The sequence below is a fragment of the Chlamydotis macqueenii genome, chromosome 1, assembly GCF_036417535.1.
Source record: "Chlamydotis macqueenii isolate bChlMac1 chromosome 1, bChlMac1.mat, whole genome shotgun sequence".
In the NCBI taxonomy this organism is placed as follows: Eukaryota; Metazoa; Chordata; class Aves; order Otidiformes; family Otididae; genus Chlamydotis; species Chlamydotis macqueenii.
The window spans coordinates 120,386,585-120,458,673 of record NC_141556.1 but is presented as its reverse complement, the minus strand read 5'-3'; the positions used below and the strand labels follow the sequence as shown (position 1 = coordinate 120,458,673).

The 72,089-nt window shown below is 42.3% G+C and overlaps 1 protein-coding gene across 1 annotated transcript; it reads right to left on the bottom strand.

Annotated features, from left to right (window-relative positions):
- Window positions 1–19,694: 19,694 nt before the first annotated feature.
- On the bottom strand, window positions 19,695–65,297 carry LOC104476431 (uromodulin-like 1). Its single transcript, XM_086739976.1, has 21 exons — window positions 65,165–65,297; window positions 57,960–58,121; window positions 57,454–57,560; window positions 55,345–55,537; window positions 54,265–54,405; window positions 53,363–53,482; window positions 51,338–51,592; window positions 49,830–49,942; window positions 47,585–47,804; window positions 43,921–44,058; window positions 42,628–43,359; window positions 39,423–39,535; window positions 33,515–33,728; window positions 32,181–32,318; window positions 30,045–30,502; window positions 29,242–29,384; window positions 28,482–28,718; window positions 27,475–27,634; window positions 24,319–24,403; window positions 21,442–21,649; window positions 19,695–19,823 (listed from the first exon to the last, which is right to left on the bottom strand). Exons 1-20 carry the CDS (start codon window positions 65,280–65,282, stop codon window positions 21,462–21,464), a joined length of 4,035 nt encoding a protein of 1,344 aa, XP_086596102.1. The 5' UTR covers window positions 65,283–65,297; the 3' UTR covers window positions 19,695–19,823; window positions 21,442–21,461.
- Window positions 65,298–72,089: the final 6,792 nt, after the last annotated feature.

Below are 72,089 nucleotides of genomic sequence, written 5' to 3'. Positions count from 1 at the left end.
AATGCAAATGACTCTTCCGGGGCCTGCCAGAATTAATGAGAGAAGGATGGGACCCATATTCTTGTTTTGTTTAGTTTCAGGACTGAATATAATGGATGGCTTTGTTTCTTTGTTATTGCCTTCCTCTCTTCCAGACGCCAGTGGAAATCAATGACTAAGATTTGTCCCTATTGTTATTTCTTTTTATCTCTATTCTTTAGAATGCTGTTTTCTTTCCTTACTTTCTTTAACTTCGTCTGATTTGTTCTCCAGAGAGCTATTAATTTAATAAATTTCAAGCCTACCTTCTGACTTTTGAGACCTTCTCCTCCACCAGCCTTATCTGTCCATGCCTTTCAAAACACACATACAGTAAGCCAGCATCTTTATCTCGCAAGGATATTCCCAGAAACAGTTGGTGCAGTAAAGCGACCTTATTCTAAGTAAATTCAGTGAATGATCTTTCTCTAAAGCATCAACTCTTTCAAAAATTTTCTTCCAGTTCTTATATGAGCACAGCAAAGGAAATAAGCCTGAGAAAGTGCAAACCAAACATCAGACACAATACCTGAAACTTTTCTTCAGATTATGTTTTTAAATATAGCTATGGCTACAGACCTCCTCTTGAATCCCTCAAGTATTTAAACATTTTGCTGCTTTTTGAAATATTTGTAGTTTAGCAGAAATACTGAATGCTCTGTGCCCACTGCTATCGCTACGACTTTGAAAAGTCATACCAGTTTACTGATAATGCCATAGCCACTTCAGGGATCTAGGTAACCCTGAAGTGGCTATGGCAACACATCGCTGATAGTGAGGATCACAGCTTAGCAAGGCACTGGAGTGTTTAAGTAAGGAGGAAAGGCCATAAGCACATATTTACAAATCCAGCAGGTACTGCTGGATTGCAGCTTGACAACACAGAGCTGAGTCAGGAAAATATTTCAAGCATAGAGTGCACAGGATAACAAGAGTATCTATGATCACTAGCAAATAAAAGAATATTAAAATCATTAAGAAAAAATATTAACAATTAGCAGAGCAAACTCCAAGTCCTCTAAGCCAGTGCAAAGTCGTTAGCAAAGTCGTTTGACTTCAATGCCTAAGGTCTGTGAAGCACAACCTTAAAGTCGGCCTCTCCATAGCACTTGCCATTTGAGATTTTCAGAACGTTTTAGAAACATGATACGGCTACGTTTCATAATGCATCTGCCCCAAGGGCTTCTCTAAGCTTCATTTCCCTGATTTTATTAACAGAGAAACTGAGTGGTTAGATATCTGGCTCAAAGTACTTACACAAAAGAGTTCCTGAAGACTGTGAATACCACTACTGAGAGCCTAGAAATTTGTCCACTTCTGCCAAGGATAGCTTTCAAGTGAACAAGGGCAGCAGAGCAATTGGGACTACAAGAGGTGGAGAACTGCTATGTTGAAATTTCAAACACTTGGAAAACTTTCTGCTTCCCTGAAGAAAGCTTAAAAGCCAAATAAATTTCAGTTATTAAAAACCATGAGAGTATATATCCTCTTTGTTTACTTCTACAATAAGAATGCAAGTTGGGGAGAGCTGTAGGTAGATATTCTTACGATGTGGTAGGTGAACAGAAATAGAGATGCTTTAGGAATACTACTGTATTTCTGTATTTAGAAAACCCCCTGTTTAGTTTTGAGAAGAAAGCCACACCACTTCCTTGATTTATGTGTCAGGGTCACGTTGTGAAACCAGCTACTCCACTGAACGAATTCAAGTTTTGGACGTTTCATTAAGTGACTGACAACAGAAATTGTGTTACAGCTTGTACTATAATCTGTTTCTCTGAGGCATTTTATGTAAGATGAGGCTGACATTCCTGTTAGTCCTGGTATGAAAGGAAATATATGAGTATATGCACATATGAAATATAAACCACTAAGAACACTAGCTGTTGATGAGTAACTTCCTGTTCTATGATATGACACGTATTACTGTATGGGAGACATTACTGTATAGCTTAAAAATAAACATAAAGCTTCTTTAGGTCGGTGATTGAGTATTTCGTATAATGTTTCTTTCTTCCACTGTCACTTTTCACACTGAATTAACTTTGAGGAAGGGACAGTTGTGCTACAATGTGTCAGCACCAAGCACGATGACTCCACAGTCAATCTGGCCTCCTTGCTCTGCTGTAACACAAATCAGTAAAAACATTTGTTTAGCCTTTCTATCAGCCTTTTCTTCAAGTTGCTGTTGAAGACATGGAAGGAACTGTCAACTCGGTCTCAAGAAGTGAAAACTGGCTGCAAAAACTAGATGAGCTTCAATTAGTTTTGCGACAAGCTGCTGACAGCTCTCTGTTCAGCTCTGCTAAGTAACGGGGGTGGGGAAAATTACACTGGTAGGGGAGGTGAAAGGGAACGGGGAGAAAAGCCAAGGAAGGAGCCTCTCCTTCATTGTATAATCCTGAGTGTATACCTCACTTTGCAGTGCTAACAGTGAGGTGAAAACTGCCTTCTAACCTCTGCTTATCCTGTTAGTGACTCAAACAGCATGTGAAAAAAAGGTACAAGGAAAGATTTATACACAAGTGTAAAAGAAATGTACACACTCGGACTGTTTAAAGAAATACAATAATACAAGTACTCTTGAAGTATACTTCTTAGTTAATGGCAGGATTGGCTGAGTGAAAGTATTTTTATAACCCTGAGTCCAATTTTCACTGTAGTGGCTGTCCAAATAAGCAACGCTATCTGAAAGTTAATGTCAAATCTATAAAATTAACCTGCAAAGGTCAGAACCTGCATTCATTTAAGGACAAAAAAAATGTAGGTGCCAGTTCTGATCTTATCGTTGCAGATCTGTGTTTGTTTTTTTCTTCAGTACATTCTTTTCTGCTTGCTCCTGGAGCTGAGACGTGTAAGTGCCTCATGGCATAGCTTGACAGCAGGATTGTTGAGAGCTTTTCCCATCATCCTTTACTGTGGTGGCATGTTGTGGCTGACTGCACTTCGTTGGCACAAGGTGGGTTGGCATGAGGGAGGAAGGAGAGGACCAAGACTACATTACCCAAGAGGAAGTTTATGAAGAAACTATGGCTCAGTTACAGCCCAAGTCCTCCAAGCACAAGAGGGTAGATCTCGACGAGGAACAAAACATGCCCCACCGACATGTTCAAGTGATGTGTGCTCCCCAGAAAGTGATAGCGAGCAAGACAAAATCATTCGCTATTGCTTCCCTCCAAGTGTTACCAGACACCAGTGACTGAGCTTAAACTGCCACAGCACTGCACTAGGACAAAACCCTGAAGCTATGCCTGAGTGCTAAAATTTGTCTTTGCTCTAGTCACATTATAAGCACTTTGTTTTGTGCTCTGAGCATTCAGACACTTAAAAGCATCCCTTCTCTCTGCACAATGTTGCTCTGTAAAACCCATTCTCCCTATTGCTGCCCATGCAGGCGGAAAGTTGTGTTCTGGGTCACTGTCACAGCTGGTTGCAGGGGACAGGTCGCCAGAGCAGTTCCCAGGAGTAGCAGATCTCTCAGGAAGCAGGGTGAAACAATCTCTGGGCTTAAGTAAGCAGCACAGCAGGCCTCCACAAGGTCAGGTGGGCAAAGCAGCTCAGTCAATCAAGCATTTAGGAATGAGCTCTGCAACTCTCTGGAATAGAAGTCTGCTTGCTAGATGTATTGTGGTCTGGGCTAACATACTCACACACAACCTTCAGCACTTGCCTTAGAAGTCTCAGACCTGTGTAGCAACCTCTCTTAGTGGGTAGAAACCTCACTGCAGACAGTGAAGGAGTCACAATTGCGCTGGCATATGCTACGGGTTTGCATATACCTTTGCTGAATGCTCATTTCAGGTCCAACTTCAGTGTCCTGGACCAACTTCATTAATATTTTACCTCCCTGTCCTCATGCATCAGCAGTCCTTTAGATGTGGGTTCTTCAGGAGAGGAGCTACCTAATATTCTATGCCTACACTGTGCCTCTACCTTCCATAATATAATACTCCTTTGGGAGTAGTGGATTGCAGTGTGCTATTATTGCTGTCCTAGCTCATCCAATTATTTACGTAAAAAGGGTAAGTGAAAGGGGAGTGTAGACAGTCCAAGATAAGCAGTTCTGGACTGCCAAGACTTTAAAAACACAAACATGAGGCTCCTCTTCAAAAATCAGCAAGAAAGAAGATCCAGAAAACTTCAGGTTGGTCAGCTGAATTTCAGTCCCTGGGAAGTTTATGGAGCAAATCTGCCTGGAAATCTTTTCTTCCAGGCATATGAAGGAAAAGAAAGTGATTGGAAACAGCCAGCATGGATTTCCTGATAACAAACTGTGCCTGACCAGCCTGAATGCTTTCTGTGATGAAATGTCTGACTTTGGGAACAGAGAGAGAAGAGCAGATGGCATTAAGCTGGGTCTTAGCAAGGCTTTTGACAATTTCTCCCACAGCATCCTTGTATCCAGCCTGGAGATGTATGGACTGGATGGGTCAAGACAAGCAACTGTTTCCTCTAATTGGAAGTTGTGAGGCCACAGTAGGAGTGTTGTGTTCAGTTTTGGAACTCCCCAGTACAAAAAAAAAAAAGGTGTTGTGAGACTGAAGCACGTCCAGCAAAGGGTTACCAAGACTGTGCATATGACATTCTGGAGCTTGAGAATGTCCCTGGTCAACAGTTTGCCAGTGAGTTAGTATTGGCATACTATAATATAGAATCATAGAATGGTTTGGGTTGGAAAGGACCTTTAAAGGTCATCCAATCCAGCCCCCCTGCAAGAAGCAGGGACATCTTCAACTGGATGAGGTTGCTCAGAGGCTCATCCAGGCTGGCCTTGATGTTCACACACTGTCCCATGCTTCTGCCTTTTCCCATATAGCTCACTATTTCTAATCCATCCTGGACAGAGGGCTTCTCCCTTCACTACTCCAATACAAAGAAAGATGGTAGCACTGGTATATAGAAAAGGGACATTTTTGTGTTCAGGGAAGGCAGGGAGCCTTGGTGGGTGTCTTTACTAAGGCTGTCAAAAGTTCTGGGAAATGTGTGATTGTTAATCAGAGATGACTATGTGGCCTCTACTGTTTCCCAGACACCATTACTCTTCAGCTGGACATGTTCTTGTGAAATGCACTCACTGTTCCTTCCTCCCTGTTCCTCCATGTTTGTCTCTGACTGGTATCAGAGTGGAAGTCATGCCTACTCACACACAGAGCTTATGAGAAGAGATGTCAGCAGCAGAAAGATTAGGTATGACCCAGCAAAAAAAAAAAAAAAAAAAAAAGTCTATTTTTCTGGATCAGTCAGTGCATACATGAATCAAATCATAAATATGTACTGATATTTCTTCTTTATTTGTTCAGAAACCGTCTGTTTGATTTGGTGTGTTAAAACAGACAGTTTAATCCACACTGGCACTGCTTAGTCCATGCCGATTTGTATTCCTGTTTGCATATATTCTTTACAGGGCGATTAGCTGTCTATATCTATAGACAGGCTTCTGGTTTTGATTTTGTTTCCTGCATACTAGCGCTGGGAAGCAACACTTACCCAAGCCATACTTGACTCACGTCTCTTAATTAATAACTTAATAGTTATTAACATTGTTGCCAATCCGGAAAGTGGGAGGGGGACGGGGCGGGGAAGGAGGGCAGTTAGAGGTTCATTTTCTGACTGGAAAAGCATGTTTTCTTCCTTAGGCTGGTCTTCTCTCTGCTAAGTTGTTCATTCAAAAACATCCTCTTGTAGGATCCTAGAAAGGACCCACTCTTATGCCATGATGCCTGAGATTTGACTCATTTGGATTGGCTCCCAAACTCCCTTAACGTCACAAAGCTTTTCCCCCTTTCTCCAAGTAAATAAAATCTTTGCTTCTCCAAGCTTCTCTCTGCGAAAGAGAGAACAAAACCGTGGAGGGTTCTGGTGAGATTTACCACCCAAACTGTGGTCTCTTGTGGGTTCATTTGGCTGATGTAGTGAACTTACCTGCTACACTCCAGCTTTGCCAGAAGCTCAGTATTCTGGTTTTTCAAAGTATTTTCAGATAAACTATTGTTGGCTGAAGGGGGAAAGGAGTCTATCCACCTCAAGGGAAAGGAGAGAAGAGGGGAAAGTGGAGAGCTTTGAATTAGGAACCAAAAAGCTGTTTTCAATAGTGATACAATCACATGGCAAGATATCTCAAAAAGGCAGAACTCTAAGTGCATTCCAGTTTTAATTAAGAAGGATCCTGCTCACCTTCTAGCTGGTCAAAACTGGAAAAAAATGAACAGGTGTAGGACAGAACTAACGACACACCTAATCTTGATATTAGCTCACTCATACCTCTCTTTGTCTTGTTCTTCTAGCCTGGGGAAATTCCCTGTAACAACGTAAGTAGACAGTTAACAGCTTTGCCAGATGGTTATCAACAGAGAAGTGGAACTATAAAATGAGTCATTTTGTCATCTCTAGAGATCAGTGACAAATAAATGTTTTATTGCATATAAATATGGTAATGTGCAAAATACATGCTCATCCACATATGTGCGTGCAGTAGTTGAAAGAGCTAAAATATTACATACGTGTATCAGGCCTCAAACACTCTTGAGGCCATGGGATGGTTTCCAGAGAGGTCATGGCCAGATAAGCAGGAAATACATTCAAGAGCACAGCCGAGACAAAGCTACATGAAGGAAGGCTCACATTACCCCTGCCCTCCAAAATCTGGACCTTCATTTCTACCAGAGGTCATACTATGTACTACAGAAGGCTGCATTTCGTCTTTGATTTCAACCCATATGATCATAAATGCCAAAATTTGGCCACTGGCTGCAGTAAGAGAAGAGTTATTTGGGTGACTTAAAGCTATAGAACAGGATCTATATTACGGAAGCTATTTTCATTCGAAGAAGCACAGAAATGACTCAGTATCCAGTTCTGTAAAGAAGTGATACGGCCTTTGATCTGTATGGCATTATACAGAATATGCCATTTGCCACAGTACAAAAAAAAAAGGAGAAAGCCATAATAGGCATTGTGTATTTATCACATGAAAGTACACAGCAAGTGGCAACAAACTGCGAACAACAGAACTATGATATCTGTTGTTGTTTTAAAGGGAGAGGTGGAGAAAGGAGTGGAGGAATGAGTGAGAAAATTCTTCCCTGAAGTTAGATCCACTGGCACAGACCTAAAAGGTAGTTACAGATCAGCCAGATAGGGAAAAAACTCTTTACACATTTTGTGTGTGACCTCTGTATCACACACAGATTACCAATAATGAGTTTCTTGTGCATGGCTTTGCAAATCTCTTTGACAGCTAAAACCGCACATTGAGAATTTACATATATCTGTGGTACAAAAGAATGTGACATATATTATGCAGTAATAAATGCACCCTGCCAAGACATGTCAAGTCATTGAGCTTTAAAATCTGCCACAAAATGAAGTATGTGGTAACCTGTGGTAACACCTATTCTGCAATACCAGAGTATGTATGTAGGGCCTAAGCATTTCCTTGGATCTGAGTTAATGTAAAGCTTGTAAGAACACTCACCGTCTCCCTGACAGGAATTACCAAGTGAGCTTTAGAGGCAATTGCCGCCATGTCTTTTAAGATTATTTAGCAAACACCTCATTAAGAGTCCACCCCATTTTTCCAGGCCATACAAAGACAGAGCAGATAGCCCCTTTCTAATAAGTATATATGTATCTAACAGACAGAGCTTTTAGTAGGTGTGCAGCTTTCTTACAAGTACAGGAATTCTTCCATATTCAGCCTTGATGATTGTTAAGTGTAATGCAAAAAGTGGCTTCGTTAGAAATAGGTAGATCAACTTCTCCAAGAGAGGTCTGCTTTGCTTAGCATTAAATGTGACAATATTTATATTAATTCATTCATCCACCACCCATTTCCTCTATTCAGGAAATAAAATTCAAAAATGCATTGATTTATATATTTGGGGCATGATTTCAAACCACTTTGAACAGTTAGTTGTATGTCATCTTCTGCTTAGTAGATAAACAGGAATAATGTGCCAAATCACTAGGAAGTTCTCACTACAGAACAAACTATTGTAGTGGGAATGAAGCAATGCTTTCATTTCAGGTACTGAACAGCTTCCACGTTCTGCTTGGAAGGAAAAATCCATCAGTGCAAAATCGCGTGGCAAGGAAGTAATGTGACAAAAGCAATTTCTCCAGGCATAACTCATTGCTGGCTTGCCTTAGCATGTGTAGTACAATTGTCTCCCCCTAGTTTTGTAATTATGAAATCTGGAAAAGAAAAGGAGGCAACTGACTTCGCAATGTTACACAGTAAGACAAGAATTACACATAAGAGATGAGCTTTAGGGCTTATTTATGCTCCTGCTGATGTGAAGGGGAAATTCAAATGCATTTCACACTAGCCTTTCTCAGCTGAAGAGCTTTATCTTGCCAGTGCAAAGTTACAACTAAAAGCCCCACCAATCTTTAACTACAACTTTAGGTCAATGCAGCCTCAAAGATTTCCCCTTGCTAACTTCTTTTAAACAGGCTTATTAGGGTATCCTTCAAGTGGGATTAGTCACAGTGATCAGAACGACCATCACTATCTTCTCCTCCTTGTCTGGACACTTTCTATGAAAATCAACATGATCAGGGCTGAGGTGCCTAGCTTCAATTAGAGACTCCAGGGTCTGCATGCTGAGTGGACAGAGGATCCTCATACAGACCGCTAACACAGACCACCAAGCTGCAGAGAGGTCCTCTTCTGCATATTACTTGGCTGCAGGTTCTAGGACCTGCTCAGCATATCAGCTTCTTGCATTTTCGTCTGAAGGGAATGCAGAAGGTGTTTAAGACCTGCCAGAGGTGGTATGGTGTAATTTATCCTAAACTTTACAAGGTCGTGCTTCTCATACACGTCTAAGACAACAGACATGCTTGCCTTCTGTTTAAGAAGATGTCACAGCTGTAGCCAAATAAGTGAAAAGGAGGAGAACAAGTAGTCAAATAAATGCTGAGAAACTCAGGAAATTGGCAGCAGTACCTAGTACCTCCTGAGAAGAAGTCAGCTGATTTTTAAATGGGCTGTAAAATGTAGCCCTAAACAACCTGTCAGTTGAAAATCTTCCTGGAACATAAAGAAAACACCTCCAGAAGCCAAGAGCATCTTGTTCAACTGTGACTCCTGACTTGTTCCTTACTGACATAGACAAGAGTTGTTGCATTTAGTTTGGTCCTGTGCTCTGCAAAAGCTGTTCTGTAAAAAGCTAAGGTCAAGGTGACAAATGGGTAGAGGGACAGAGAGAAATTAGTGGCATAACAGAGCTATGATCTCCTATCTGCTATCCATGGCAAGAGGGCTGTGCTCAGCAGACCTCAGGTTAGTCAAAGGAAGTAGAGACTTCAGCTGAAGGATTAATGAAGAGGACATTGGGCAAGCTTGTGCAATTTTCTGAGTTGAGAGTTGACTGTCTTTCTGTATTCCTAACCTGCTCAGGTCAGATTTTGGGACACACATGAATAAATAATAACACTACTTATCTGAACTTATGTAAACAGAGATAAATTTGAATTGGTATAAGATCATAAAGAAACTGCTTGACTTTTAATTCTTCATTACAATTTAAGTGTCTGTCATTCTTGAAAAGCAGAGTAACTGCAATTTTTTTTTCCTCAAGAATGGCTAAGAATATCATCTGAATGTGGAAAGGATGACTGCCAATCAGTCAACTTTACATTCTCTATACTCTCAGTCCCACTAATTTTTAAAATAAAAGTAAAAGTAGCAAATTAAAATATAATAAATAAGGAGAAACAGAAGGAAATAAATAAGTAAAACAAAGGTTTTTAAAAATGGAATCCAAAAACCATGGGAATGTTAAATGTGCTCTTTAAGGAAAGAATATAAGCTGATCATTGTCTTGCTTTTGAATCTGTCTCCCATTCAAAAAATTGTTAATTTTGCATTAAAGTCTATTAAGGTTTATAGAAATTGTTCTTCTGTCTTCTGGAAATATGTAATGTACATTACATGTTCATTTTCTAGTAGGCAGCAAAGCTTGACTTGCAGGAACATTTTCATGGCCTATTCTAGGGCTTATTTATAGTCCCTGTAAACTGTTTGCCAAGGCAATATAAACTCTTTGTAATACAATCAGTAAAACTAACAAGCATTTACATGGTAGGACAAATTGGAGGATGGTTAATTTTAATCTAGTTTACGGTTATGGTTGAGAAGTTATAAAAGGTTGGAGAAATGAGCAATACATAAATATCTTCAATATAGAGAGTTCCACAAAGTTAATTAAAAGTGAGTGTATCATATTTGGATTCAATGGAAAGTAAAAGTCTGGTCTGCAAGATTATAAATAACTGCTTTCTCTTCTGCTGCCTTTCATCCTATCTATATACTCTTCTCCTCCAAATTAAAGTGAAGATTCAAATTTCTGAATACCACTCAATTCCGTGGTTTAAAATGCAACCATATTGTCCAAATATTATAACGGTGTGTAACTGCCAACCCTTCTTCACATTTTTATGGAAAAAAAAAAAAAACCAAGTTTAGAATTCTTAAGTGTCTTCTAGACAAAGGAAAAGCTATTACACAGGCATTAGAAGGGCTTGTTTTATGAAGTAAGAAGTATTTCACTGCTCCTTGCAGGGGAGTTGGACTAGATGACCTTTAAAGGTCCCTTCCAACCCAAAACATTCTATGATTCCATGATTCTATGAAATTGAAGTTGGACTCAGTAAATATCCCATTCCAAATTCCAGTTCAGCCACATTATCACATTCTTTGCTGAGTAACTCAGCAGAAAACAATATGTTCTTACTGAGCAGGTATGATACAGGGCACAATTAAATATGCTAGACTAAGCTTAAGAAAGCTATTCATATAGAATACTCTGTAATTCGTCTCTCAAGGCTGGCACTAGAACAAACACAAGACCCTTCTATCTCCATGTACAAGTAATAGCCATATTTGTTCAAAGTACTGATGTGAAGCACTTCCTTCATCCTTTCAAATTGTCACATGCCAAAGCCAGCTAATAAATGAGAGCATTGTTTCTGGCTGGCATTTCATATCAAAGCTCTGGGCTGTACAAGAGGCAAAGCCAGACATTTCCTGAGTGGATTTGAAGAGTTTAAGTATTACTGAACATAAGCCAAGAAGAATCTACACTATCAACACTATTATTAGCTGCCAGCAGATTCCCAAGGACATAGTGATATTGTTTGCCGGAAAGATGTTACCTAAATGAAAATTTTACCCAAATATCTCTGTCAGTCTCTTCTTGGAATTCAGAGTCACCTTCACAATCCTAGAGTGAGCAAGGTTTCTTGGTGCTTTGGGATGGATTTGTGTCAGCCTGTTGAGAATACTGCTACCCCATAACCTACTGCACCATGCCTGATCCACTTCCAAATAGCAGTGAAAGTAGCTCCATAATGCCACCATACTTTGAGTTCCCTAACGCTCCTCAGTGCTTATATCAAGCTTTCCTGCTTTTCCGTTGGATTTTCCCAAAGGTTCCATCCGGGTGAGGCAAGAGCAAAATGTCCATGTAGAAAGGTGCCAAATATTTGCTGCACCATCATTAAACTAACGGGCATATTTTCTGTTCTCATTGTCCTTAGGCTCTGATCCTCCTCAGAGTTATCTGTAGCAAGAGTAGACATAAAACAGCCAAAGAAAAGCAACTGTCAAGAGATTATGTTCTTTAAAGGATTAAACAGAAAGATCATGGAAAAGAAACGTCACTTTTCTTTTGAAATTTATTACTTCCATAGTAAAGCAGGAAAAGGAGAAAAATCACAATTTAAATAGAGGTTTATTGCTTCATTTGTGCCTACAAGTACTTGCAATTTTCCAGAAGTTATCAAATATTTTTATATGTGAGAAACTTGCATAGGAAAAAACACTTCTGCTAATACTTTCTCTGAAAGGACAGGGAGAGAAAAAGGGAGAATAGTGGGATCAAATCAAGCTCTCTGCACTATGTAATTGCAGTATTCCTAAACATGCTGAATTTTGTCTAATACACACCCAAGTACACACGAAGGTAGGCTGATAGAACTACTATATTTTTTTTCATTCCTTATAGTTATTATTTCAACAAATCCAGTTTCTAGGAAGCAGCATGCATTTACCCTAACCATCCCAATACTTTCATAGTCTTCGTTATAGGTAGGGCTGAGCACCAGCTGATTTAAAGAGCATAGTGTCAGTGGACATTTCAGGATCCATTGCAAGCACTACACCAGTTCTTTATTACTGACAGTTCCATACGGCATTTGAACATCATTGGTTTGGTCCTTTACTGCTCTTTTCCTTGCCATCTCCAAATGTTCTGACTTAATCTACATTCCTCTTTCATACTTCTGCTATGATTGTTTTTAGTGTACAAGTCTTTGTGTCAAGTTTCTGAAACGCTTTGTTCTGTGGATTTCAGAGGAAAAAAATCTCTGTTTTGGGAAAGAAGCGCAGGAGAGGGCAGAGAGCACTTTCACAGGAATTTGCTGCATGTGGAAAGGTGCTGCATTGACATATCTCCTGTGTTACCCCCTGGCAGACAGTGTCACATCCAGACCATGCACCCAAGAGTGTCTTTAGCACAAGGCAGCAGCTGTCCAAAGGGACAGAGGGAGGCGAGTTGAAGAAATAGGCAGAGATCTCCTGAAAGCTCCAGGCTGCATTACCATCCACAGTGGGCCTACAAGGATCAGGAGAGAGCAATTGTTACGGCCCGGAGCCGTAGCAGGTTTGTGATTCCCTCGGACTAAATTAAGGTGAACCGACACCAGATTTAGGATTTTATTTAACATTTGGAGGAACGACTTAACTTTGGAAACTTGTAAGGCATAAAGGGGGTTGATAGCCAGGGCTCTTATCAGAATATTTCTAAGAAGGAAAAGGAAAATAGAAAAGAGAGAGAGAAAAGAGGGAAAGAGATATCACCACCCTTGGATCCAGCGACAATGATCACAGGCGGGCATGCAGATCCTCCAGTGGGGTAGTGGGCACATGGCTTCTGGTGGCGGGGCCGCAGTGGCGGGCAGCCGTGATGGTCTTCTGGTGGGGGGCTCGCCACGTGGCTCCCTCAGGCAGTGTCTTTTATAGTCTAATCCCCACCTTCAGTTCTGCCCCTTGAAGCGTCTGGTTCCAAAAAGTTCTGAGTCCTCTGCACAGGCACGAAGCAGGTGCTAAATGTGGCCAGTGGTCGGAAGCCCCCTCCTCAGATGACCGCTGTGTGACCCCTGGCCATATTTGGCAAGTCATTAACAGGGGCTTGGGGAGCTACACATCCCCCATGCAGCTTCCATCTCCATCTCCTGTGTTGAACAGGGGCCTGGGGAGCTGCACATCCCCCATGAGGCCTCCACCTCCCCTATGCAGACTGCAGACTGCAGACTGCACCCGATGCCACGGTCACAACAGCGTTTGAGACATTAACTCTTTCAGTGCCTGACAGCAATCAGAGAAGATAAATCAGCAAAAAAAAAAAAAAAAAAGAAGGGTCTTGAAGAAAGGAAGTACCTCTGCAGAGAGGATACTGCTCCGTTTTAGGTTTGCCACAAGCCCTGCAGGACAAGCTCCCAGGCAGAGTAGATGTTACGGAACAAATCAAGGAAACCGTTAGGCGGCTCTGTGCTCTAGGCTTTCCACCAGATTATAGCCAACATCATGTTTTTAGATCAATTGCGGTTAAACATTTTCAGTTCCTCTAACTTGTTTCCTTCCGCAGCCTACAAGAAAACTTTCCAAACAGGCATTCAAAAGTCAGCTCCTTCATATTTTACTGGACAAGGAAATTTTCCAGTTATCTTAGCTTTTTCCCAGTCCTGCTGGGACCAAAGTTTGGCAACATTATAATAGGAGAGAAAGGAATAACGATGAGTGTTTTGCATCAGGTGTCAGCAGTGTTGTGTTCTCAGTGAACAATAGGGACATTAGGCACGCATACCACCAGTCTAAAGTGCTTCTTAGAAAACAATGTAAGAGGTCAAAACTAAACCTTCAGATTTTATTTCTACACATTTTCCAGCCATTGTCTCAAATAATTATCAAGAGCCGGTGCTTCATTAACAGAGCAAAAGGTGGGTAATACCAGAATGGAAAGGGGAGATGGTCAATGCTGCTTCTCTAGATTTCTCCTTGGTCTCAGAACTACTTGTTTGGTGAAATTGCCTGATCACTGATGTGGGGAACTGACCACTAGCAGTCTAAAATGACCCCTCCAAAGCCAACAAACCTTGTCTGAGCAGCAGATGAGGTGAAACAGTAGGGACACAGGGATCCTACTACACCTCATATATTTCCTCATTCACAGGAAACATCTGTGAAATGCCTCAAAGGCATTAGGGTGTGTTCCTCTAAAAAGGTGACACGGTGAATAGCCCAGTTGAAATGCCTCTATACGAACGCACACACCATGGGTAACAAACAGGAGAAGTTGGAAGTCACTGTGCAGCTAGCAAGCTATGATCCCATCACTAACACTGAAATGTGGTGGAGTGAATTGCATAACTGGAGCACTGCAATCAATGGCTATAAAATGTTCAGAAGGGACCGGCAAGGAAGTAGGGGTGAGGGGTTTGCACTCTGTGTAAAAAAAATTCATTGCCTGCACGGAGCTGCCTTTGAAAAACAGCAATGAACAGGTTGAGAGCTTACTACAAGGTAAAAATCAGGGGCAAAGCCAACAAAGGAAACCTTGTGATTGATGTTCACTACACCAAGGGGAATCCATTGACAAAGTGTTCTTACTTCACACTTGCAGGCTGTGATCCTGCTAGGAGACTTCAATCACCCTGACATTTGCTGGAAAAGCAGCACAGCAAGCTGTAAGCCATCCAGGAGGCTCTTGAAGTGTACTGAGGATAATTTCTTAATCTAGATGATAAGACAGCCCAACCAAAGAAGAGGTGTTACTGGACCTGTTGCTTACTAACATGAACGAACTAAATAGAGATGTCAAGATTGGCAGCAGCGTAGGCTGCAGTGATCATGACCTGATGGAATTCACAATCTTGAGGCATATGGGCCAGGTGAAGAGTAAGGACACTGCAAACTTTGCAGGAGAGCAAACTTTCAGTTGTTTAAGGAATCAGTGGATGGCACCCTCTGAGAAACTTCCCTCAGTAATAAAGGAGATAAACAGACCTAGCAGCTCTTTAAGGATGTATTTCTTAGACCACAAGAGCTCTCAATCCTTATGTGTAAGAAATCACGAAATGAAGGGAAGAGGCCAGCATTGCTGATTGGTCAAACTAAAGTGTAAGAAGGAAGCACACAGGCAGTGGAACCAGGAATGTGTATCCTGCAAAGAATAGAAGGATGCTGCCTGGGTGTGTAGGGATGGGATCAGGAAAGCTATGGCACACAGTTGGAGCTGAATTTGACAAGGGATGCAAAGAATAATAAGAAGGGCTTCTATAAGTACAGTGGCCAGAAAAGGAAGATTAAAGAAAAAATACCCCTCTGATAAATAAGACGGAAGAACTAGTGACAACCATCATGGAGGAGACTGAGGTACTCAACAATTTTTTGGACTCAATTTTCAGTAGTAATCTGTCTTCCCAGATCTCTCAAGCTCCTGAACCTTAAGGCAGGGACTGGAGGAATGAAGTCCCTCCTACTGAAAGTGAAGATCAGGTTTGAGACCACCTGAGGAACCCGAGTATACATAAGTCCATGGGACCCAACAAGATGTATCCCAGGGTCCTAAGGGAACTGGCTGATCTAGTTGCCAAGCCACTCTCCCTCATATTTGAAAAGTCATGGCAATCAGATGAAATTCCCAGTGACTGGAGAAAGAGAAACATCACGGCCATTTTTAAAAAGGGTAAAAAGGAAGACCCTAGGAACTACTGACCAGTCAACCTCACCTCTGTACCCAGTAATATCATGGAACAGATCCTCCTCGAAGATATGTTGAAACATAGAGAAGACAGGGAGGTGATTAGAGACAGCCAACATGGCTTCAACATGAGCAAGTCATACCTGACTAATCTAGTGGCCTTCTACGGTGGAGTGGTTGCATCCGTGGACAAGGGAAAAGCTATGAATATCATCTATCTGGACTTACTTATCATCTATCTGGTTGCCTTTGATACAACCTCCCACAATATTCTTGCTGCTAAATTGGCGAGATATGGGTTTAATGGATGGATTGTTAGATGGATAAGGAATTGTCTGTATGGCCGCATCCAACAAGTTACAGTCAATGGCTCAATGTCTGAGTGGAAACCAGTAATGACTGGTGTCTCTCACAGGTCAGTACTGAGACCGAAACAACTTAATTTCTTCATCAATTATATAAATAATGCAATTGAGGGAACCCTCAGCAAGTTTGCAGATGACACCAAGCTCAGTGGTGCAGTTGATTCACTAGAAGGAAGGGATTCCATCCAGATGAACTTTGACAGGCTTGAGGAGTGGGCCCATGTGAACCTCACGAAGCCCAACAAGGCCAAGTGCAAGGTCCTACACCTGGGCTGGGACAATTCCTAGTATCAATACAGACTGGGATATGAGTGGTTTGAGAGCAGAGAAGGACTTGGGGATACTAGTGGATGAAAAATTGGATATAAGCTGGCAACTTGTTCTTGCAGCCCAGAAAGCTAATTGTATCCTGGGCTGCATCAAAAGAAGCATGGCCAGCAGGTTGGGGCAGGTGATTCTGCCCCTCTGTTCTGCTTTTGTGAGACCCCATCTGCAGTACTGCATCCTATTTTGGAATCCCCAGTACAAGAAGGACATAGACCTGTTAGAGTGAGTCCAGACGAGAAATTATGGGAGGGCTGAAACACCTCTCCTATGAGGACAGGCTGAGAGAGATGGGGTTGTTCAGCCTGGAGAAGGGAAGGCTCCAGGGACATCTTATTGCACCCTTTAATATGCAAAGGGGGCTTATAAGAAAGACAGAGAGAGACTTTTTACCAAGGTCTGTAGTGGTAGGACAAGGCATAATGGTTTTAAACTGAAAGTGGGTTGATGTAGATTGAATATCAAGAAGAAATTTTTCACAATGAGGGTGGTGAGCCGCAGAAACTGGTTGCCCAGAGAAGTTGTGGATGCCCCATCACTGGAAGTGTTTAAGGCCAGGTTGGATGGGGCTGTGAGCAACTTGATCTAGTGAAAGATGTCCTTGCCCATGGCAGGGAGCTTGGACTAAATGATCTTTAAAGATTCCTTCCAACTCAAACCATTCTATGAATCTATGATACCTTAACTGAAAAATCTGTCCTGTGCCTCAGCATGAAAAGGTGGCACAAAGGAACATAGAGCTGAGAAAATAGTGACTGCTAGCCACAGAAACATTGTACAGAAAAAAAATTGACAAATAAAGAAAATGGGTGGCAGTTGTGCCACACTTTTGCACAGGGATGAGAAAGAAAGCATTTGGAGCTGGTGCTCTTCCCTGCATTTTACACTCGGGACCAGACAAGTCCACTAATGCCCTCGGGGTAAGGTTCATGGAAGGTAAGCTCTGAATACGCTGCATTTGGAGCAGCTGTCAGAACAGCACAGATCAAATGCCCAGGGAGGCTGGTGTGACACTAGTTTCAGATTGAATCACCACATTGCTGCAATATTATTATTGGACTGGGAATGCTCAATTCTCGTTTGGCTGTCTTTGCAACAAAGCATGAAACTAAAAATACATTTGCCCTTTTTAACGGTGAAGAAAAAGACCCTTAGTAAGTGTACACATGTAGTTGTTGGTAATTGCAGTCCATTAGTGTTTGGATAAGCTCATGTACTGTGGTTTGACTGATGTTTGAACATTATACTTGAACAGTTCTTCAGAAGCTGCCACATCCACACAATGCACACCTTAATACCTGTGACTGAATCATAAAAGGAAAATATAACAGTGCAAAAGTCAACAATAAGTTAAAAGAGTGCTTTTATTAAGACACCAAAACTCTGCTAAACAGACTCAGATACTCACAACAGCCATTTCTGCTGAGCATGCAAGGTATCAAATACAAGCTACTGTTTTGCATTTCATCCTGAAGACTAGTGCCCAGCTTTTGAAAATGGCATAGCTCCACTGAAATCCATAGGCACATCTCTAGTCCTGTCACTTCCAAGCAGTTCAGGATGGTAAGTACTAAAAACTAGAAAAATATTTATAGTAAAATACCTCAACTTTTCACTGTGTGCAGAAAGCAAACATATTGTATATTTGAGAGCAAGTTGAGCAAGCAACTCCTACATAATAAAAAGCTAACGGTTATGTTCATCAGACTCTAAGATAGCAAAGATAATTTGCAGTTTCACTAACAAATTGCAATCAAATGGATCCTTTTTTACATCTGGATTTGGTAACTGATATTTCAGCAAGGAAACTACAAGTCAAAGATTTTTATGCCTTATAGATTCATTTGAATCAAAAGCAGAATGCAAATTATTATTCTGAAATTCACTGATGTATTTAAAAGGTGTATATATAGCCTCTAAGATCAATCAGTACAACCTTTTTCAAAAGGTAGAAGTCCTTTACCCAGTAATCTTATGACCTATCAGAAATTAGACTAGGGGAACAGAAAAGCAGCTTTCCAATGCTATTCTGTACCAAAGAAAATCAGTACTTAAATGCTATGGCTACTAAGAGTATTTGTGAGTTCAAGTTAATGACCAATTTCCACCAAAGAGTTATTTATAACGATGTCCATCGAGCTTAAAGAGGAATTGTCATGTTCACTGTAAATTACTGAATTACACGTAACTCAGACACATCAGACTCTATCACTGTGTAAGGCTGAGTGCGTGCAGCAGTCAGAACCAAGGGGTGGTGGGGACAAGTTACCACACCACTCTACTCTTCCACCTTCTGACATGCTCACTGAAGTGGAGGTTTGGGGCAGCAGAGTGAAGAAGAGTGCCCTGGGAAAGACTCCTGCAGGAGATGCTCACTGTGTGGAAAAGATTTTTGTTCCAGTTTATCCAGCTGAACAGACTGTTGTTGTATCCAATGGATCACGTAAGTTAAACCTTTGCTGCTGCACTAATTGGGGTTGGGTCTCTCAGGCAGGCAAATTTCACCTCAAATTTATAACTATTGTGTTGTAATTGGGGTGCTCTCACTTAGGTGGGCAGCACACTCAGTGAATCAACTGCCCAATCATCGTGGTCTAATTAAACAAAATACATAGGTACCAGCTGACTTACTTGGAAAAACATGGGCTGCCAGTAGCAAAAATAGTTTCTTTTTTCTTTTTTTTTTCCCCCACTGAGTCCTTGTCGATTAAAGAATTTACAATCAAATCTCAGAACTCATGCTGAAGAGCACTCTGAGTAAGTTAAGCCCCAGACTCATGGTGTCTTTTCTTTATTTGGTGGTAAATCCAATACTTGTTCTTCAGCTTCTGTATACTTAAGGCGTTGCACAATTAGGTCTTCAACATTGCTGGAGCTCAACGTTTCAACCTCACCTTAAGTAAACAGTGAATTACGGACTGAAAAGGAGATCTCTCTAAGGGTTTGCTGATTTATTTCCTGGAATATTTACAGAAACTTGCAGCTTGTCAATAGTAATGGCACAAGTGATGCTAAGATGGGCAGATAGCAACGTGGCAGATTGGGAGAGCCAAATGTTGGAACTTGAATAGAGAACCATGAAGACTTTCTTTTTTCCCTCCTATTTTATCCAAAGAAAAAACTGCCAAATTCACTTCAACTCAGAGCTGCAGTCACAGATAGTTCTTAGAACATTAAGGAAGAGCCAGATGGTTAAAAAAAAAACGGTATACAGAAGCCTTTTATATGTGACACTAATTTGGAAGAGTCAGTGTTGCAACCAGTCATGACCATCATTGCGAAGAGTAATGAACGCCAAATGCCGAGTGAAGAAAAGATTCAGTGCTCCATATGATGAGACATGATCCAGCTACAAAAAAATAAAAACCAAAATAATAATGACTGCAAAAGGTAATCAACTACCTTACAAAGAAAGCAAATACATAGGAAAGAAGAGCTGAGTAGTTTCAGCATCTGAAAGGAGCCATTAGCTGAGACTTCAACATGCTGATGATGTATAAGCGTTATGAGCATGACAATATCCTTTATGCTACAAGCTCATTGCACAACTCCAGAATTCCCATTACTATCAAGTATTGCCATCACCCACGACCACAGAAGGATGAATGAAGACAAGCCATTCTTCTCTCTGGTGAGAGACTCAGAAGCTTCATGTATAGGTTTTAATTTAATGGACCTAGCTAGGCCCTTTATGCTGGATTATGGCTCCCTAGTGGGAGCCTTGGTACAGCTGCTGGAGCTGTACCAAGGAGGCCTGGGTACCTTCCCTTTGGGCTCCCAACAGGCAGCTCTGCCCAGCCTTTGGGAAGCAATCAGAGCATCACCCTCACCTACAGTGATCTCTCAGGAGCTGCCCATAGATGACTACAGAGGGTGGTCTCTGTAACGTACGACTAGGGGAAACAGAGCGAACAGTGAGTATTCCAGACTTTACAAGCAGGTAGCTGGGATACAGTCTTCCCTGTCCTTTCTTCGTGACATACATTAAGAGTTACTGTACTTGGTGAAGCAAACTAAACTCTCTGCAAATGCCATCATTATGAGTGTGGTCATGGCAGCTGCACTGTCATGTATGAGGCTTCCATCAGGAAAGAGTTACTCACTAACAACTCTGGTAACAATGTCAAATAAGACTGTTCCCAGGAACAGAATTCGATCAGATCCGAAGTAAACATCCTTGAGTCGTGAAGCAATGTTAGGTGTTATTTTTCAGCAAGCCAGTTTTCTCACCTATTTCTTCTCCTCTTAAAGGGACAAACACACAAACAGTAGTGAGCAGCTAGAAAGCACTCATTTTACAGAAAAAAAAAAGTGCTGAATCCTACGGCATTCTGGAAAAGCTTTAAATTCCCAAGTTGCAGAGGCAGAACGTGTTGTAGTGGTTAGCACTCCTCAGAGCTGTCTTTTCAGACTCTCTGCAGGCACTTGTAAACACTGCTTATGCATTATCAATATTTCAAGCTCATTATGTCTATCATCCCACTATTTTCATCAAAAACATGGCCTCTCCCAAAAAGAAAATTAAACTCAACCTTTTGCAGAAAGGGATAACTTCTGAAGCAAATTAGCTTCCGAAGTAGATTTATAAAGACAGTGGTAAAGTTTCGCTCCTTTATTATACTAATCCATGATCCAAAAACCAAATGTGATATGCTTTTTGTGGAAATGGTTATTGATGTTCTTCTAAAGTGATGTGTCATTTACTCTGGTGGAAACTGAAGCCATGAAGGAAGGTGAGGAAGAGAAAGCTGTCTTCCTCCTCTGTAGTCTGCAGCATTGTAAAACAGGCAAGAATAGTAGGAATTTTATTCTTACTTCTACGACCTTCACCTACAGCAAACAAGACAGGGTCTCACAAACAGGAATTTCAAATACCCTTAAACAGAGGATGCTCATCTGCAAGTATTTAACCATTTCAGAAGAGCTAAACAAACAAAAAAAGTAACTGATCATGATTCAGTACTTACATCTGGTAACCTGGAAATCACTAATCATAGAACACTTGGTAGCTGAAGTTGTCAGACTTGATTCTGAAGTTGTATCTTCCCATCTTTTGCTGGTACTGGAAAATGAGAAGGCTCACAACTCCCAGCACAAAACCAAACACAGCAAAGGCAATAAGGATGATGTATCCAACTCCCATCCCAGCCTCCTTCTCTCTTTTCAAATCAGATGCTAAAAAAAAAAAAAAAACACCAAACAAGAGGTGAAAGAAAAAAAAAGCTTTGAAATTCCTAAATCTTTTCCCGGGGTAAGAAACCAGCCCTGCCTACAAATTAGTCAACGTGCATGTGATACAGAAGTGAATCAGCCGTTTGGGAAAGGTGATTCTCATGGAAAGGTCTGTGATCCACAGGCCAAATTCTCTTTTTACATCCAAGCGTAGAGTCCCTGCAGACATGACTATGATGTGTCTTTGGAATTTTACTCTACAATTTCTGTTAAAAGAAGAATTAAAGGATCAGCACTGGTGACTTTTTGAAATGCTGCCTTATTTTCAGAATTACCCTAGAGGTGAAGCATTCTCCCGTCTTAAACCTGCCCCCATTCATCTACGATTATTAAAAGTCACTTGATTTGCTTTTATCTCATATGTAACACTTCTTTAAACACAAAGTATTTAGGGAAGGATTCTCCATGTGTGCTGGATCTCTAAGCTCCCATATCTCTCCCAGCAGAGATCTATCTGGTGCAGTCAGTGGAGGCAGGTGAGTGAGTCACACTGAAGTGGTCACCACGGGCTCACATCTGTAGCCTGAGCATAGGCATCTCGTGCCACCTGAGAAGCCCAAGGGTGTCTACAGTGTCTGCACAGAACTAGCAGACCTGGCATGGGAACTGCAGGAGACCCATAGTCTTTTGGAATAGCACCCAGACACTGAGGGGAAGGAAAGAATTAGGCACTATGGGTCATGAGCACTAAATGCCTCTGTGTGGGCAAGAGTCAAGTTCCTTGTTGCCAGTTGTTTCCCTAGCCTCCACTGACCATCAACAGAACGTGTTCAACTGGTTCATATGTAGACACTTCCATGTACTTGTCCAAATCTGCAAGCAGAATCCCCTCTCCCTTTAACATTATGCCTGTATTCATGTTTGCACATGCACTCTTGGACACTTGTAACTCACTCTTGTAAATGTTTGATGCACTAAAAAACCATCTATTTGTCTGCATATATTTTCAGCACAGCCCTTGTTTAGCCAAGCACTTGTGCTGGTAATTAGAGGGAAGATCTTTGGCCAAAGGGCACTGTCGGCAGGCACAGATGCATGCAATAGCCGTGTCCAAGCTACGTAACATCCAGGGCACCATTCCAAGACAGGCGAAGGCAGTATTGCATAACATATTTAGGCTTATTTCCGAATTTCAGTACAAAACAAAGGAATAAAAAAGAAGACGCACAGTGTAAATGGCAGCCTTTAGCCAGACACAGGCAGAAGAGGCCTTCCTGAGGACATGTATCTGTGTCTTTGCTGTAGCATGTGGCCAAGCAGTAGAGGCAGAGCAGTTAAAGCCTTTTTTTCACTGCAGCAGCTTACCTGAGATCATAATTCATGTTGTCTCCTTCAACACAGGAATGCATATCACTGTCTAGGTCTAGCCTTACACTTAAAATACAATGTGAGTATCTAAATTGGAAATAGGAGACAACACCTAGTAGTGCCACCTTTGCCTAGGAATCGATGTAGTACAACCCAAATAAAGCTCTCCTCACCAGAGTTCCTTTTGTGTAATGACTGTTTTTCAATATGAGAAATCATCGGAGTCTACAGTGAAAATAGGAGTAAGATCTGCTTGACGTAAATGCTGTACAAAGAAAGCTGTATTAATTGCTAAGTTCTAAAAAAATAACTAACTCAGAGATTAACCTGAAGGCCTATTCTAATAGACTAACACTTGCAAATAATGGAAGAAAAATACAATATGCTAAGTCAGAGCCAGTTTCTAGGTCCAAAAGAACATCGTGACTGCCACAGCAAAGGAGAAAAAGATACCCTGAACCCACTAACAGTCCAGGATTAATTTATCTCCAGTTTCAGAAGAGCATTAAGTGACTGGCAAAACAGGCAACCAGCAGAAGGATAGAGGTTGACTTCTGTCTATTCACAGCAGCCATGTGTTAAAACTCTGATACTGGTGTGTACAAATACTCTCAATGGTGAATGCAAATGGCTGGAGGAGGCCAAATGACTGAAAATGTTAGAGGCCACAGGTGTTCTTAAAAACATCACTTGGGGTAAATGCAGAAGAGGCAGCTGCATAACAAATTAGACCTTGCTTGTACACAGTGCTGGAGTTCGCTGTCTATTAACCCGTGCTGTACCGCTCCACTAGATTCACAAAGGTGCTGTGCATCAGCTGTCCTCTGCCACCTTCCCTCGCGGTAGTAATGAAGTCAACGCCAGGGAGTCTAAGGAAACACGGCAATGCAATCTCTTATCTCCTCTGATTTCAGACTTCAGAGCTCAATATAATTGTGCTCTAACAGCAGTGCAGAGTAAACACTTGAAAACCTGATTGCAATCTTTCACACTTTACAATTGTGGTAACTGTTTGATTTTGTGGCTGTGGTACTTGCTACTCTGTGCAAACAGCTACACAAAGCACTTGATCCTCTCCCTTTCTACATTCCCTTGACACTCTGAGAGTCACCTCACCAAGGAGGGCACGTGCTTTTCCGTACTGCCACACGGCTTCAGTAAGAATGCCTGCTCCTCAGAAAAATATGCAGAGGGGCATGAAAACCTTGTGTCACAGGTCTTCAGGTTCCTTTGCCAGTGAAAAAGAACCTTAAAACGGTGGTTACCCTCTGTCCTCTTTTTGTATGCCTCTCTTCGTAACTCACCAGCCGATTTACACAAGGGTCCCCAGGATGTTCTATGTGTAGCAATGGTTTCACCAGTCTTCAGGGATCGAACCGCATGGCATCTCTGCAACAATCAATTCAAACTCCAACAAGTAATATGGCTTACTAATTAAAAAAAAAACAAAGTCTTCTGACGAGTATGAGAAAACCCAGTGCTATTCTTACTCACTGGGGTTTTTGTTTCTTAATGTTATGATTTGTTAAACTGAAATCAGCACCAAATGGAAGTTCAAAAGAAATGGCATTAGGGAAACATCAGTATAAAATCTGTAATTAGTCACACTGGAAAACACTGCTGTGAACAGACATTTCACAGAGACAATAACTTTCTCTTCATGAACTTTCTGTCTGTTTTAGAGAAATTTTGTGGGACAATAAAATTCTCACTATTTCTACATGCCAGGGTTTTGCAAACATTTTTGTTTGGATGTTTCTGCTGCCCATGGCAAGCACAGCAGATACTACAACCAGCACCAGCAAAAGCAGCGGCAATGTTCAGCCCCTGCCAAGCTGTGTGTCATTTTGAAGCAGCATACAGGTCTTCAGTGACATAGGAACTACTAATCCGGGAACTACTAGTTTGAAAGCCCTGCCCTGCGAAACCTTGGGGATTAGCTGCTTTAGCTTTGTGTGAGCAAGACTTGTGAAATATATACAGCACGTTCATCTTCGGCACACTTCCTGGGTAGCACCGTTCAATTTGTTTGCTACCTTTTTGTTTTAGGTTGCAACCTAAAGCTCTCTGATGGGAACTGTAGCCTGTTGAGGTTATTCAGAAGATACTGTGGCTCTCCTGGAAGTGCACATAAAAGCAAAGAAACTGCAGTATCATCAGCAAAAGAAAAGTCTTACCAGCCTGTCTACACAAGAATTTGTCACCAGTATTACCAGCCTGATTACACTGAAACTCTACAATCCACTGTCAGCAACAATGTCTTTAGTTGGGTCAGCTCCCCAGAAATACTCGTGTAACTGTGCCTGTCTCCTACCCTCAAGTAGCTTTCCAGGCTAAGCAGATCCATTAGAGAATACAGTTACATAGCTGCTCCCTTGATGTCAATGATTTTTTTGTTTCCATATGGCCAGCAGCCACCTTCCACCAAACATGTGCACGGTGGTGGCACAGCGCTCCTCTTCCCATTCAAAGTCATGTTTCTTACCCATTTCTTACTACATTGCTCCCCAGCCTATCTATTTTTTTCTACTCTAAACCTTTGAGCACTTTACTCTCTTCTGGCAGGAAAACAAGGAATAAAAAGACTGGATAAGAAGAAATAATACAAGATGTACATCTCAATTTTGTGGGCAAAGAGCTGAAGTAAATCTGCCCTGAAGAAAGTCAGTATTCTCCAGAGTAGCAGACAGATCAGAGAATCAGATCCTAGACCCTGGGCACTTTCCCAGCCATCTCACGTTATTTCCAAATGTACTCTGTTCTTGCTACAATTTTCCTTGACCTTTGCACCTCCCACAGCTCCCCCTCTCTTTGTAAAAGCCATTGTCATCCTTTGTAGATGTGCCTAGCACTTGTCTTCTCTGTATAACATTTTAATCTAAGATACTGAATTCCGTAATGTTTCACAGGGGCCAAATTTTGCATAGGAGAAAGAATAATATATCTCATATATACATATGAATAATACAGGAATGAATAATACAGGATATATGAAAGAAGATGGCCTCATTGATTAACTCTGCTGTGTCTTCTTTACTGTAGATGTCAATCTCAACCAAACCTCATCTGTGGCTAGCAGAAGTACCCTATCACAGGCCCCTGTAACTCAGACCAAAGCCAGTCCTTTAGTTAATCGTGTTCCTAAACTCTAATCCATACAGCTAAAGCCTGCTCTAATAGCAAACCCAGCAGCTCCTGGCAAAACAACTGTTTGATTCCTTACAGCAGCCATAGCAGCCACACCATTGCGCCTGTCCTGCCCATCCCTCTTATTCCCCTGCGTTGCCCCTACCCCCATGTCCCTCCTCAGCTGTGCAGGACACAGAGTGAACTCGGGGACAGCACTACCTTCTCCAAAGGAGGGCACAGGCTGCGGGTTGCTGAAGCATTGATTTTTAACATGTAAATTCAGCTGTGAAAACTGGAGCCATCTTTCTATCTGTCAGTTGTGTTTCCTGTCCCTACTTTCTTTTTTTTTTTTTAAATCTGGAGGAAGCTTTATACTTTGAGAAAGGAAACAAGTACCTTCTGCTAGCCATTTTTAATCCTTTAGGAAGAGATAATTTGCTTTATAATGGGCTTAAACTGAGTTATTTAGAGCTAGAGGAAAGTGTTACACAATGGAGGAACATCAAACTGCTAATGAAAACATCCTTGATGATAGAAAAAGAGCCAGGAGAGCTGGCAAAGAGAGAGGAGAATTCCTCTGTGCTTGCCATAAAGAAAACAAAAAAGCCATCAGCAAAATCTATTTTTTCTTATTTCTATGGTAGCAATACATTTTTAGATGAAGCAGTGTGTATCACTTACTTAGAAGTAAAAAGAAAAAAGCAATGCTTTGGAACACAGACAGTTAGAAACTGAAGTTGTTATCAGAACATTGCTTGGTTTATTGCTTTAAAAGCAACAGGTTTTTTTAAAGGCCATAATAAACTCTGTTAGAATCATAGCCACTGAGCTTCCTCTCCTGGCACCTAAACTCTGACCTGGAGTAGCAGATCTTTAGGAGGAAAAAAAGGACAGAAAAAGATCCCAAATCACTTCACTCAGACTTTCCTGCTGACATTGCCAATATAGGTGCTCACTTTTTTGTGACATGTCCATCTGAGCTGACATGTTTCTGAACAGCCCATCTCATTGTCACTTCTGTTCACTGCCTTCTGGCCACCACTAGGCAGGGGAGAAAGGTTCCATTCTCAGGTTCCCTGAGACCCGACTTTTATTTCCCCATTTCCGTGCATGCTCCATGCTTTTAACTACAAGGATGAGGAACAGGAAGAAAGGCAGACACTTCCATATGGTTGTAGGTCTTCCCCACTCATCCTTGCTCTCAGCAGGGAATGAAGGAAAAATTCAAGAGCTATTTTAAACCCTCTTTGGAAACATTATTCCTTTAATTCCACAGCAGAACTGCATATGGCACGTTGGAGAAAAATAGCATATTGGAGCAAAATGCTTACTGTCCTGCAGGTGCTTCCTGGTGTCTCCATACAAATTCGTATTTTGCAGTGTAAGTAAACCACAGAATTGTTGACAAAGGAAAAAATTTTCATCTTAAACTTTGCTTTGCTGGAATTCCCATTCTCTAGCAGCGTGGTGTACGTATTTGGGATGGGACAGCTGAAAAGGAAGAGAAAAAAAACATTCATAGCAGCAAGGGCTATAGAAGGCCTGTTGTGGTATATAGCACATAACTCAGGTTGCAAGGCTCCTTTAGAAAGCCACAGCCAGACCCACTGTGAAGCAACTCTCCAGTGCTACAGGGGTGATAAGGAGCTATTTGCTGCTTTATTCTCACAGTATCCAAATAGAATAGGAGATTCGAGAAGTGGCTGGAGAGTTGGAAAGGAAGGGAAAGAGTGACAGAAGGAAGGATTTAAACTCGACTTCACCAAACACAAAGTGAACAAACATCACATTAAAAGGAATAGATTTTGCTACTGAGCAAAGGGACTATGCTGTATTTTAAGCTGGCGGGTGAGCCCAAGGAATATGACACTGGGTGAGATTAGGGATCCGTGCAGGAACAAATCTCTTCTTTTACCAGAGACTGCATTAATATTGTCTGTGAGTCATAATACAGAGGAATCAACTAACTTACACCTTCATTGATGAGAGTCACATAAGCTCCTGGTAATATCTGAACCACAGAGATATAGAAAAAACACACACTTTTCACTACTGACTGCCAAAACCACCTGTTTCTTCAGGTCAAAAGTACAACTTCTTTACAAAACTACAGGGAAGACAACCAAACCCAAACAACACATTACCCTTTGAAAGCATTTTCTTTTCATATCTACCTTCCTTGTTCAAAGAAGGTGTGACCAGTCAGAATGGTAAGGGACTGTGTATATGAATGATAAGAACACACATAAAAGGCATTTAAAACATAACACATCAGTAGTCAGAGCCGCTGGAAGATCCAAGGTGTGGCACATGCCATTTGCAAGTGGCATTGTTGTACCTGTTGCTGATAAAAGCAAATGAGAGAGGATCCACTGAATTATTAGTTGGAGTTGCCCAGCAGTCAGTGAGGACCACCTTGAGCTTGCTGTCTGCTCTCTGGATGCCCACTTCAATCAGTACATCATCACTGGCAGAGACGCTGAAATTTTTTGGTATTGGGGAGTTTCCAATAAACAACTGCATTTCTGTTCTGAAGTGTCCAGATCCATGCAAATCCTCAAAGATGGTGTACAGTCTGAAACAACAATTAACCTCCTTTAAAGATCACAAATTTGACTATGTGTTTCTATCAATCAGTGCCGGTTTCTCCACCTCTTGCACACTTAAGTAGTGAAGAGTTATCTGCAGTCCAGGATGTCAGGACACTGTTCAAGAGGAAAGGGTGAAAGCACATTGAGTTTTTAGCTGGGAAGGTAGGGTGCACGGAAATGCAAGTGGGAAAATCCAAAGGGGTGGGATGTCTTGGCAAAACAAATAGAGCAGAGAAAGATATGTGAGCGGAGCTGAAGGGGAACAAGACTACGAGCTATCTTAAAGTTAAAATAAGGAGAGTAAAAGCTTAGTGAAGAAAAGCATAAGAGATATATAAAGTGCCTGTGAGTAAAGCTAAAGTCCTTAATTACCCAAGAGCTGCAATAATTTGACTTACACACAGCTTTTGGATACACTGGATACAGCTAAGGTCCCTGGGGATTTTTCCGATGCAGCAGTACTCAGCCAGACAACAGCATTTGAAAGCAGAGAGAGTTGTTACTTACCCTTCTGCAGTGTATCCAGAAGAAGCCAAGAGATCATTTTCAAACACACAGTGAATGGGACTGGCAACTTTTAGATGGTGGATTACTCCCTGGGCAGAAACATCATTCCGAAGGATGGTTTTCACTACGGTATTAGTCATGTTCTGGAACACAGAAAGGAGAAAGCACAACCTGTGAATATCAGTGTATCTAGGGATGCAACAGAGCTACAAGCTTACCAGCTTCAAGTGCTTAAGAATTCTCCATTCTCCTGGCTGCAAAAAAAATCAAACAGATTAAATCTCTAGTATCTTATTTGTTTATTTTCCTCCTCTTCCTCAGTCTGCTCCACAAGGGAATTTCTGTACTTTGGCATGGCCTGAGCACAGAGTTTGGTTTGGGATCCAAAGACGTAGCCATCACTCTTTGTCCCCATTATTGGTAGCAATAGGTGTATTTGTCTAAATACTGTAATTAAATTGCTTTTAACAAAAGAGAAGCTCCTGACAGCTCCAGAGGGAACTCAGAGAGACATCGGAATTGACTCTCAGTTTGGAGAATCCCTTAAGTTTTGCTGCTTGACCCCCAAAGATTTCCCTTCTTCTTGCTTGCCCTCCTCCCCAGCCAATGAGATAACTTTCCACTCAGAGGAAGAGGTTTTACCTCTCCAAAGAAATTTATTTGTCCAACATTTCAGCAACTAATAGACTTTACTCCTAGCTAAAGATCTCTCATTGCACACCTCGCCATGCTACCCCCAAAAGCAAAAAAAAAAAAAAAAATGCTCTGGGGCTTCTTCACATTCACCATCTCAGGGGACTTACAGTCTCAACTTCAGTGCCGCAGTTGCTCCAGCCTGCCTGTAGCACAACATGAGTGCCGTTGCTGATGCTCACGTTGCAGCGAGGCTCCCCCAGGTACAGAGAGGTTTCTGGAATAGACTCCTGCTGTAAAAATCTCTTCTGGACAGCAAGGACAATCTTCTCAATTTCACAGTATACGGTGACTGCATCTTTAATGGAAACCTCCTGGGCAGGTTTAACAAGGGGGGCAGGAGATGCTTGAGGAGAAACGTCGGGAATTAACACAGGATCTGTGGCGAGAGGAGGCAGCACCACGCTGGAGAATGTGGTGTCCTCCAGAGCTTTCTGCTCAGCAGTAGAGAAGTCCAGTGAAGCAGGGGTTGAAACATGAGTTGAAGTTTGCAAAGATGTTGCAGGTAAAACTGTCTTGTGTACAGGTTTCTTATCCATCGGTGTTGCCTCCTGGCTGATAGGGAATGCTGAGGAGTGCCAAAAATAAAGGTACTGTTGTAATTTACAAATTCAAATTGATAAGGTAAGAGCAAACCCTTAGGAGGAAACTCATAGTTACTGGCAAGAAACCAGCTTTTTTTTTGGTTGTTTTTTTTTTTAACCTACTCGACTTACTGCCAAAGCTGCGGCTTTCTTTTTCTAAGAAAGAGCATAAGAGATACATAAAGTGCCTGTGAGTAAAGCTGAAGTCCTTAATTTCCTGAGAGCTGCAATAGTTAGTGTGCTCCAGTAAAACACATATACACAGCTTTTGGAAGATCAGTGCTTGCAAGAGATCCCCAGTTCTAAGTTGCTCAGTTCTAGTACCTAGTACCTAGGAGACTGCACAATTCTGGATGTGGGGTATAAACAGGAGCAGAGTTTGTTAAAAAACTTGGCTCCATTGGTGACCAATTGGTACCTCAAAGATATGACCCTGAGCACTTTGGAAAACCCATTTTTGGGGGAAGTACAGGACAAACCTCATGTAGCTGGCCCACATTGCACATATGTGTCCTGAGAGACACAGTGGGGAGTTGAACAAACATGTTAGTAGCAATCTTTAATGGTTTCAGGAAGAAAGCAGGAAAGCAAAAAAAAAGGAGAAGTACAGGCTGAGATCAACGTGTTTGTTAAAAAACTCAACATTCACCACAGGCTCTGGGGTTACCCCATGGTTCTTTGGTGGTAGAAACAACTTGAGTATTCATCCACCACTGACTTAGAGAGCACCAAGATAGCAAACTCCATTTGCAGTGAAACATAAAGCATGTGTCTCATTGCACAAAAATTCTCTTAAATAATTTAATACATTATTTAATTCTCTTAAATAATTTAATACAAATAGAATCTATTTCCAAAGCAACATATAGAATCTGTACATATATATATATATATCTCCTTCTGGAACTCCCCAGCTTTTAGAAATGCCCCAAATTAAAAGGTTGCTTATTTGAACATAAGAGGAAGAAAAACAAATACGAGCTCTTTCAGAGCTCCATTTCCCAAAAGCTCATTATTGTAATGTTAAATATCTTGGTCAAACAAAACTGAGCAAAGGTTGGTATCAGTTAATAAATCCTTGTGACTTCAGCCAGAGTAGCTTATCACTGTGGTTACAAAAGCAAATACAAATTACTGAAGAAGCTTAAAAGAATTCAGGAGCTTAAAGACCCATCATATGTCAGCTAACAAATGATTTAAGGAAAGAGAGAAGCTAGATTAATTGACTCATACAAAAAAAAAAAATAGTTTATAATACCAACATTTCATCCCTGCCAGCATAAAGAGGTCAAACCACGTACCAAGAGGTTTCTATTACCTTCTCTGTTCTCTCTGCTGTCTCCTCTGCTACTGCTAATGAAAATAACTAACAATCTTGATGATCCTATCTAAATTTAATGGCAAATATGGGAAACAGAATTGTTAAAATAACCTTACAAAGTAAGCATTAAATATTAACATAGTAAACTCTCAAGACAGAGTATTACAGTCAGAAATACTTAAAGTCTGCTGCAAGACTTTTCCCATTAGGATCCAGCTGAAAACAATGAACCAAATTAATCCCTGGCAAAATTTGACCTGTGGCAAGGGTGACTATGATCCAATAAAGATCAGATCACTAAGCGTTCAGTTAGCCCTGAGATAATAAAATAATTTTTTTGCCTTCACAGCTTCTTCCAGGCCTTTCTGGATAGACGTCAGCAAATCCTTCATTGCAGATGCAGTGGTAAAACCCAAGTGTGTTATGGCACGATGCATCTGGAGAGCAGTCATCTTCTTCGCTTTTGCACTCATCATAATCTGTTGTGTATATTTAAGCAAAAGGCAAAGGTGGAGAGCACAGAAATGAAAATGTGATGGTTCTGAAACTGGAGCACAGTCATATCATCATGATATCATGGTGGGATTACACCTCTTAGGTATGATACTCTAGTGTATGTGTCAGGCAGCTGCTGGGTCTAGAAGAGTTGGGATACTGGAAGCACAGTCTAGAGGGCTAATTGCAAGGCCCTTGACAAAACCCTCCAGTAACTGAGGGTGGTGGAATGCTGGAACAGGTTGCCCAGAGAGGTGGTAGATGCCCCATCCCTGGAAACATTCAAGGCCAAGTTGGATGAGGCTCTGAGCAACCTGGTCTGGTTGAAGATGTCCCTGCTCCTTGCAGGGCAGTTGGACTAGATGACCTTTAAAGGTCCCTTCCAACTCAAACTGTTCTATGATTCTATGATTCTGAAGTCATTTTGCATGATATTCTAATTGACAGCTTATAACAATATTCTTTGAACAAACGTATCATGTTAGGGATATAGAATTTGCTATTTTTTCCAGAGATGACACATCGACTTGTGAAACAGAATTCACCAGCGGTTAGTCAGGAGACTAACGTTTCTTGTTAATGACTTAAATTACACACAAAGGAAAATAAGTTGTACAATCAGCCATTGTGCTGATCTTAGTAAGGTGTAGACTTCCGTCTGAACTCCCAATACACAGGTGTGGGAGGAAAACACATACTCCCAGTGCAGAAGAATTCACATATTCATTTATTTGTTTCTTGGGGTTTCTATTACGTGCAAAATTATCAGTGCAAAGCAGAGGGTAAAGTGTTTCAAAATTATTTCAAACAGAGCTATTTATGCCTGTGACCAGGGACCTGTTTCCACTGGTAGCTTACAAAACCCTCCATTTGTGACCACTGTTTCTAATGTCTCCATATCTTCTTCTCCATAAAATTAATGCCAGCTATAGACAAAAAGACCGCTTGGTTTTGTACTTTTTGATCAGGAGTACCTCACTTCTTATTTTATCTTTTGATGTTCTCTCAAAAAGCTTATTGGATGGATAAGCAGAAGCAATATAAGGAGAGAGAACAGCTTTTCATCCATCTGTTTTACAGATACTTTCACCTCAAAAAAAAAAACCAAAACAGATTAATAATAGGCTTTATCATCTTTCTAGTTCTGAAGAACTATTGTGAAGATCAAGCTGCTCCTTACCGTTTAGGGAAAGACTGCTCTTGTCAACTGTGAAATAGAAGCTGTGTTCAAAGGCATCACGAAAAGTGGTGATGATGTAGTAGATATCCATATCTTCTGCAATCAGCAAATTGAAACTTACCACTGTGCTCCCATTAGTAATGCCCGTTATCAACACTTTAATCAGACCAGCATCCATCTGCTGAAGAACCTTAAGGGGCAGAGATTTATGTATCTGGAATAAAAACAAAAAATATGTGGAGATGGACAGATGGAACCAATTGCATTTTAGGTTTCGTACACTACCCAGGAGAGAGCATTATGCATTACAGTTACGCTTCATACTCCGGAGGGAAGCAGTGGAAAATTGACCTTTTGCTTTATAATGTTTCCACTCTACAGCAGCTGAAGGACACGGTACACATTTAACCATGAATATTAAACAAGCTAAGCAATTAAGATACCTCATCCTGTGATTTGGCACATGTCCTTGCCTGTGGTAACAGCAAGGGAGGGAGGAGACTGCAGGGAAGCTCCCACGTTCTGCCTCTCAAAATGCCTCTGGGGAGAGGGGGCAACCCAATATGAGGAGGAGCTGCTGATGGAAAGGGAGATGCCTCCTGACACTCCACACTATATGTCTCAGAGGGCTCCCTCAGCTCAGGTACGTTATAGCTTACAGCAGAACACCCTCAAGCCTTTCTTCACAGGTCACTTCTCATCACAGCCCAGTAAGTAAGTGAAATTCTCCTGCTTATCACTGAGTGTAAACTTGTCTCTTTTTAAATGCCCAGACCAAAGGAAAACAGAAGGATACTTCACGCCATCAGCACTGCCACACAACTTAACCTCCCATCCAGTCGGTCCTCAATTTGATTTCAGAAATATTTCATTAAAGTCTTCCCTGGGGAGTATCACATTATCTCTGCAAATTCTGATGGTCCTTGGGGCACACAGCCCTGACTCACAGTCCTCCCCAAGAGTCCAAGAGCAGGGCTAGGAAATGGCTCTGCACTATTTTGAATGGGAACAACATCCCTCAAATTATTGCAGCACCAAAGCACAGCTGAATTTAGGGCAATCTAGAGAAATCAATAAAATAAACATTCACATTCTGTACACAGTGACTTTCAATTTCAATAGCAGACTAAGAAAGAAAATGACACCTTTTTTCAAAGCTCACTGAGCCTCATTCGTGATAGTCCCAGAAGCAGCCTCCTTTACCACACAGGAGAGCAGGATGGTCTGCTTTCTGCAGGATGGGAAAACACAGTCCTCTGCGAGCCTTTGCATCATCTGGGCTGCTCAGCCTCGCCGCCATCCAGCTCAGATGGAGACACCAACCCCTCTTGAAGAGATAAACAGACTGGAGCTGTATGTTTGACCTCTTCCCCTTCCACCCTCCAAGGCTGAGTGGCACCTCTGGAGGGCAGTTGGCCATGGGAACATCTCCTCCTCCTCCCATAGGCGGGCAGGCCATGGGGAAGGGCATCTGGGCATAAGCAGGAGCCCAAGATGGACGTACAACAGCTTTTACATTTCTCTTCATCTCCAGACCCAGCACCAGCCACAGGAGGAGCAATCACAGGTCAGATGGCATCATCTCAGGCTGAGTGATGACATGCATCAATGTCACAAATTTTCCCATTAGAACCATATATTTTCTGCTCTCGCTTTCTCCAGGAGATGCTCACAGATCCTCTGTGTTTCTCAGTATCTTTCACATGTGTCTGGGAAGTCTTTTTATGTTCTTCCACACTTGCAAATAAAAAGTGCAGCAACAGAAACTGCAGGACACAACTTTCAAGCCTGCATCAGGCAGGCTTTTCTGAGCTATTTGTATTAAAATTGCACTTGGAAACGACCAGCAAAAGCGCAACTGGAGACTGCCCACAGTAAGAGAGCAGCTCCCAGCAGCACATGAAGGACAAATCCCATGCCATGCCTGTCAACCTTTCAGAGCCTGGAATACGCATATCTTCCTTGCACATAGCAGCCACCAGCTTCAATGTAGGACACAGAGATGGAAATAGCCACAGAAATACCTAAAGTTTTGTGATTTCTCAGCATACATGCTCCTGGACTTCACCCTAAGGTAACACGCATGGAGCAAACCCCCTGCATGCACCTGGAAAGGGCTCCCACACACCTGCAAGCCCCACAGAGCAAACCCTGCAGTGCCCCTTGGGGCAAGCAGGCAGGGCCCGGAGGATGGAAAGAGCTAACTTCCTGACAAAAGCCACCGTAGGCTCTCCTTGTCAGCCCCAAAATCTCCCATTTCACCAAGCCAGGGAGCTCTTGGGCCCCTTCTCCCCTCTCTTTCTTCTGTTTCACAAGCGCACACTGAAAAGTTGGAGGTCAGTCCTAAGTTTTCATCTTTCATAGTTTTTTTTCTGAACTTTTGGACATCAAATACACACACTTGTGACACAGAATCATAGAATGGTTTGGGTTGGAAGGGACCTTCAAAGGCCATCTAGTCCAACCTCCCTGCAAGGAGCAGGGACATCTTCGACTAGACCAGGTTGCTCAGAGCCTCATCCAACCTGGCCTTGAATGTTGACATCCTCTTAGCCCACCCATAATTCCACCTGTGTTCCCTTCTCATCTATCCTGAAGATTTTATTTTATCGGTGCTTCTTTTTATCCAAGGCTTGGGAATATTTTCTTGTCATTTTGTCTCTTTGTTTGTTTTCTGTCCTTATTCATATTTTTCATCACAGAGCAGGACTCGGAGCTTGAACTATTTGCAGTATTGTTATTTAGCCACTAGGTGACGCTACAAAACCCTTGATCCAGACATCCAGAAGGCTACAACAGGTACCACACCCTAGGTTTTCAAAATAATGATTGATGAAGTGGAGCTAGGAAAAAAGAAACAGTGAACTTTTCAGAAGGAAATATTCAATATATAATACCTTTGAGTATTATATACTTTGAGGTTTACTTACTAGACAAATTAATTATCTTGGGATCCATCATTGTCTCTACAATTTCTGTAGCACACAAAGGAAACACTAGCAATGTCGGAACAGGAGGAATTGGTATGCCACAAGAAAGGGAGAGAACATGAGCAAAATTAATACCAGCATCGAGGGAAGGGAATGTCCCTTCCTCAGGCAAGAAAAACAGGAGGCAGAAAAAGTCCAATTTCAGGGCCAGATGGAAGCCACACTAAAATGCATTTAACGGGACGGGAAAGGCCAATAGGTTTTGGAGCAAAAGGGAAGTGGAAGGCTCAGGCAGCCAGACTCACCTCGTGGGTGGCTGTGCCATGTTTGGTGGGTTTTCTGGGACCACCCATCCATAGACCTCAGGCAAAACATCAGCAGCTCTTTGGAGCTATTGTGGGTACCTGCACAGGAGCCTGTGTGGTCAGCAGAGCAGGGGATGCACTGGCTGACTGGAAACTGGAAATAATTAAGTAAAAGGTACAGTAATTTGAACAGAAATTTGCATGAAGCCTGGGGTTTTTTTCATTAAAAGAGAAAAAAAAACCCTCCCCACTGTCCATGCTATGGCTGCACCTTCAGAGAGAAGGTACTGGAGCACACACTTGCCCAGCCAACACCACCAGCAGCTTTAAGAATGTCCCAAATTGGGAATAAACTCAAATTAATGAGAAGAGTGAAATCACACTGGAATAATGAAACTGCCTTAATCCCTGTATGAACACTAATTCCACATTCAGATAGCTTTAACTGCAATCATTTTAAGAGCATTAAGCCACATCAAACGAAGTCTACGTAACTTCCAAATGAGGGGCTCACCTTGATAAGGCAATACCATTTATTAGTTTCACACCTTTTGTCAATCAGTTAAGCTTACGACAACTGGATTCAAAACAACCTTTTCCACTCTGGAATTCAGTGCACCTCAGCGAATGCATTTTCAGGTCAAACATTTTGTTTTCCCACTTCATTTTCTTGAGGACAAACCCTAGCTGTCATGATACTTTTCTTGGCTGTTGCAAAAGATGAGCTGAGCAAAACCCCAGAAGACTAAAATGCTCTCTTGCCCTTAGCTGTGTTGTTTTTCAATTGCATTGCAAGGAGGACAGTGAAACTAGCCCGGACAACGGCAGTGCAAGTTGCCACATGAAGATTTTCCCTCATTCTCATCTACATATTATTTAAAGGATGGTATTTCCATTTGCTGTGTGGCAAATTTGACCACATGGCACTTAAGTGCCAGGGCAGCTCTATGCTAAAGAACATTATACACACCAGGATTTATAAACTCTCTGAATTGTAGGTGGTGACTCCAAAGAGGTTTTAAAAAAAAACTCTGGCAAGTTTATTTAACTGGAACCTGGTAGCGCTTTTAAAGCACATGAAACTTTCCTTATTTACTTTAAAGTATCAATTTCTGGCCCTTATAGCCTGAAAAGAAAATATGCAGATCTTTTTGCTTTCTTAAACCACCTTTCCTTTGGCATCTAGAAACACAATATTTGTAATAAAACATTTGCAACATATTTTGCCATATACAGTAGCTATGATACTATAGCCCATATACAGGCCCACAGGTAGATGGAATCAATGCTAACACATCTCACCAGCTGATCCAGAAAACTAATGTGCTGGAAAAAGGAACTAGCTCCTGATAATCACAAGTGATAATTTTCTGCCTGAGTACTGGGTAAAACTGACATAAAAATTTACTTTAGTTCCTTTACGCAATGATTTTACAAATTTTCCAAATATATTTGTGTTAATTATTTTCTGGATTAAGGTATCTGACTGAATAACCCATGAAGAAAATATATTCATTTTAGTCTGTTTTAATACTATGCTATTCCAAAATAGCCTTGGGCAGAGAGGGATGCTGAATAAGAGTCAGGTCAGTGGAAAATTGCTCCCCTTTCACTTTGCTAATCACGTCACTTTCATTTTGTGACAGTTTTTCTGATGTGACAGCTTGGGGTCGAAACAGCTCCAAGAAAGCTGTGCTCCGCTAACACACCCAGAAAGGTGCAAACCAGTAACAGCCAGCAGGAAACTTGTTTGATATCCAAGAAAATATCACACAGAGCTAAACAGATCACACTTTTCCCTCCTGGCAGTAGTCTCCAACCGCAGCTGGCCTGGCCTCTGCCCGAAAACTCTCCATTGTCAGTGCACCCACAGCTGAGTACTTCAGTGACAGGCCGTGACTCTGTACGCTGTGAGAGTTCAGGGAGGCTTCTGCCAGCTTTGAAAGTTCATACGATTGTCACCGAAGGATTTATCATCACAGTTATCAAGGTCTCTAAAAACACAGACAGTTAAAGGGAGATAGGAAGGCAATAAAGCAGCCCAGCATAACCAGCAGTTTTCCAAGAGTAGGTGTGTTTGAGTAAACATCAGCAGGAAAAAACTTCTGATAAATTCACTAAGAAATTAGGAGAGTGATACTGCTAAAGGCAATGCCTGAGAATTATGAGCGCATTAAAGGTGCAGCTGATATTACCGTGTGCTTTGTAGCCTGTGCTCTAATTAGAAGTAAGGGCAGCGGGAACTTATCGAGAAGCCACTCCCTGTCCAGATATGAGCTTACAAAAACAAGGATGATTATAAGAAATGTGAGCCTTAAAGTACTGTGACAAAGGCTAATAACGATCATACAGTTCATTAATATACTGCTGTGCAGGGCAAGGATATCAGAGCACTTTGCAAATATCCATTAACTTTTCATAACATCTCTGGAGGAAATCAATACGCCAGTATAACTGAATATGAGAGGCAGAGGAAACAGAGAACCTCCAAATCCTTATCTCACTCTAAAACACTGCTGCATGCTCATCTTGTGGTCTCACACAGTCAGGGGGACTCAGACCTTACAGGTGTGTCAAGGGACGCACATGCAGCATACGGCCTTCATGAGGAAAAGATTGTACACGTGGTTTCATTGAGACCAATAACAGATCACGTCCTTCTTAGCCACTTACTTCATCAACAAAGAGATGTGCAAAGGTTTGGTATTCCTCACTGCTTGAATTGCTGAAGCCCGAAGAGTATTTCACGTTTGTTATCCGTACTGTGCCACTAAGTTTCCGGACAGCTGCAAAGTAAGAAAAAGACAATTCAAATACATGCTCTATGGATTGTAGTCCATGGACAAGTGTGTGACAGTCACTGGCATGCCTGGCCATTCAGAGCATTAACTCACATCAACTCACAACTGCAGAAGGCCAGCCCTCTGAAATGTGGCCAAAATCCCAAATGCCTACTGATAAGCATCCGGCATTTTAGTCTCCCCTATCTAGCCTCTGGATGCATCTCAAGAAGGGCACAGACCTCCTCTAAGTCTTATATCTTCCAGCTCTGTCTTGGCTGCTCTGGGGCATCTGAAATGTTGCTCTATGGCTATGTTCAGGCACCTGAATTGCTCTCCTAGTCTCAGCTAGCTGTCCCAGCTCCCTCTACACACAATAGAGCAACAGAGGGCAAATCATTCCAGCACCAGGATTCTCACTCCATCCTCAGGAAGGCTAGACCACTGCCTGAGATTAGATATCTACGTTTTAGGCAGCTATTGTAAGATGAGATGAATCCCCACAGGGCATGTGCCTCCTTCCTGTATCTGCTGAACCACATTAAGGCAGGCTCAAATGTTTTAGGTCAATCTCACTGGTTATGGCATTATTACTACAGACACTGAAGGCAATCACAAGCAGGAGAGAAAGAGTTTCCCAAGACATAATTCATACCCCTAGTATCCTTTCAGTGGCTAGCCAGGCAAGCTGCCATCACCCAATACTGTGACCATTGCCAGCCAACTATCTGCACGCTGCCTCCCAGCTGCCAACAGATCATCACTCTCAGCATACCAAGATCTAGCATTTCAGTATTTTATATGAATACATGATAGTCTTCACCAAAGACTTTAAGAACTCTACCATCTGGCTAGGGATTCAGTTTAAAATTGTCTCTGAATCAAGTTACCAGTCCTTACTTTCTGGTGTACCAGCTTGCTTTCCTCGCTACACACACCTGTCCCGATTTCAACAGTGTGTAGGGCACCAGGTTCCAGTTCTGAGACTCCTAAATTGAGTTTTAGTCTCCCATATCAGCTACTTTTTCTGAAGCAGCAAGAACTGGGACAGGGCTCTGCATAAATGGATCCTATTATATCAAAGTTGGTTGCAGTCACTTCGGGGACAATGATCCTTTGAGCTGGGACAGGTAGTAGAAGAAAAGAAATAGTAAAGCTTTGCGAGGGAGAGGAGAAAGTCACGTCTGCTTAAAGCAAGCCACCAAAGCAGGTTTCCTTTATCCCAACATACTTTTGCTCCAAAAGGAACCCTCACCACCACGGGTCAGATCAAAGGATGTAGGCTTGCTATGGCTTGTCCTGTCATGTGAACATAGGTGTGCTGCTGTCTCTGAAATAGTTAGCAGGTGGTGAGAGGGGAAAATGTTCTGAACAATTTTGGAATTAAAAAAAAAAATCACTATTTAAAAGAAATGACAGTGAAGAGTAGGCAGAGGTTGACCCTCCAGGTCAGAGGTCCTCCACAAGGAGGAGCTCTGTATTAAACTTCACCAAACATGGATTTTTGCCCTTTGGATTTCCTGCCCCGGGCTAGTGAGATACCACCGTGGTGGCACTTCTTCTTGCTCCCCAGGCACAATCCCTTCACAGGTTTCTTTCCCAGCAAAAGCACTTGGCTGAATACTGGATTCATCAAGAAAAGAAAACAAGTTTTTATAAACTGAACTTGTTTGTATAGAATTCTTCAATTTGTTTTCCAGCCAGAAGAAAATTACCTTTGGCGTTGTGTTAGGTAAAATTAGCTATTTTAATAATTTTTTTTAAATGCACATTTTTGGGGGTTTTTTTAATTTTTTTTTTTATTTAAAAAAAGTTTTTTTTTTACTTTTCCCTACACCAAAAGGGGGCAGAGGGAACACAAAGCAAAGCAGTAAATGGAGTTTTTCAATTCAGGTCAACACGTTGTTCAGTTCAAAATGATTTGTGTGTCCTTCGTTTGGCCACAGAGGTCCCAAATCAGCTATTTGCCCAGCTCTGTTCCCAGGTCTCACCAATGCCAGGCAGAATGAAGGACATACCATGAAGAAGAGAGAAGACAGAAGCAGAGCAGAGGCATTAGCATGGCTGACCAGAGCTCAGCAGGACTGAAGAAGTGGAAACTGTGGCATTGGTGATCAGGACTGGCGGTACAAGAGAGGCTGCAGAAGCAGCAGAGCTGGCCTTAGGTGGCTGGAAATGAGTATTTCCAGGGAGAAAGGAATGAGGGAGAACTAGAAGTGGGGCTGGATGAGTGGGGACCCCTAGAAACAGGAGACTGTAGAGGAGGGGAAGAGAAAATAGCAGAAATGAATGCGGTTTGGGATCACAGAGATATAGAGGGCATGAGAGAAAGAATAAAGACAAGCAGAAACAAAACTGAAATAGTTGTCACTTGCTAACACACTAAAGAATAAATTTATTTAGTGATGGGCAGAGACAGCAGCATTCCTGTGCCAAACAAAAATGTAATTTAAAGACCAAATCTAACTCAAACCTTGAAACATGATTCAGCTCCAATCAGCAGAAAAATCCCCTAATTAGCTGCAATAGATTTGCCCAAACCCAAACAGTTGAAGCCAGTTTAGTTACTCTCCTTTACAGCTTTTGGAAAAGTGGCTCACAGGTTTCCACGCAGCTCCTGCCCCACAGGGGATTTGCGGGGCTCTGCCTAATTCTGCCTCTGCTGAGGTGAATAGGAAGGCAGGTCCTTAGCCGTCCTGGGTCTCTAAGGTAACTCTGTAGGCGGCTGCTTCTGCAGTACCCTGGTGCCAGAGCGTGCAGGAGAAACCAAGATGTGCGGCAAAAGGACAAGCAGCATATGTTTCGATGAGCCACGCTCGGTGCACTGTATGATTTGCTTCATCTGCTTTGAGACGAGAAATGTAACATCAATATAACTTAACTGGCAAATTAGCAGAAAGAGAAATTATTTTGATATGCTGAATTAAAAAAAAAGTGCTGATTCCTGCAAGAAAATTTTTCAAGGACAAATTAGTTTCAGATACCTTCATCCCAGACCACTGATTCCAACTATGCATCTTTCCTGACCCTGAGTGAAGCTTTGCTTCTCACACAGACAAATTACCACACGTGCAGGCCCCCGCCAGACCCATACTCACTGTGGTTCATGGCTGGGCCTGGTGTCGGGCCGGGAGCTGGAGAGGTGCCTGGCAAAGCTGGTGATCCCAGGGCTCCAGCGTAGTTCTCAGACCAAGAGCTGTTCTCTCTTTCCATCTCTACACTTCCTCTGAGAGTGGCATTGAGGGTGGAAACACCAGCATCTCCTGTGGCTGGCAGAGCTGTGCCAGAGCCACCTTGAGAGTTGGCTTGAGGCACACCAACAGCTGTGTGACTTCTAGTGGCAGCAGAGGTTGTTTGATTTGGCAACACCAGCAATAGTGAACTGAGTGGTTCTTGCCTAGCTGTGCCCGTGGGCACATTTGTGAGAGCAGCCACTTGCTGCGATGCACTGGAGGAAGCCTCTGCCGTGGAGCTTTGCGGCAGTGGACTTACGGCCACCTGCCTCTCTGCAATCATGGCTGGTTCCTCACTTGCTGCAAACCCCACAGCCATGGAGCTTTTGTCCCCACCAAAGCTGATGGGTGCCAGGTCTTTTTTCCAAGGGGCTGGAGAAGCGCTGGTGGGAGAATGGCTGTAAGGCACTTGATTGTCACCCAGGAGCAGTGCAGCAGGGAGGTGTATGGCAGTGCTCATCTCAGAGCCTACAGCAGCCACCATCTCAGTGATGGCAGGGGAAGCAGGGCTTGCAGGGTTTACTTCTTCAGGAGCAAGCCCTGTGCTGTTTGTTACTTCAGGAGCCATCGTTTCAGTGAGAGGGTCCACAATCTCACCTACAAGACAGCAAACGTGTGTTGAAATGGGACCTCAAATTGGATGAGGAGGCACCAGAGCATACCAGATCTAACCTGAAAATAGGGCTGAGACCACTCAGCCACGTGTAACGGCATTACAAAACCAGGTCCTGGATATTTCATTAACACCTTGTAGCATACTTTATTTTTATGGTGTTGAATCTGGTTTGTGCCTACACAAAGAAGCAGATTTGATTCCTGGGTCTCCTCTTCTGGTTGGCAAGCCATAGATCATTACAGTGGGAGGAAACTAGACGCAGACATACCAAAGGATGAAAAAGTATGCCTCATGTTGCTCAGCAGCCAGTTACTAGGCTAATCAAGGAGAATCTCAGAAAGATTTCATCTGGAGACATACATAAGGTTAACCTTCCCATTCAGAGACAGATAATATATACTCCTTCAGCCAGAGACTGCAAAAGTGCATCTATATACGTGCTGTGTGCTATCTAACAGTAGCAATAGAAGCAGAGGTAGAAAACCACAACTTATTCCAATCTTTCATGGCAAAGGGAAACCACATGCCAGTCCTTTGCTCACCCTCACAGTTTCTTCCAGGTCGGGATGGATTTGTATCCATGCTTGTCTTGCATTTGCACAGGTACGAGCCCATCAAATTGATACACTCCGCAAACACAGAGCAGTCATTCTCAGCAGGAGAAGCACATTCATCCCAGTCTGTAAGACCAAAACCAGAACATCAGTCAGGCATCCTCCCTTCTGGCTGCATTAAGCTAGAAATAATTGCAAAGCAGTCCTTTCTTCAGTTTTTCAATTTATGGATGTGGCCTTCATTTTTCATTGTTTACCTGACAGACAGTTCTCTCACATAAAAATCAGCCTTTCTCCTTGTAGTCTGAAAAATATTTTCACCAGGTAAAGACTTTTTAAATAATTTTTTTTAGAAGTAAACATTTATTTGAAGTTAAAAAAAAAAATTGTAGATTTGTACCATAGCTGTATCAAAAGCATACATTATACCAAGTTCTGCATAGAGTACCTCCAGGTCATTAATAGATCTGTTACCACAAGCTACCACTAAATAGAATATTAAATAGAGACTTAATCCAAATAATTTTCTGCTTCAGATAAAAGGGAAATGCAAGTAACTCCCACGAGAAGCGCTATCCTGTTCTTAACAGAGGAAGTGCCGCAGGCACAAACTCTATTTATAAAAGATTTCTTCTCACAGGTAATACTGTAATACTATGACCCTCTTTCTGGTAGTCTCAGTAAGGAGATCTCAGTTCATAAAGGCACAAATATGCTCTAATAGTGATCCTTATGTATAATTTCAGCTGTTCTGAATCAGTTAGGGACGCTTCTTTCATGGATTTATAGACCTATTTTATTGTCGAGTTGAAGGATTTAGATCTGGAGTCTTACACTACCATTTGCACCCTGTTCCAGCAGACATGCAAAGGGCGAGTTGATGCCCTGGATGTGAATAATCTCAGCGAAATCCACGTGAGCCCTCCCTGTGTGCACCCCCTTGTGCACTCACCGTCACTGTCTCAGGGCCGGGAGTGAGGGAGGGCAGAAAACCAGACTGAAAACTGTGTCTTGGGACAAATAATCCTGATCAGAGGCTAGAAAATTGTTTTGAACAATGCATTATCATAAGTGCTTGTCGTGTGAACCTGCAGAGATTAATCACTGTGATTATTTCTCTGAAACAAAGAAAAATTCAATTCTAGAAACAGAAAGCGCAGAGCTGGTCTGTGCATGCACATACATTCCTCTTACACACACTCCTCCCCCTTTTACTTCTTTCCAGCTAATATTGCAATTCTTTTTTCTTTCTTCCTCATTAGATAATTGTTGTATCCATTATTGATTCCATCAGACAATTCCACGTGCCTATGGCCAGCATCTGCCTATTACGCTACAGCCTAAGCCACTTAGAGGGAATGCAGAAGTACGCAGCACTGACTACAGCACCAGCAATGAACGCGCTCTCACTAACGCCTTCCTGTGTTGTGAGGTAATTGTGACTCCTGATGGCTTCAAACACTGCCTGAGAGATGCTCCCATGCTAATTGCCAAATAACTTACATTCACTGGCTCCATTGTCTCTGAGGTTTTCCTTTCTCATCACTTAGCACGGCTTTTTAAGCAAATTCCTTCACCTCTAATGGCCACATTCAATCACACATCAGGCCAAAATATTTATATTCTCTTCTCAGTGCTCACTGGCACTGGTACATCACACATACACACGCAATCTCTGCATTTTGTCCCTCTATAACCAGTACATCCCAGCCAAGGTGTGCTCTGTGCTGTCTTTCAGCACTCTTGGCATCTCTCTGGCCTTTCACATTTGGCAAGTGCTTTCCCCTCACAGACACCTCAATCAACAGTCCTACTTCAAGAATTATAAAAAAAAAAACCCACATTTGTGTTCATTCTTATTACTGTTATACCAGTAAGAGGTACATGCAAAGAGTAAAAAAAATCTGTGAAATGTCTTTGCCTAATGATGTTGCAGATGCTAAAGGTTTGCATGACTTCATGAGAAACCCATGGAACTTAAATAAATCACTTTGGATTCAGGAAGTTTTGGAGCCAAAAATAGTCTGTAGCTAAGAGAGTATTAGTGAGAGGCATCATCTACCCTTGTCGTATTCTTACACTTCTCCAGGAATTGGCTCCTGGCTGCTACTGAGGACATGATATTGTGCTAGATGGATCTTGAGCTGGACTCAGCAGGTGTCCCTTTCTCTTTCCTTACCATGCCTCACACAACAGACAGACCTTCTAGTGTCTCTATTAATCATGGCAGTAGACTTAATAATTTATGAGTCTTCAAAGACAGATGCAATTCCTCTGCTCCCTTCAGTTGTGCTGTCCCTTCTGACTTCTCATCCTTGCTCTTTCAAAGCTGAATTCCCTGCGCTGCCACTGTCATTAAACCAAGGACATAGCCTTTTTGCAGCCAGGCTCCACAGAGGATCCAGGTGGCATTGCTCCACCGGTGGAAAAGGAGCTTTGCAGGCTTAAGCCCAAAGGGCACGTCCCAGGGCTCTCAGGGGTCAGGAAGAAAAACACCCCATTATACAAATCTTTCCTACATGTACTGCACTCGTTTGCCTTATTTTCCACATTTGACACTAGGAAATTCATGTCAAACAAATGCTTGTTTGGGCCGAGCTAAGAAATAGACCCCTTTTCTCTACCCCTAAGGAGGAGTGGAGGAGTTGGCTGTGCTCCTGGCTAAGAGTGCTGCTACTGGAAGCCACCTGGCTTTCTGTGATTAAAGTAACAGTCCAGAGCTATTGCCTTCTTCCTCCCACCTCTTTTGGTCCCAGGATCAATAACAGTTGTAAAGTACTTTGGCACACATCAGCATCTTGTAATTCAGTATCTGCTACCACTGTGGTATTTGTAGGATTCAGGTGCAATTTGTCTTTCCTATTTTTTTCCTGTCTTGTTCCCCTTAACCTCCATATGCTCTGCAACTCCAAAGGGAGTTTTCCCTGATCACAGTAAATAAGCTTTTAAGGGCTCCGTACACTGGAGGAGAAGAATAACCCATTCTGTTGGCGTTGGCAGCTCGCTGAACTCTGGCTGGCTCTGGCAGCTGGGAAACCTGAAGCTAGAATTTAGTCCTTTGATGATAAAAGTTATTATAACTGAACATCAAACAAAGGCCTAGTTTAACATAAATTCCATACACGTCTCTTTAGTCCTATTCACTGAGAAGGCATTTGGGAATTTCTCTGGCTGGATTTCTATGGTGAAGATGTCACATTTATTTTCTTAACCCCTCGCCCAAATACAGCCCCACAGCCTTGAAACACAAAATTGTCTAGAGGGCACATGTATCTAAAGGCTACAAATACTCCTCATTAATCCTGTCTGCAATTCAGTGTGAGAAAGATACGGCAAACTTCCAACTGCTCACAAAGAGGAGAAGGTAGAAAATTGATATGAAATCAAGGGCTCCACTCCTCCTTAAAAACAATGGAGGGAAGCAGGGTCTGCAGGTACCTGGGGATGGCCGATGCTCCTTCTTCCAACACCTTCTTGCTTTATGAATAAAAGCCCATGGAGGAGTTCTCATATGATGGTTTTCCCTCCAACAAACCAGACACTTTGTCTCTCTAAGAAGGATTTTTAGTGAAGAATGCTGGTGATACCATGCGCAATCAAAATACAAACCCTGTTTCATTATGTGGAAGCAAAAAACTCCTAAAAATCTTACCTTCTACTGCAGTGTTTTGTTGATCCACCAAAAGCCCAGAGCTGTTGTGCAGGTAAGAAATCACTAGGGCAAATGTGGAGACATCGACTGGAAACTCAGGATCCTGCACAGTGATTCTGAGCTTCACAATGACGCTGCCGGCTTGCAGAGATTCAGTCTGCACTTTCAGTTTCCCAGACTTGTATAAAGCAGAAATGTTGGGTGGAAATGAATTTTCAAGCTGAGCAAAGGGAGAGAGGCATTGACAATTAGGAACCCAACAAGAATAGCTGCTTTTGAAACTGAACCATAGTGGTACCATTTTAAAGATTTATGTATGCAGAACATAGAAAATCTTGTAAAAAGAAAAGTGTTTCAGAAACCTTATGTTTTGGAGATGATTGAGGCACAGAGAACTGTTAGCCTCCTTGGTGCACCTAGGTACCCTTGAAAATGTACACATCTGACCACTGGTCTTACAAACCAAATTTCATTTTGGCTCAAGGGAGCAGAATTCCTTCTGCCCCTGTTCACCCACATGACAGCTGAATTTGCCTGGTAAGTCTGCATACATCAGACCCTTGATATGAGCTCTGACTGCCACGTAAGCTTTTTGACCCAAGCCTCCTATACATTCACCTCTGCACTCCCAGATATTGGAACTTGGTCATCTCCACTGCTGCTGGAGCAGACTCTGGCTTGATTTTGGCTGCCACCATCTAGCAGTCCCCCAGGCAGTACCCAAGCAGAGTTTGACACTTAGCATCGGCCAGGAGCCAGTCCCAACAGACAATCTGAATGTGACTGCCATATTTTGGTATACCCAGCTGCATGGATGCAGGCTGGTTTGTGCCAACTGGTGTCAGTGCTAGAGAATGTTTCATTTACCAGTATAGGCATAGCTTTAGCTCCCAGTGATTATTTGAAACTCATCAGTCCAAGTTCAGCCTGCAGCCAAGTCCAATGACAAATCTCAAGACAAGAGACAAGAAAAAGGAAGGTGGATAACCTCAAGAAAATGTGTTTGAGACAGACCAACTTTAAGGAAATATAAAAATTAAACCATAGTTGATTACCAGTCCAGTAAGTAGACACACCAGTTGAACAAGTGGTGTTAATTTGAACGTTAAAGCTGGCATACTGCTGTCAATATTTGAGCTGTGCAGGAACTGGCAGTTTTGCCTTACATCTCTAGAAGGCATCTCCATGCTTGAATCTTTTGTTCCTAGGTACACCTCAAAGCATGCCTTTTGGCACACAATGCAGTGCCATAAATCCACACAGCTTTGTTCCCGTTCAGCCAGAGCTTGCTCAAAATATTCCTACAAATTGATTTAAAGTCAGGGTGGGGAGGCAAGAAAAAGAGAGGACGCAAGCGAGGGATATGCTTCCAAACACCCAGGGAAGCAAAAGCAATGCATATGAGCAACGCTACTTTTCCTTCCCAACTCCATTATGCCAATTAGGTCTCAGAGGAGATTCACTCACAAAAAATCCTCCTTGCAATTTCTTATGAGCAAATCCCTCTTCTATACTGCTTTTGAAAGTGTATCTCCATATTTTTTTTCCTCAGATTTACATTCACATATGTTCACAAGTGCCCCTTTGTTTTGGGAAAGTCTCATTTTGGATGGAGATCCCAGTTCTGTTTGGTCCCTGTTCTCTACAAAAAAACCCCAAAAAACTGTAAGAGATCAGTGCATCTGAAATGTCCCCCCTGCTTGGGAAGCTGAGAGCTCACAACAGACTTCATGACTCAAGTTTTGTTTATGGCTGATTACACCTGAGCAAGGACAGTGGCTACATGTGTGCATGCAAAGAATGGGGCTGGAGAAGAAAGCCTGACCCGGTAATTTTTCTTAAAGAAGAAAGAGCTTTGAGAGCAGTCAGACGTTTATTAAGAAGACAGGGCTGAAATGAATGCCAGCAACATCATTTCAATAATCCATTAAAAAGCCTCACGTCAATTTACTGTGAGTTTATTGCCAAACTAAAGATCCAAGGAAAGGAGTCCCTGTTGCATGCCTGCATTTTTAATTCCTTTACTTTTCTGTAGGGGAAAATTCTCATTGACTCCATCGCTAATAAAGCCAAGGGCTTGATCTGTTTAGTCAGTTGAATTTTGTTTTAATTATAAGGAAAGGTCACAGGAAACAGTATGATGATGGGATATTTCAACCTAGCATAAAATCCTCTATTACATTAAATAAATTCTAAATTGAAAATATATATATATATATATTACCCACAGATATTTTAGCATTACCTCTGTAAGCAACAGTCTTGAAAATTCTTCGTATGCTGAGCTGTTGGCATTATAGAAATCATCAGTGAAGTTGTAGTTGAGAATCCTCATAGTAACACCAAATATCTTGGCCTCTGTAGGACACAATTTTAAAACACACACTGACAAAGCAGAAGAGGAAAGGATTCAGTCAAACCTGATGTACTCAGAGCAAAATCTCAGATGATGAAGGGAGAAGGTGGTCGAGAAGGTTGAGAGAGTTCGATACTCAACCAATAAAATAAAGACAATATTCTGCTACAAGCTTCCTATACATTGACAAGATGCACTCACCATAAAGCTTATTTAGGTGCCTAATTACAACTGCATGAGAACTGGGTATACACATATCTTTGTGGACCTGACCCTACATAAATCCTGCATTAGAGTCACATCCAGGGTTGAATTGCCTGTGAGCTTATGGCTGGTCCACCAGTTACAATTACTATATTTCTCGTGATTTTGGTAGTGTAGCTAGTAAATATATTCCTAAACTAAAAATAGTAACAAAAAACAGTGCGTGCCTCTTCTCTCTCTGGTAAGCCCTGACAGGTAACGTACAGAGCATGTGAGCCAAAATCAAGAACCAAGGAACCTATTAACCACTTTAACCTCCATAAATAATCTGAGGCTGTTAGGCTTTGGACTGATCTTTTCTTTTTCTCAACAGCTCCAGCTTCATACTCTGAAGTTCAGCCTCCTGTGTCTGTAACCACCAGACCTCCTACTTTCCCTCTACAAAGGGAGTAATTTCCTTCTGACTCAAACTGGACTCATCCCTCACCCGATCAAAGGGAAGGCTCTTCGGGATAAACATAAACAGCAGCATTCTCACTCTGGCCAGTATTAAATAGTTCATTGCCTGCTTTTTGAAGAAAATGGGGAGAGATTTCTTTCTTTATTTGCATGAAGGCTTAGGAAATAATGTAAAGATAAAGGAAAAGCAAAACTATGTTTAGTCAACAGACTAAGGTCTCAGGGATCTAGCATCACTAGCTAATTGAACAAAATTATGCAGGCATTTTGCAAGCTTTCTTGCACAGCCCTTGTTATTCCCTGTAATCCTGGTCACTCACAAATATTCAGCTGAACCTGGCCTTCCTCTGGGTACTCTTGTTAGCTCAGTTGAGCCCTTGACAAACCAGTTGACTGGATTTGTCACTGGCCACAGCTGTCAACCAGGAAAACTAGGGCCTGATGGGAGATGGTTGTCAGGAGAAAGCAGTGCCAGGCACTGAAAAACAAAATGTATTCTAGCTTAGCATGATATCTGTAATAGTCTGAGTCAGCTCCAGCACTGCTTTATCAACTAAGGCCAGAGCTCTGCTGCCTGATAGTCTGGGTTGCATAAATGCTGAGGTAGAGGAGAGAAAAAGTGCTGAAGGAGGTGAGAAATTGAGTTCAAGGAGGAGCAAATGGATCATTGCTGAACTGTGACTGGAGATAGAGACAGAGAGAAAAATATATATTTTTTTAAAGTGGCTGTTTACCTGTTTTAATGTTTTGATGGGAGATGCTGGTTTTTCCACAGGTTTCATAGCTGATCTCTACAGAATACATCACACCTGCTTCCAGTCCAGACACGTCCATTTTCATTTCCTCTGTCTTCAGGTTTTGTACAATCTCTTTCCCCTTGAACACTTGGACTTGGAAAATATGGTTCAGAGTAGAAGTGACATGCCAGGACATTTCAAAACTGTTGCTGGTAACGCTGAAGATTTGGTGGTTTCTAACTGCAGAGGGATCTGTTGCAGCCCCAAGAAGAGTCACCACAGAAAAAGCAGCATGTAATCTTTAAAGCATTGTGTTATTCTAAATCCATTACAGACAAGCACTTTGACAATCAATAGGGGAAGTTCTTCTTTACATCAGGACAGATTCTGTCCCACTCACACTACCAAGTCCCATTGTCCATGAACCATCTCACTAGAGAGACTAACTGAGTGCTTACTCTTTTATTTCCTTTTACTGCCCGTATTTGTGTTGAATCTCTAGTAACATCAACGGTCAGCCACTGAGCTACAGGTTCAAGCAACAGGAATAAGTTTGGAACAGTGAATCTGTGTACTCTACATACATTGACACCTGCTTTGCCTCTTGTCACTTTAATTATCAAAATGCATCTCTTCAGGCAAAGGCTGCCTTGATTTATGCCTGGAAAAACCCCACAGACTCCAGCTTTCACAGGCTGGGGATAGAGTGGTGGGCAGCATTTCACCTATTTATGCCACTCTAGTCCAGTGCAATCATTGTCATGTCAATGGGAAAAGACAGGACCCTTCAGATATTATTTCTCTCCTCAAAGGAGGAGGAGGTGTCTAAATTTGGTAAGATGAGTTGCCCTCTGGTAAGATGAGCCTGTCTGTCTCCACCTACTAGAGAGAGAGCCCAGATGGTGAGCACAGACTAGACACCTCTTCTGTAGACAGCAGGAGTCAGGTGAGATGAACATCATCACTCACGCTAACCTTCACCACGGCATGCTGCTGCCACATCTTCAATTCTTTCATGCTAATGGTTAACTTGAGAAAAGGGGTTGTTTTCTTAAATAATTTCAATAGGACAATTTTCAATTTCAATTGCTTCTAGGCCTCTGATTCAGGTGGCTGCCAAACACCCCCAAAGCCATACCACCCGGCTCTAGAGGGACTTCAGTTTAATTCCTCTAGCTTCAGCTTGGATCAGAAGTTGTGGATGAAGGTCGAGAATAGCCAGCCTGTTTCTCTGAACTTGGCAAAAAACTATTTAAAGGTATTGCCTCGCACAAAAAGAAGAGGATGTTGTTGTAAAAAGACTGTGATAACTCTCACCTGAAAGGGCTGAAGTCACCCATATAAAGACAAATCTACTGGGGTTTCCATCATAGTCCCTCAGATAGCTATCATATGTAGCAGGGAGAGTATACACAAAGGTTAACTCCCATGAAGGGTAGCTATGGCCAAGCTCCCTGACTTATGTCTCCCACCAATATCTTCATGGACTCAAAAGCAAGAGGCCCACATGACCGTGGCTGAGGCCAGGAGGAGCTCCTGATGTTGGTAGCAGATCCTCCCATAGCTCATTCCAGGATAAGCCCAGGATATGCAGTGAGTTGAGTGCAGGGCAAGTGAGCAGTGCTGGCCTTGTGCAGCCCTTGCTGGCATGCTTCTCGCGCTGGAGGATTATCCAGCACAAGACCTATGATGGGACCTGCACTTGAATGGCTCACCAGGCACAAGTGGCTCAAGGAGCCTAGCATGGCCACCTCCACCTCCAGGAGGCCAGTTCCCTTCAGTAGCTGTGGAGATGACAGTGGGGCTTCTCCAGTGATCACTTGACACCACCACAGCCCTCGATCCAAATGTCCCGTTGGGGCAGCGTCTCTCTTTCCATTTCCATAGGTGGAGATTCACTCCAAAATTATTATCAGCTTCTGTGAACACCCTCCTGTAACTCCACCAGCCCCGGGACAAAGGGATCAAAGAGCGGCTGAATTAAAAACAAGACAATATTAATTCAAAGTCAAGGTTACTTACAGCACTCAGCATCTGTAGACTGGTTAGTCATGGACAAGAGACTTGAATTACTTATAGATGGAGAGCTATTGCTAGTGTTAGTGAGATCCAATGCTGAACTTGGAGTAGATGCTGCCATGCCTAGGGGAAATACAGTATTATCCAAGAGCTAAAGCATTCGTAACAAAGCAAATCCAAAATAATACCATTCATGTTTTCCACAGCTGAAAAGCAGCAATAGAAGTAATATAAATGGAAACAAAAATAAATGTATTATCATATAATGAAAGCATAAAATAATACATTATCTTAATTTTTGAGATTAAAGGATTATAAATTGTTTTCTAACTAAAGCATTGAATCTGCAAGCACTTATTTATCTCATTACCTTTAAGCCTATTAGCAGGCCCATTGATGTCTGTGGGCTATAAGTACACGCCTCTGTATTTTGCTGAACTGGTACCGCAAAGTATTATTTCATCCATTGCCAAGCCCCGCCTCCCTCCAGCGGAGGACCCTGTATAATCCAGGGTGGGATTATACAACCACTGACTCCCAGCTGCAGTCAAAATGGGAAGGAGAGTTCATGTGCAAACAGTGTCACTAATATTATGTCCCCAGGAGGCTGGGGACGTGTACTGATACTGAGTGAATTGCTCTGAGAAGCAGTCAGGGTTTGAAGCTAGAGGGAGAGGACAGTCAAGGGTGAGACAGGAGAAACAGCTAGGTAAAGTGAAATAAATAGACTATATTTCAACCAGAAATAGCTAACATCTGGCTTACGTGGCATCTTCTCCCAACAGGAGGAGAAGCGGCACTGTGTGCTCCAGAAATTTTTGCCTTGCAAGCGACTCCTGCAATAGACCACCAAGTCCTGTAGAAGTAACCTCAGTATTTCCCAAGGTGAAACCCACATTTCCTACCTTCCTTTCCTGTGCTCAGCTGGTGAGGGCTGACATCCATGTGTTCATGCTGAGGGTTGCAGCTGTAATAACCCTCCAGATTTACACAAGTGTTTTTCTCGGGACAAGCGTTGAATTCAGCATAGGAACATTCATTGACATCTAAGAAAAAGAATACTGCTTGCACAGGTATTGATAGCAGTGTCAAGATTGATCTGCAATGTGTGTAGACCAGGCTATGGATACGATAAATTCAGTATAAATCTCCAGTAACTCTGCTGAAGTAATTCTGGATGTATATGGGTGCAATGAAATCAGAAAGTTGCCCTTCCCCGAAACTAGACCCGGTTCAGTTAAAACCCTATCACTTTTTACTCCAATTTTTTTGAATAAGAGGACAGTTAGTGGCAGCTCTTGCTTACATTTCCAGGGTGCCATCCAAACCTAAGAGACATCAGCAGCAGGGGGAAGGAGATCTACCCAGTGATTTCACTGAAAGTTGAACTGAGTTTTCAAAAGTAAACACAGAATAAGAAGTGATGACAACAGCGCTTATGGATGCATTTCAGGAGTGAAAATGTTCAGATTACTACACAATAATAAGTAGATTAAAATAATTTAAACTGAATATATTTAAATATTCAGCTATCATTTAACAAGTAGGTAATAATTTGCTATAGTAATTAACAAGCTATCAATACTCCTTGCAAGCTACTGTCAGTAACACATAAAAGCAGGGTGTACCTGCTTCCCAAGAAAATACTTCTTTTAAGAGCCTGTTTAATACAACTAAAGTTTGTGCTACAAATTTGAACACCTTTGTTTTTTCATATGAACATGGGTTATGCTATGAGGAGTAAATAAATGTAATTAAGGAAGCAAGGATATTCCCCAACACACTATTCACTCCAAAATAATTGTTAGCTCACTACACTCTCCACCTTATAAGGGATAGGCTAGGGCCATATTTGCAAAGTTTACAAGATGCACTACACTGTATTTTTGAAAGCAAATTGATAGTCATACAGATAAAAATCCAAATGAAGAGGGATTAAACCCCCTGAAAAAGCTTTCCCCTATGACAGGATTATTATAATTAACCTTGCACTTCTGTGTCGATCACTTCATACGCGCGCTTCACAATGTCCTTCAAGGAAGAAGAAACCTCCGTGAGCAGAGCTGGCTGGTGCAGGCCAATGAGAACCTGCGAGGTCACCGTCCCAGCGTATATTTCTGCACGATTACTCTGGATATGGTGCACAGAGGCATTCAAGGGCTGTAATGCACCAGTAATCTGGAAAACAGAGGAACAAACACTTCCGTATCCTGTTCCTTTATCAGCACAGCTGTACGCCAATAAGGCATAACCTATGCAATGATTATCATCATTGTCTGAGTGTAGAAAGCACCAATTCAGAAAACATAGCAAAGCGCCAGGTTTAGGTCTGTGTTTATGCAAGGTGAGCTCTTCTTATTATCACATTTTACAACAGAGTTACAGTATAGCGATGCCAAGCTTGTCAGACCTCCAGTGCTTAGGCAGGAGGACGCAACTCAGGAAGATATCAGAAAAGTCTCTTTGGCTTGTAATGCTTAAACACCAAAATCTCAATAGACAAAATAGACTTGAGACATGCTGTTACAGTGCATCTGTAATAAAGCTGTCCAACACTTCTTACTTTAAGCAACTAAAAAGACTGCTGGCAAAGGGAATAGAAAGAAAAAGAAGAAAAGCAATAGACTGAGCAAAAAGGTTGGGACTAAGAGCAACATAGAGACCCCAGGACTGACCAAGTCATCACAACTGCAAGTCAGGGATCGGAGAAGGGACAGGAATGGTGGTGGGCTCAGTACTAGGAGTCAGTGAAGCAGACAGGGCCTGGAAAACGTTTATATTTCCTATTTTTTGAGTGTTTGACTTTGCCAAATCTTGCTTTAAACCAAAATATGAAAGTCTTGGTAGATCACTGCTCTCTATTCCTTACTGTACAGTGACAGGACCAGGCTTTCTCACTTTTTTAGGATATGAGAAGGGTGAATTCAGGTAGGAGAAAGAAGCAAATTCATGCAACATTTCCATGCTACTGCTACATTCTGTTCTTCTGCCAATCAGCGCTAGCTGATGATGGGACAAGGGTTTCCTTTGCTACCAGTCTGCTCCCAGCTGGAAACTGGGGAGGAGCAAAAATAAAAATTAAGGGACATAGGGAACTGCCCTCTTGGGTACCTTTCAAAGACCACATCCAAGCCTGGTGTTCTCCATGGCATGGTGATACGTAGTAAGGAAATGCTTCGAGTTTATGGCCTGGAGGGTCTTTGTCCTAGTTCATCAATCCATTTCCTAAATACCACTTAGAGGACAAAGCGAGCTCCCTTGTCTAAGCCTTGTTTGTAGCCTGGTTCCTCCTGCAGACCCTCCTTTCAGGAAGTGTGCCTCACACCTCTGCTAGGGCTGTGTTTTTCTTGGTTGCCTCGGACTCTTCCTACCTGCTGTGTTGGGGATAGGGAGAGGCATGCCATGTTGCTGTTGCGTGGCCATGCATGCCTTGTTGCCCCTGCCACTGTTAACCCATGCACATGGCACAGCCTTACTCCTACATCAAAAGCAACACCCTGCTGTGTCTCCCAGTGTTGCTTCTTTGGCAAGAATGACAACAAAATGCCCTTGACTCAGACACAGTCCTCTGCCATAATCCTGAAGTTTCACAGCAAAACTTCTGGCGATGCTGAGTCCACCTGCCCTGTAGGTCCCAATGCCGTAGATCAATTTTGTCTCTTGAGAAGTTTAACTCAAAACTCCTTATGAGAAAACATCACGCTTTGCAGGTCTTGAAATCTGGAACCAGTCATAGATCCAAAACTGAACTAAGATAGACCTGGAGCAAGGTTATGCTTAAGCAGGAAAAAGAACCTATATTTGAGAATGTCTTTAAACTGCCCTTGCAAGAAACCTGAAAAATCTCCTAAAGAAGTTGATAAATCAATGTTACTTGAGCTCCTTGAGAATGAGTCTGACATTCACCAATTAGGGATAAATTAGGGCCCAAAAAAATTATCTGGTGGAACAGAGAGGGAGCAACTGGCTGACAAGATTAGGCCCAACACAGCGGACTACGAGATCCCTCCTGGGCTGGAGCAAGTGGTGGTTACTGACTAACAGAAACATGGATGCAATAAGCAACACACAGGAGTGTTTGTGTTTGTACATACCATGGAGTGCAAAAGGCGTGAATGATTCAGAAGGTGGGAATCCACTCTGATTAATTCATTAAAATCCATTTTCACAAGCACTGTCACGTTGTACCAGTATGTTCTTTCTGAAGCATACAAAATAAAAGAGCCAAGTCATCTCAGGTCTGATGCTATAGAAAGTGCCAGAGCTATAGGAAGGCTCTGAGAAACCTAAGCAAGCTTTAACTTTGCAAATATGAAGGGTCCACGTACAGGCATCAGCTACAGCCTCATTCGCCTTATGCTGCAGGCAACGGTGCCAGCAAAGGAGAAGCCACGCAAGGTTCGCTGGACCCATAGCACCCACAGTTCAGCACTCATGAGTGTAATACTGAAACTGAATATCCTGGAATTGATCCAAAGCAGATTCCCGTATTTGTTTCATGAAGAGCTATGGTAACAGTTTTCCAGCTCACTCCCACACTCAGAAGGAAAAATTAAGCATATTTCTATTAGAAGCAGTCTTGAATTTATCAGTAACATACCCTCTGGCACTGGATCCACACAGCCTGCTCCTTTGGATGAGTTGCAGCATTTTTTAAGCCCTGGACATTCAGTATCGAACGTGCAAGGATAATCAGATGTTTCCATATTCTCCATTGGACAAAGACCAGGTCTTGAGGCAAATACACTGGATCTATTGAGTGCTAAGTAAAAAAAAAACATTTCTGAGAACAAAAATATAGTCAGATGTTTCCATAAAATTGTGTTATTTAATTTACAGCAAACAGCTCCTCCTCATTTTAGAAGTGCGTCTGTTCCAAGGTTTTAATGGGGACAAAATAGCAGCCTAAAATACCATTATTTCATTTCAGGAGTGTAAATTTTCTCAGATTTTTCTCTTGTTCATTACATTTTTGTTACAGAAAATTTGAATTGATGATTTTCCGTTAATAATTACTGATGGATGGATGGATGGATGGATGGATGGATGGATGGATGAATAAATGACAGACAGATAGTTTCTAAATGTAGAGACATTGAAGCACTGCAGAACAGAAAATGTGCCTGGTGTCAGCTATGACTAATCCAAATAATACGTAATGATCAAAGGAAATAGGTAATGTCTAAGCTAGAAATTGAGAGTTTTTATTTAACCTTTTGTTATGACAAAGTTAACCTTTAGTTATAGTAATTGAAGACGTTACATGAGAGCGGAGACAAAATGCCACTCTTGGGTACAGTTAAGTGGGTTACACGGAGGGGAAGAAGCGCAGAACAGAGCCTGTGGTCTGCAGCCTGGCAGCACCCACTCCGTATCTGCCAGCCAGCCACCCCGGGAGGTCGCTAGCCCACACCGGACAGCCTTGCAGAGAGGGCAGCTCAGGCAGGAGCTTATTGCTTCCCAAGCCAAGGGCAGACAGCAGCCTCTTCTCCAGAGGAAAAAAGAAAATATCTCTAAGCTCTACAAGCAGTACTTTCACCCATGCTCTCAAACCTATCTCCAAGTAATACTCAGCTCTGGTATTTTCAATCAGCCTCAAAGATTTCTCTTCTGCATTCATTTTGCACCTACAGGTTTTTCGGTCCTACGGACTCTTGATCCATTACTGGGCAATTAAAGTCAGCCAGAAGAAAAATTAAAATTATTCTTGCAACAGAAATAGGTTGTAGTGCAGGAAAACCACATTCAATATAATAAAATTCATAGCAAATGAAAGGTCCATAGCAAACCATAAATCTATCATGAACCATCATTTCTGTGGGTTTACAATTTCTGCTATCCCAAGGCTCTGAATAATAGCAATAATAGTAAATCTGAGGTTTCTGAGAAGCAGAAAGAAATATTGAGTCTAAGACTTTTGGCCTCAGCAAAGTAACCTTCTTAAACAGGCAAATTATCTTGATTAATCAAGATCTAAACTAAATCTATGTAACTTGCTGCCATGTGCACATCCCAAGTTCCTCTCTCTGCCAGTCCACGGGGAACAGGAGGTTATGGCAAGCAGAAAGCCTCAGCTCCCTAACAGAGATAATTTTTAGTCTTCCAGATCCACAGCTGAATCTATAATCCAAGGATTGAGCCCAAAATATGGCATAAAAAACTCAACATGTATCATTTTCAGCCACTTCTGCAACTGCACATACAGCCATATTTGCATAAAGAAATAGACTACTAAGAGCAGTGGCTTTAAGACTATGGTCTGTGTCTTTTTAGGGGCCCACAGTATGCTTGTGAAAGGTCTCTGAAAGGTAATAAAGAAAAGCAAGCATAATTTAATGATGGGAGACCACACTTCCACTAAAAAACCTGTCAAAACCCACAAGCTGGAGAACAGGGAGGGCACTGAGCTGAGACCTCTGAGCCGCATGTAGGTGACTTGCATGTGTATTTTTAAAGATTTGCATGCAGAGTACATGGGACAGCACTTTTCCACACTGTTTTATATTGTGTTTGATACACTCTGTGTGTGTACTTTGTGTGCACACAGTCAATGAGCACATGCCCTAACAGGGCTGTGAGCATCTTTCAAGCAGAGTTGGTGTTAGATCCTCAAGAGCTCTGGGCAGCAAATTAGGAAACCCTACTCCTGATCCCAACCCCAATAAACAGCTGGCTGCCCTACAGGGAGTAGGATTAATGCAGCCTAGTGTGGGCCCCTTTGTGCCTGCAAACCAAGGGCCCTCGCCCTCCCTAGTTTTTCCCAGGACCAACACTGCCTCCAAAGTTAATTTTGAGTCATAGGCCTAGGTTTGCAGTGGGAGGATGAGGTAAGAAATAATAAAGCTTGGGCAATCTTACTCAAGTTACTTCCGTGTCCAGAAGGCCCCAGTAGTCCTATTCTGCTTCCCAGCACGGACCAGGAACCTCTGCTTCTGGCCCTAGGGCTGGCACTACAAGCCGATCCCCCAAAATGGGTCCTACTGCTAGAAAGCCTCTTCCTCCTTTCTAGTCTAAAGCCACAATAAGGTATGATATGGCCTCAGTTGCCCTTAGATGAGTCTCCCACACATTCCCAGTCCCATGCGATTGCTCCGTCCCAGCTAAGCAGCCTCTCGCACCGGGAGCTTGCACAGCCACGAGCACCAAGGGATTTCCCTGTAGGTCACCAGTGCTCCTGACTATTCAGACCAGGTGGATCTCTGTAAGCTCGACTCAAGTATGTAAATCCCTCCAGCTCTGAGATTCAGGTGCAGTTCAAGCAGGTTTGAGGTTCAAAACAGCTGGTTTCCACCTAGGTCTTTTTTTGGCCTGTAAAAGATTTAATGAGACCTACGCAATCTCAGAAAACACTACTGAAGCCTGGCTCAGTGCCACACTAGCCATTTATCTAAAATCAAAAGGTCATAATTTTCAGATCAGCGGAAACAGTAGTGGATTCACATCACATTTCTGCCTAATTGTACCAGATGAACTTGGAAAATTCAATTTCTGCTCTCCACTTCAGTCATCTTGGGGACAGTCACCTACCAGGCAGCACTGCCAGCTCTGGGGAGCAAGCCAGCCAACTCCTCTGTCAGCCAGATAAAGTATAGGCTTTTCTCCTCTGCTATTTGCACAGAAGCAGAAATGCAGCACCCAGTGCTTAGCAACGAAAGCTCAGTTACCAGCCTGCCCATGTGAGAGCCACCAGGTCTGCTGTGACTGCAGGATGGGGGGATCTCCCAGGAGACAGATGCTGAGGGACACCATTAGCTCAGCCATAACCCCCTTCCTCTCCTTCCTTCCACCTGGAGGGGCCAGCTTTCACTCAGAGGGTGCGGCAGAGCCAGGGACCAAAACCCTGCATTCGTCTCAGGCATCAGAAGGTGGAGACAAATCTATGATATTACAGAAAGAGTTCCTGGCAAAGCCTGTTACAAAGGCAGACTAGCACTTTTCATTATATGACCCTGTTTTCAGGGTCTTTGAGCATTGCTAGTCTTTACCTGCTCAGATAGATGTTTTCCATCCTGAATGCCTGTCCAGGGGTTAATTGGGATGGACGGCAGTGTTGGGATGTGCTGGTTCAGCATCTGACAAATATTTAACACCCTTCCCTATGAAAAGCCGTATCATTCACTAGTACATATTCAGGAGCCGTGGGGCAGGCACTGCAGGGCAGACAGAGACAACTGCTTCTAGGTGAGGTTCTCCCCTTCCCATCCTGGAGGGATGCTGCCACGCTGCCTGCATGCCGCTGGTGACACCAGTGTCCCATGGCTTTCCGGTGAGAGCCCAAGAAGAGGGGACAGGCATGCCACAGCTCCCTACTGCTCCTGTTAAATTCAACACACAAACCTCTCCAAGCAGGCTCTGAAAGGTCCCACCCCTCCTGAGGAGCTACCTGGGCACCTAAAATGAATGTTTTTTTACTTTATAGGTTTTTTTCTGAAACTTTTGGGAAGTTATGCATATAAAGCGTACTCTGATTAAAGCATGGTCTTAATATTGCAAATCAGATGCTCTCAAGTTAAGAAACTCCAGGATGAAAGTTGTCTAGGTCTTCTTATTTCAAGATATTTTTGTATATGCACACTTAAAAACCAGTCTACATTGCATGCTGATGCACTCCTTTTTCTCCCTGGCTGGAGATCAGGCAAGGTTAGATGGTAGATAAGGAAGCTCTCTGGTGTCATCTTATGCAGTAAGGCAGAAGGTGGGCTGCAAAACAGCCACCAGGAGAAGTAAACATACAAGCAGCTGGAGAATTGGACCCTGTCTTTGCCTGAAAGAAGTTCCTGCAAGATGCTGGGTAAGTTTTGTACAACAGACTCGTAACAACCTTTCAGAGCCACAGGTTTCACAGGAACCTGACATGCAGCCCTGGGACCTGCTTAGCAATAAGGGAACTGCTCACAGTCGCCATCAAGGACACAAGGCTCTGCGCTCCAAGCATGCAAGTTGTTAAAAACGGCACTAAGAGCTCCAAAAATCAAAATCAAAGTAAAAAATTAAAACTGCACCCTAGGTGTGTGAGAGTGGGCACACAAAATGGTTTGATCTCAGTCCCTCTGGAGCTCAGTTGCCCAGCTGTGGAAGGCAGAGAACCTCCCTCCCTTACCCCAGGCTTCATGAAGACAAATTCCTGTCTGTGAATTGCCCCAGGATTCACCTCAAGAGGTGACAAATAATTCTCTGTTCAGAGAGAGGCTCAGCAGAGCACTGCACCACGCAGCGAACACAGAGGCCAGGATGACGCACTGCTTGGGAGCCCCTTAGAGGATCTCCATCATCCCTGAGCAACCCAGGGAAGCCTGGTCCTGGGGCAAGGCAGCGCCAGATCAGGTAATTAAAAGAGTTTATTAATCTGCATCCATAGGCACAAAGAGAGGAAACAAAGATTGTTTTTATCTAATTCTACCTTTAGAATTAAATCCAGCACTTCCTAACTTCTAGATACTTAACTTTGAAATTTAATTTTTAAAAAGTTAAAGTAGTTTCTGTGTGTGTGTGTAATACTATCCTAACGGATTGACGGGCAACTAGTGAGAACTACTGGAGTAACTTGACTAATGACCTAGACGTTTTTTCCCAACGGTAAAGAAATAACAAAAGCAGGGCCTGCCATATCCCAGGCAATGGCAAATGTTTCCTTCTAGGAAGAAAAGGTGGGGAGTGGCCAGGAGCAGGTTGCTCCAGAAGGTCATGGAGACTTTTCCACCTCTAGCAGGATGGAGAGCATGCCAGCACGGATAATGTCAAGAAAATAACAGTAGTTCAACAGCATGCTATGCAGTAATTTCAGCAGTTCCAGTTTCTCTTCTCATCATTTATTTAAAGACTATGTCTAGACAGTGCATTACCATTCACAGAATTTATGACTAATGCCCTGAAAAGCAAAGATACTGGAATAATGTAAACACAGAAATCACCTAGAAGCCATACAAATCCTGTTATAGTTTAAAGTATTCCCAAATTAACTTTGACAGGAAAAAGAGTCAAGGTGACCACAGTATTTCATGGACAAACCTGCCCAGCATGCCCATCAACAATGTGGCAAGGGCAGAGCGGAAATTCTGCAGCTAAGCTTTACAAGAGATTTACAGATTTGTTAATGTTAGATGAAATAAGTTCATCAACAGCTCTCAAGCCTAAAATATCCCTAGAGATCCTTTTAAAAGGCACAGAATTATAGTGGGAAAAAATATTCAAAGTGTTACCAGGATGCTTTTTTTTTTTTTTTCCGCTCAAGAAGACGGTCTTGATTTTCACAGGTTCTGAAATACCTGACACAGCGGGTCCTTTGCCAGTCTGACAAGACTGCCTGGACACACCGTAACCTGCAGGTCAAATTTTGCCCTGGCTGACACTCCACAACAGGAACAGAGACAAAAAAAAAAAAAAATGGCAGGATACAATAAATTAAGAATGATGTGTATCTAATTATGCTTTCATTTCTCTTATCTAGCAAATCATTTTAAGAACAAGTAAAATACAATGACTACTTCTGTGTTCCCATCTTTCTGCTAAAAGCATTTTCCTGATGGACACAACATTCTCCTAGTAACTGTTGAGGAAACACCTGGCAAAAAATGTTTGGAGGTTGATTTTCCAATGCTCTGAAGCAACTTAAATGTAGGATGAACATATTGTTCTTGACAGATCCCATGACAAGACATATGTCTCACAACCTCTCATGTCATGTTATATGATCCAATGCAGGAGCAGGTTCGGGGACATTCCCATAGATCTGAGTCACCCAAGTCTTATGACTCAAAGCAAGGACCAGGGTTGCAACAGGACCTTTTCTTTTCAATCTTCTGTTACACTGTTGTTACTATGTAAATTTCCAGGACTATAATTTGAAAAGGGGAAACGGAGAAAATGCAAGGTCATATGGAAAATAAGAGAAAAAAATATATCCTGTAGAACTTTTCTGCATGCTGGAACTGTCCAATGCTGGCCTAGATAATCCAAGATGCCTGTTCAGATTAAAAGCACGTGGCTTTATCCATTAAAAAAAAAAAAGCTCCTTTTTCCCAAGGAATTTCTTCCGTCTACATCTCAGGTTCTGCTAAAATTGGGAATTTCTTGTTCACACCTGGTAGTCTTGATGTGCAAAGGGGAAAAATCTTCCATCTTGAGTCAAAGATGATTAAGTGTCCCTGAGTAGAGTCTTGTTAAAACTCAGAAGTTAAATCAGATCCACCAAAAAGTTCACCAGTTTCCAGACCTCCAACACAGCCCTAGGTAACCAATGAAGCCCTAACAAAATGGGTTCTAATGTAGTTTTGATTGGAAAGCAGTTGGAACCAAAGTACCCCGAGGCCACAGGTTGTTTTAAATTAACACTAAAATTGGGTTTAAAAAACTGATCCTGCTCCAGATCAAAGGCGATATTATCCTAAGTGCATCTTGAATTACTTTTGAGAAGAAAGCTCCTACTGTAAATGCAAGCATGCTCAGAGCAGACACAGCACCAGGCAAGGCTATGTGAGTTAGCCTTGGCCACCAATATTGGCCTGAACTGGGACAAGTAATGAGCCCTTGTAAGAGGAGTAAGCAGGTGCCTTCTTCATGCTTACCTGGAACTGCAGTGAATTTGTGACCAGGAGTGGGAAAGAGCAAAAATCAGGAGTACTAGTCTTTCACATCTACTCCTTGCTGTGTTGGACCAAGTTTACTGTAGATTTTTGCGGACTCACTGATTTCAGTGAACGGGAACACATCCCCCAGAACTGACTTAAGCCTTTACGTGTTGCAGTTTAAGTGAATCCTCTTCCATCAGAAGCATTTATTTCAACTATTAATCTGACTAAAACTTACCTAAACAGCAGTAGAGTCCAACTTGTTCATATCCTTCACAGCAATCTGTAAGAGCGATGGTTTCAGGGACTTCAACAGTATGATACTGCGTTTTATAGTACGTCCGGGGACACACCATCCACGGTATCCATCCTCCACAGGAAATGCTTTTCTCATAGGACTTTTGGTAGGCAACCATTTTAAATACATTTTTGGTCAGGCTAGAGTTGCACAGATGGTACCCCAGCAAAGAGAGGCCTTTTTCTAGAGAGGAAAAAAAAAAACAGGAAGGAAAGGGATTAGCACTAACATGTCACCCCAGAGCACAAGTTCCCTGCAGTATCTAGTTAAAAATACTGTTGTGAGAAAGCAGTGACAGAACCAACACAGATGAATGATTTCCAGGAAGGTTGATGTGAGGAAGATCGTCACTTCAGAAAATGGACAGAGGAAAGAATGAATAGTGACTGCTTGTCATAGGCATCACTTCAGTCATGAAAGGATGCAGACAGGCAGGAAATTCAAAGCACTTTCAGCGCCTTCAGGTGTAAAGCAGAAAAAGGGCAGTTTAACTCAAGTAAATATAAAGGAAATTAATGTACATTAATAGGAATTAACAGTAGAGCAGAACAGGCACTTCCAGGGCAGAGTCATCCAGTACTTTAGATGTCCACTCCAGGCTCATGGTGCCAAAGTGCTCATCTTTCTCTGCTGACTACAATGGGAATGAAGGGCAAAGAACTCATGGGCAGATGAGTCACAGTAGATGTCTGGAATAAGACAACCCTCAGACATTGCCCTAGGCTAAAACTGAGTACTTATACATCACTGAGAAGGACTTTCAAGTATCTGACACAAAAGGTATTCCTGGAGCTCCTATGTTGCCTATCTGCATTTGTAGCAGACCATATTAGATCAGGCCCTTTGAGAGCTGCTGTGGTTCATTGACTTCAGTATAAATGAAGTCAGTGATAAGTTCATTAACTACATAATTTCGTGCAGGTCTGGGAATGGGACTCAGTTTCAGGAGTTCTGAAACAAATCATAATGAGGAGTGAACTTGTTATGTGCTTTACTTAAAACTGAAATACTGGTGCAGGAGCAGAAAAAAAAAAAACAAACAGCACAAAGAAACCTAAACAACAACAACAGCAACAAAACCAGATGGAGGTTAAGAATTAGCAGCAAGCAACCTGCAATCATGTCACAGACATCAGGCATTCTCCTAATGAGGTGTTATAGAAGCCAGAGGGGTTGAGGCACCCTGTGTCCCATTTGGGAAATACATAGGATAGAATTAAAATGCCTATATCACCCTTTAGATAAAGCAAAAGAAACTTTAATAAGGATAAATATGAATTAGCTGCAGAGATTCAAGTATGGTAGGACTGTCATTTCTGAGAGCTCTCAGGGGACCAGTGCTAGTCACCAGACAGACTGAAGCTAACACAGTATATACAACAGACATACGATTAAAATATTTACAGCTTATCTTATTTCATAGACTCATAGAATGCTTAGGGTTGGAAGGAACCTTTAAAGGTTATCTAGTCCAACCCCCCTGCAAGGAGCAGGGACATCTTCAACTGGATCAGGTTGCTCAGAGCCCCGTCCAACCTGGCCTTGAATGTTTCGAGGGATGGGGCATCCGCCACCTCTCCAGGCAACCTGTGCCAATGTTTCACCACCCTCATCGTAAAAAATTTCTTCCTTATATCCAGTCTGAATCTACCTCCCTCTATTTTAAAACCATTACCCCTCCTCCTATCACAACAGGTCCTGCTAAAAAGTCTGTCCCCATCTTTCTTATAAGCCCCCTTGAGGTACTGGAAGGCCACAATTAGGTCTCCCTGGAGCCTTCTCTTCTCCAGGCTGAACAGCCCCAACTATCTCAGCCTGTCTTCATAGGAGAGGTACAACTTACCTCCTGCCTGAAAAGATGAAACAAGTAAAAAAAATTCAAGAAAAAACAAATTGTCAAGTTCTTAGGAATCATGTTTAGATTTCCAGTTGAACAAAAGACATATGTGCAATTTGAAGAAGATCAGTAAAAGAGCTTTGAATAGGATGATCCATTTGTCCAGAAGAAAGCACGGGATAGATACCATAGGCCATAATACATCCCTCAAGCTGGCTCAAACAAGTCACCCCGAAGGTCTTCCACCAGCCCTAATCCTAGTCATTGCTTGAACAAGAACAGCCTGAAAGATGTCCCCAGCCTTAGATGTTCAAAGAGCCATGAAGAAAAAATTTATTTGCTTGGTGCAATTCCCAGAGGCACAAACACCGCCCTGTGGACAAGGGCACTTTGGAAGAGCAGAAGGACAGGGAGCTGGGACTGACCATGGACCACCCCCAGCAGAAATAACTCACCTCTGATCAGACCCAGGGAGAGCATCGGGCCCCTGGGAGACCAGCCCTGCTCTGCCTAACCCATGTGAGCCTTCATCGTGCAGCAAAAGGCAGTTTGATGCCAGGGGCACGCTACAGAGAGCATGTGTGAGAGCAAGAGACCTCCCAGCAGGCTCCAGGGAGCCCTGTGCTGCTGCTTGGAGCAAGTCAGCAGGAAAATATGGAGAATAAGGGCATATCTGGAAATTCCGCTCCCTGCTTCTTCCTCCTTCTCAGCCTCAAGCAGGGCACTTCTGGGTCTGGTCCCTGAAGCTAGCTCCAGAGCCAGCAGCTGAAAGACCTCTTTCCTGGTTAAATTTGGGACAGGGGAAAAGAGAACAAATATGGGTTCTGAAGCAGAAATCAGAGATCAAGGGCTGGTTTTTATCCAGTGCACTTGATCAATTACCACTTCACATAAAGCACCAAGTGCCTTACAAGAAACAGGTAGCTGTCCTTGCATTTTGTAAACCATTCCCTTGCCATGCATTAGGCAATATCGAGAATACCTGCCCAGCAAATGCTTCTAGACACATAGGCATGAAAAAAAAAAACCAAAAAAAAACCAAAAAAAAACCCCCTTGTTTCAGCGCTTTTTTTTTTCCCCGCCTTTCATTCTTTTGGGACCTGAATGGCTAAATACCCTGAGTGGGATGGAAAGAGTACCTAAATCATTTCAGACCTATCCTTTATCTGGAGAAAGTGCACAAACATCTGTTGGTGATCAGGGAAGGCAGGAGCAGCAGGACAACTTCTTCCCTATGGAAACAAGAAAAACAATCTCGCACAAACGATACTGTTAGAGTATAAAACGATATTAGAGGGGGTAGGGTAGCTAAGGAAGAAAAGTTCAGCCGGGTTCCTCATCACTATGATCCCTCCATTCCTCCAGAGCTCATGTACTAGCATGACCAGAGCAAAGCAGGCACTGGAAGAGAACAACTGAGTAAGGAGAGCACTGAAGGTTCGTGTTGTCCGTGCAGAGCTGCAGCTGTACCGAGGACGTAGCACCAGAAAGCTAAAAATTCCAGAGTCAGCTGAGCTGGCTTAGGCTCTGCAGCAATGTGCAACATAAATACAGGTATGAAACTGAGAATAAAATGGTATAGAATTAGACACAGCTTATAATTAGAAGCTGCAGCTGTCCAGGAAGATATGAAATCATATTTCATACTTAAATATTGATAGTAGGTATAGAATGAGACTGCCAAAGCCAAAAAAAAAAAAGGTCTGAGATATGGCTACGGTGGTACAAAAAGATACCCTCACTGGAAGAGGCTAGCCTGAAGGTGACAGCTGACAGGGAAAGGTGCAGCACTACCAACCTTACCATCATCCATCACTTCCATCCAGTTTGAAACAAGCTTTCACACTCACGGAGTTCAATTATTTGCCGACAGCAGTTTCCTGCTGAGCAATGTGGCTTAGATCAATTTGGGCTCTTTAGCAAATTGGCTTTCTGCTCTCATTACCCCCATCTATGAGATTATGGCACTATCAAATGGAATTAAAATGCCCTGGCAGTTGTTTCCAGCAACACAGAGCTGAAGTCGATCGCAAAGCAGGAGAAGGTAGTCACCTGACATTAGCAGGGCTACATTACACCCATCATCTCTGGACTTCAGGTTTTTATCTTAGCAACCACCAACTTTCAGCACTGTGAAGTATAAATTTTATTATGTTAAGAAAGAGCAGAAACAATTAAAGCAAATACTTTATTAATAGAAATAAATACTGAGAGGAAAGGCTGAAAGAAAAGTCTGCGTTAGGAGCAGGCTGCTTAGAATTCAAACTCAAACCCAGATCGGATCTGAGAGCATGATCAAAAAATGAGCAATAAAAAATGCTTGATAGCATTTATGCCACAGTCTTAGCTGCAATTCTGGAAACTCCAGTGCCAGAAACACCAGCACGAGCTGGAATCTGAAAAATCTTTTCTTGCCGGAGAACAGCAAGAGCCAAAACCAAGCCTCTTTCTTGTCCTGACGTAGCCTTAAAAGTAATCTGCTGGAACAGGTTCACAGAGGGCAGATGCAAACTCAGCTTTAAAATGCGAAGGCTCCAAAACATGAATAAAAATGGATTAAGGGGTCAATTTTTGCTAGATATTCCAAATGTTTTTTAGAGTCAACATCATTGACTTTAAATGGCATCAGAATGGGGATTCTGCCGATCCCCAATCTGTAGCAGCCTCTTTTTTAAATGCTACTTTGACAGAATAACAGGAAAGCCTGCAAGGCTTTAAAAAATATGGTTTGCATTTTAACTGAGACTTGCAAAACCACTTAAGTAAAAAAAATGCAAAAAAAAAAAAAGCAGCCAAAAATCACCATCTTTCCTCATCTAAATAAATCAAACCAGAAATTAAGTACAAATTAGGATTTAATTTAGCAGTTACAACCTAGCAATTGGATTAGGGTTTTCCAAATTACAGCCCATACCATAGATGAAAGTTAAGCTTGTCTTCTATAGCTTCATTTTATGCATCTCCAGCAATTTGCCAGGTACATTACTACATAATTTCCTCCAAAAGTTTATTTTAAATACAGTTTTTATTAAAATTTGCACGTTGCTGAACACAAAGCAGGAATTCTACTCATTCATTTCTGGTACAAAGGAAATGGCAAGGCTTTTTCCTGGGGATGAAGAGTTAGGGACAAAGGTTGTATTTTTGCGTGGTTAGATTTTCTTTGTTTAATTACCATTAGAGGATTCTTAAATGGTCACTGAGACATTGCCAGCTCCCCGGGAGTGGCCACCTTGTCCAGTGTATTTCGAACAAAGAGATATCCCACATCCAAACTAAGCTGTCCTACATACAGCTGTGGTCCTCGGACCAGGCTGGCAGCACCCACCTGTAATTTCATTTCCCCTTCCCTGCCGTGCGGCTGCCCAGAGGATGAGAACAGAAATAAGAGTGATCCCAGCCATTGTCCTGGATAAGATCTTCTTATCACTTCGTTTCCAGGGTGGTAGAGCTCGACCGTCCTTACGTGCAGGCCTTTGGATTAGGGGAAAAGGTGCTCTGGTTTTTACATTTTGCAGGTGGGTGATAACTACTGGCAACAGAAACAAAGAGGCTCCGGTGGGAATTTTGCCGGTTCTCTCTCCTTCACGCTCTCCCCGGGGAACCTGCCTCTTCCGTCTGCTCAGCTTGGCTCCCCCCGCCACCACCTGACTTTGAGAAAAAGGCATTTCCAAATTGCTGCTTTAGTCCATGTTTACCCTTCTGAGCTCTTGCTCCCCCTGACACCTTGAACAACTAAGAGCTAGGAGCCAGATTTACATACCTCAAACGTCAAGTACGTGTATCTTTAATTTCATTTCTGTCCACAGATCAGGTGATACTATTTTGTAAGTCTTTAATTCTGTACCTTGACAACAAAGTAGGAGGAAAAGGAAATGTCTGTGTCAATGTTGTTTTCCTCAATTTAAGCTGTTTCTCTAGCTGCTTTCATTGTGCTCCTCATTTCTTTGCAATTTCAGCATCACAAAAAACAGAGCAATGCTGGGCAAACAAGAACCCAAGGCAGGGCATGAGTCAGGAAATCTGAGAAACCAAAATCTTTCTTTTCATCGTGTAAATCGTGAAGGCATGTTCCGAAGATAGATGCGCCTGCAACATTACAACGCAGGAAAGTAACTTCTGTGCAATATCACTTGGCTCATGCAAGGAAAGGAGTAAACACAATATGATATTTTATGAGGAGCTGACACTAAAGTATGCAAAATCACAGGTACAGTTCTTGGAGCTGAGGCAATATGTTCAGACCAGCACTTAAATATATACTGCAGTGTTGTAGATGACTTCATGTGGATGAAAGAGTCAGAGGTAAGGGAGCTGGAACCACAGTTTCTCATTTGTGTATGTTCAGAATATCAGCAATATCGCTTCTGTAAAACACTGTCGGGCAGTCACCATGTCAGCTCTCACAAGGTAGGAGAGCTGGGGCCCCAGAGAACATGCGGGTCCAACAAAGGAGTTGCTGGATGGTTCAGACCCTCTGGCAGAGGGCAGAGCCAGAGCTCCATGCAGTGTCAAGACACATGTGAGCTATTTTTCTGGCTTAGAAAATAAAATATCAAGCTTATCAGGGAAAAAAAAAAAAGACAACAGAAAAAAAATTAAAATTAAGGCTTGTCCAGACTTCAGTTGAAAAATGTTTTTGCAGAAAATGGGAAAATGGGTAGAGGAGAACATTTCAACAACAACAAGAAAATTATTTTGGTTTGGAAATATTTCTGCTATGTCTAAGGAGAATGTGTACCTTAGCACCTCTTCTCCTGCACGCACCTGGATGCCTAGTCAGGCTGTATCCCCACAGGGGCACTGTTCACATCTCCTGTCAGCACAGGGAGGCAACACAGAAACCCTGGCTGTAGGCTGTAGAGAGGATGCTGTCTGACTTTAAAACCTCACTAATAAATAAATAGATAGATAGACAGATAGATAGATAAGTAAATAAAAGAGGACTTGAGTCAGTGAAATTCAATTTGCAAATAGAAATATTTCTCTTAGTGATTTTTTTTTCTTTTTCAACAATCTAAATTTTCT

Coding starts and splice junctions, on each gene's coding strand:
- LOC104476431 (XM_086739976.1), bottom strand. CDS start 65,282: ATGGTGTGTCCCCGGACGTACTATAAAACGCAGTATCATACTGTTGAA. Junction 29,385..30,044: donor GCGGCACTGAAGTTGAGACT/GTAAGTCCCCTG, acceptor TCTGTGTTCCAG/AACATGACTAATACCGTAGT. Junction 27,635..28,481: donor TTTGCTTTTATCAGCAACAG/GTACAACAATGC, acceptor CTTCCTTTTCAG/CTGTCCCATCCCAAATACGT.